The 71331-nt window shown below is 40.7% G+C and overlaps 5 protein-coding genes across 5 annotated transcripts in view; 3 read left to right on the top strand and 2 right to left on the bottom strand.

Moving 5' to 3' along the window:
• The window catches only part of LOC129090168 (uncharacterized), a 3548-nt gene extending 3408 nt beyond the window's left edge, over positions 1-140 (bottom strand). Inside the window, exon 1 of the mRNA XM_054597706.1 lies at positions 65-140. Coding sequence (XP_054453681.1) covers positions 65-107 — 43 coding nt within the window. The 5' untranslated portion in view covers positions 108-140. The remainder of the gene's footprint in view (positions 1-64) is intronic.
• Positions 141-14834: 14694 nt separating this feature from the next.
• On the bottom strand, positions 14835-30590 carry gpc2 (glypican 2). Its single transcript, XM_054597870.1, has 11 exons — positions 30316-30590; positions 28344-28502; positions 26966-27100; positions 24963-25138; positions 24767-24847; positions 23662-23827; positions 22775-22905; positions 21521-21667; positions 20664-20800; positions 15879-16051; positions 14835-15759 (listed from the first exon to the last, which is right to left on the bottom strand). The coding sequence occupies exons 1-11, from the start codon at positions 30491-30493 to the stop codon at positions 15482-15484; spliced, it is 1761 nt and encodes a 586-aa protein (XP_054453845.1). The 5' UTR covers positions 30494-30590; the 3' UTR covers positions 14835-15481.
• Positions 30591-32548: 1958 nt separating this feature from the next.
• On the top strand, positions 32549-53204 carry LOC129090121 (cohesin subunit SA-1). Its single transcript, XM_054597644.1, has 32 exons — positions 32549-32620; positions 32751-32831; positions 34790-34886; positions 35193-35414; positions 36269-36365; positions 36709-36785; positions 37159-37363; positions 38243-38394; positions 38612-38809; positions 39197-39295; positions 39836-39915; positions 40523-40630; positions 41706-41802; positions 42197-42299; positions 42487-42590; positions 43167-43259; positions 43529-43621; positions 43795-43995; positions 44811-44878; positions 44973-45060; positions 45435-45515; positions 46407-46499; positions 46893-47061; positions 47841-47974; positions 48394-48495; positions 49142-49275; positions 49580-49702; positions 50139-50317; positions 51059-51251; positions 51592-51693; positions 51835-51931; positions 52465-53204. The coding sequence occupies exons 2-32, from the start codon at positions 32803-32805 to the stop codon at positions 52513-52515; spliced, it is 3669 nt and encodes a 1222-aa protein (XP_054453619.1). The 5' UTR covers positions 32549-32620; positions 32751-32802; the 3' UTR covers positions 52516-53204.
• A 1035-nt stretch (positions 53205-54239) lies between these two features.
• mcm7 (minichromosome maintenance complex component 7) lies at positions 54240-63135 on the top strand. Its single transcript, XM_054597581.1, has 15 exons — positions 54240-54456; positions 56235-56314; positions 57059-57223; positions 57417-57541; positions 57644-57824; positions 57916-58053; positions 58170-58319; positions 58462-58576; positions 58712-58843; positions 59122-59205; positions 59507-59718; positions 59813-60078; positions 60218-60386; positions 61712-61821; positions 62511-63135. The coding sequence occupies exons 1-15, from the start codon at positions 54426-54428 to the stop codon at positions 62734-62736; spliced, it is 2184 nt and encodes a 727-aa protein (XP_054453556.1). The 5' UTR covers positions 54240-54425; the 3' UTR covers positions 62737-63135.
• A 1654-nt stretch (positions 63136-64789) lies between these two features.
• Positions 64790-66662, top strand: LOC129089769 (uncharacterized). Its single transcript, XM_054597132.1, is given in 5 exon segments — positions 64790-64844; positions 64938-64982; positions 65081-65241; positions 65878-66199; positions 66202-66662. Coding segments are annotated over 5 exon segments (1044 nt in total).
• Positions 66663-71331: the final 4669 nt, after the last annotated feature.

The raw sequence follows: 71331 nt of genomic DNA, 5'->3' as shown, positions 1-71331 counted from the left end.
TTCTAAATTAAATAAACTGTATTTTAGAACACATCTGAAAGTAGAGAAGTTAAGTTACACTCACACAATGAACTCAGAAGAATCAAAGCAGCCAGTCTACTGATCATCGTGCTACAGAGCCCTTCTCTTGCACAACTGATGCCGTCTCACAATGGAAGATTTAGTCACAAGATGATCAAGGTTTACGAAGTGGAAATCCTACTGATTGGCTGGAACATAGAAAATGCACTTCCTGTTCAATTTTGCAAGCCAATGACCCATTTTCAGTGAATGTAAGGCTCACAGTTTTTTTCCTTTTCATGACTAGATAATGATTCTAAAGCAACATGACAAAAAAGAATTGTATATAATACAATCATACATAAATACAGATAAAACTATAAGACTATGTTTTGTTTTTTCTATGATGTCCAATTTGTGATGCTTTAAGTACACAGGGATTACTCACAATTTAGTCCTTACTCAACTTAATCAAGAACAGATCTGAGATTTAAATTGGCCAACAGACAAATAACCTGGATTTGGACACCAGAGACAACTGCTTGTATTCAACTTGTATTATTAACAGTGGTGTATAGTAACGAAGTAGAAATACTTCGTTACTGTACTTAAGTCGTTTTTTTGGATATCTGTACTTTACTTTACTATTTATATTTCTGTTGACTTTCACTTTTACTTCACTACATTTTGCAAAGAAAACTGATACTTTGACTCCAATACATTTCCCCTGAAACCTTCGTTACTCGTTACAAAATCAAATCTATCTTTAGAAAAAAAATGAATCATGAGACCAACGTCGGGACTGTGGTGGAACACAGACTGCAAGCAAGCAGGTTAGTGAATCAGTGGTCCTAGCTAGCAAGTTAAATCACTGGTTAATCACGTTAATGCGCAATTACAAACAAGTGCTCTCAAAGCCGGTTTGTTGATGCCCAGTGATGCCCAGTGATGCCAGCTAGCGAGCGACTACATGAGTAGAACTCCACTCTACGATGACTGGTTTCATGATGGAAGCAGAAACGGAAGCACCTGTTACTCCCGCAACAAACCACGGTGGAGACGAAGACCAACACCCGGGGCCATATCTGCGAGAAATGTTTTCTTATGTTGGAGTGAAAGACTCTTCGTACCGGATGAAGAGCCTCTTATGCCCAAAGCTACTGAAACACTGGCATTCAAACACTCCCCATCCAACCTCAGGAAACACATTGAGGTCAATTAAGATTAATCCCATGAGCCGCAACGTTAATGTTTAGTTATCATAATTAGCATAAACCTGTTAAGATATCTAGCAGTGTTTCCCACAGGATTGGAGTATATCTGTGGCGGGGGAGGGGGGGGGACAGGTGTCTGATCTTCTAATTTAGCTACACATGGTGTATGTTAGGCTGCTGTCTCTGTTTGTACCTCCTTGTCCTTGGTCATGGTGGCCACAGCACTTAAAATAATAAACTTCATAATTCTCAAAATTCTGACCCTTTGCTTTTTTATTAACAGCATTTACTTGTACTTTTACTTTCAATACTTAAGTACCATTAATATCAGAAAATTACTTTTGATACTTAAGTACAGTAAATATTAGATACTTTAAGACTTTTACTCAAGTAGTATTCTAATAGGTGACTTTCACTTTTACTGGAGTCATTTTCCAGTAAGGTATCCTTACTCTTACTCAAGTATGGCTTTTGGGTACTTTATACACCACTGATTATTAATGCATAACAATCATTACTAATCCTACAAACTCAGAGAGTAGTATCAAAGCAAAGGGATAACTGTAAAATAAAAGACAGGATATTGATACTACTCATAAGAATTGTTGAGTATTATGTTAAAAAAACGATTGGTGTATGTCAACACATTCCTGAAGTGTTCAGGGTTTTTCTGGGTCAATCTGATTGGTTTGTAGAATTCAGGGGAAATAAGCAAACACTTAAAATTGCACAGCTAACTTTGCTAATAGTTGTTTTCTGCTTTATTAATGCTCTGAATATCGTAACCTTTAACATCTAGAGTAAATTGCTCGAGAAGGCTTTGCCTACAGTGTTTGAGTAGGATGGGCAGAGGCCCCTTGCAAGGTAGCCTCTGCCATCAGTGTATGAATGGGTGTCTATGGAATAATGACATGTAGTGTTAAAGCGCATTGAATGGTGCTATACATGCACAATTCCATTTACCATCCATTTACCAAGTATAATCTTGAGATACATAATGTCATGTTACTTTATAACTATTCTCAACTACATTTTTCTGATGGCTAGTGTTACTTTCTTTTCAGATTAAGATTTTACAAACATTTGATCAACTAATACATTTTAGTGCATTGATATAATTTAAGTATAAGTAAAGTAAGTATCAAAGTAAGTCAAAAAAAGTTAAATCCAGCTTGATTAGCCACAACCTACAAGTACTATTTACAAGTTAATGTAACCTGATGTTTGCAGTGACAAGAACATGATACCTCACTGACTTCCCAACCACAAACAATAATGCAATGCACAATTAGAAAACCTACGTAAAACAGAATATAAGACACTGTTTTGGTGGGCAAGTGCTTTTTACCCAGCATCATCAGAGTAACCTATAAGCCTATGTTCAACATAGCCGACATGTTATTTGTTTTTTGTTCATCTTGTAAGCAATTATCTTGATGTGAGTTTGGTTAAATTTGTTAATATTGGAGCGACCCTTGGTGAGGAAAGCTACGAGACTTTATCTGGCTTATTCCAGTTTATTAGCGGACAGTTCTTGCTTTCTTAATTTGCTCTTAACTGTACCAAGCCTTCTTAAAAGTGTTAGTGTTTGTTGCTGATTCTGTTGTCTGTGCTGTTGCTGTAATCAGGAACTGCTTTGAGAGGTGTGGTTTAGTTTCAATAGGTCAATTGTCCTCTTAACTGCTAGGGGGAGTGGCTTACACTCCTGGCAGACAATGAGCAATCAGTAGGTAGGTCCTTAACCACTGCTGGTGGCTGGAAGCGTCAGGCAAACGAAGGCTAGGGCGAACAAAGGCAACAGGGCGACTTTTTCAAGCCAGACTTCATCAAGCAATGACTTCTCGAGCGTGTACTTGCGGGTCAGTAATTTGTTTATACTGACTTCCATGTGTTTGCATCCTATTTCTGTCTGTTCCTCTGTCCGGTGGTCACGTAGACAGTGGGTCACTCCCAGGTGCCGTGATCCCACTAATCTCATCTATCCCACTCTCTCAGCCCATGGTGAGCAAGTGGTGTCAGGGGGGCTTTGGAACTGCCAGTCGGCAGTGCCGAAAGCTGAGTTCATCTCAGGCTACGCATCCTTGCTCTCCCTCAACTTTCTCGCTCTAACTGAGACCTGGATCACACCAGAAAACACTACCACACCCGCAGCACTGTCAGATGTGTACTCCTTCTCTCACACTCCCAGAGCTGCGAGGCGAGGTGGTGGCACTGGCCTGCTAATTTCCCCAAAATGGAAATACTCTCTTGTCTCTGTTCCACAGTTCTCCCCGTCCTCTTTTGAATTTCATGCTGTTACTGTCACTTATCCAGTCAAGCTCACCATTGCTGTTGTGTACCGCCCACCAGGCCCTCTTGGTGAGTTCCTGGAGGAGCTTGACACACTAGTCTCGCACTTCCATGACGATGGCTCCGCTCATCATGCTCGGCGACTTCAACATCCAGACTGATAAGTTAGAACCACTGCTTTCCTTCCTCTCCTCCTTTGACCTCTATCGCTCCTCTTCTCCTCCTACCCACAAGGCCGGCAACCAGCTGGATCTTATCTTCACTAGACACTGTTCTACTGCTAACCTCTCTGTCACTCCCCTCCAGCTCTCGGACCACTACTTCATGTCCTACTCCCTCTCCCTCTCCTCTACCCCCTTACTACCTCCACCTACCCACATGGTTTCTACCCGTAGTCACCTCCGCTCCCTCTCCCCCGCTGATCTTTCCTCTTCCGTTACCTCTGCCCTCCCTGACCCTGAATCCTTCTCTCTCCTATCCCCCGATACTGCTACTGATTTTCTCCTCTCCACCCTTTCCTCCTCTTTGGACAACCTCTGTCCCTTCACCTCCAGGCCTGCACACCCAACTCCTCCTGCCCCATGGCTGTCGGACTCAGTGCGTACTAATAGACGGAGCCTAAGAGCGGCTGAGCATAAATGGAGAACAGGCAAACTCCCGGAGGACCTTCTTAACTTCCAATCTCTCCTTTCCACTTTTTCCTCCTCTCTAGCTACTGCTAAAGCGGCTTTTTTCTGCTCTAAAATCCTAACCTCTGCTTCCAATCCTAAAAAACTCTTTGAAACTTTCTCTTCACTCCTCCAACCCCCACCCCCTCCTCCTACTTCCTCCCTTCTCCCTGATGATTTTGCCAACTTCTTTGACAAGAAGGTAAACGATATCAGACCCTCCTTCTCTCAGCCCCCCTCTCCCTGTCCACCCTCTCCCTCTCTACCCTCCCCAGCTCTTCCCCCTCAGCTCCCCCTTCCCTCTCCACACCCCATCTTACCCTATTTTGTTCCCCTCTCCCCTAACGAGGTCCTCGACCTTGTTATATCTAACCACCCCACCACGTGCTCCCTTGACCCGATCCCCTCCCCTCTTCTTCAGTCTATTGCCACTGAACTCCTTCCTTTCCTCACCCACCTCATCAACACATCTCTCGTTTCGGGATGCTTTCCCTCGGCTTTCAAGACTGCCAGAGTCACCCCCCTTCTGAAAAAACCATCACTTGACCCCTCTGATGTCAAGAACTTCAGACCGGTTTCTCTTCTACCCTTTCTATCCAAAACACTTGAACGCGCTGTCTCTAAACAACTGTCTTCCTACCTCCACCAGAACAACCTCTTGGACCCCCACCAGTCCGGGTTCAAGGTGGGTCATTCGTCAGAGACGGCCCTCCTTGCGGTGACAGAGTCGCTTCACGCCGCGAGAGCGAACTCTCTCTCCTCTGTCCTGATTCTCCTGGACCTGTCAGCGGCGTTTGACACGGTGAACCACCAGATCCTCCTCTCCACCCTCGAGGGGATGGGCGTCTCAGGCTCTGCACTCTCCCTGTTTGCATCCTACCTGACAGGCCGATCCTACCAGGTGACATGGAGGGGGGCCGTGTTGGAACCACGCATGCTGACTACGGGGGTTCCACAAGGTTCAGTTCTGGGCCCCCTTCTCTTCTCGCTCTACACAACATCTCTGGGTTCTGTTATTCGCTCGCATGACTTCTCTTACCATTGTTATGCCGATGACACCCAGCTGGTCTTGTCATTTCCTCCCGGTGACACCCAAGTGGATGCATTGCTGCGTGCTTGGCTGACATCTCGAAGTGGATGGCGACACACCACCTGAAGCTCAACCTGGACAAAACCGAGCTACTGTTCCTCCCGGGGAAGGGTTGCCCGCACCGAGACCTGTCCATCACCATCGATGATGCCATGGTGACGCCAACTCGGACTGTGAGGAATCTGGGTGTGACCCTGGACGACCAACTGTCGTTCTCAGCAAACATTGCATCGGTCACACGCTCCTGCAGATTCCTCCTCTACAACATCAGGAGGATTCGCCCCTTCCTCACTGAGGAGACGCCGCAGGTGCTCATCCAGGCTCTGGTCATCTCCCGCCTGGACTACTGCAACTCACTACTTGCCGGAGCCCCGGCGTCGGCCATCAGACACCTGGAGCTTGTCCAGAAAGCTGCAGCACGTCTGGTGTTCAATCGCCCCAAGTTCTCCCACACAACTTCCCTTCTCCGTTCTCTACACTGGTAAGAGCTCGCATCCAGTTTAAGACTCTGGTGCTAGCCTACAGGGCAGTGAAAGGAACAGCTCCTTCCTATCTCCAGGCCATGGTCAAGCCCTACACCCCCGCCCGACCACTTCGCTCTGCTGCCTCGGGGCGACTGGTTGCCCCATCACTCAGAGGTCCCTGCGGCCGATCCACCCGGTCACAGCTTTTTTCTGTCCTGGCCCCTCAGTGGTGGAATGAACTGTCATAACTCTTACTCTTAACTTGAACAACTTCTTCTTGTAACACAATAACCCTGATAACATAACAGTTGGACATTATATGTCACTCAGTCCGTTACAATATCCTTTTAAAATTGTTGTTAAAATGACAATTGCTCCTGTTTTAATATTTAAAATTTTAAGAGCAACTCAAACACTGAATCACATGTTGTTTAAATAAAATTGTGTAATCACATTGCCCTAAAGGACATTAAATATTGTTAATATCATGTTTCTTTTTTTCTTTCTGTTTTGTAATAGAGAGCAGGCAAGAGCTTCTCCCAACACCTAAATGCACATCAGGTAGCCAGTATTGTGCTTTGATGATAAAAGGTTGCTGTATATGTGTCCGTTGGTGGGCTTTACCACTTCCGAGCATGTCATCTTCTCATCTCAGGAACTAAGTGACACGCGAGACTACAAGTTACATAAATAGAGCTGAAGTAACCTACTTAAATCCATCTTTCCTCTGAAGATACAAAAAAAACACAGATTTTTAACGTTTGATCTGATATTTTCCCTACACATGATCGCCAATGATACTGTAATCATGAATTTAAAGTGAATGTTGTAAGAATAAATAATTAATTTTATGGTTTACAATAGCTGCAAAAAGTTTATATATCTCTTATATATTCTATATGGAAATAAAAAGAGCCTCAGAAATCATTTCTGAAATGTTAAATATGGATACATCATATGTAGCTACTCAAAAATAGTTTGTTTGAATCTACACTGGTCTTTTACCTTGTTTATTTCACAGCACTGGGGTGGGGCTATTTTCACATAAATGGCTTTGAAACAAGGAAAGCCACACGCAACGGCTGAGCTGTGAGATTTGGGCTGTGGCTGGCCATTTCTCTGCTTTGACAGACCGCCAAGCAGGTTTACTCAGAATGTACATGACTCTGGGCATCAACAGGATATGTAGCTAGGGTACAAGAAGCCGCGGCGGGCTAAATATAGAAAAAACAGTTAACACGATAGTTATAAAGAAAGAAAGACTCTGCTTTCCTGGATGTGTACTCGTTTAGTTAAATGTCTACCACTCAACCTCATGCAACCAGAATTGTTTTTAAATATTAGATTGTATATTGTTTAATAATGATGGTTGGTATTTAAAAAAACTAACCAAGTTCAGTATCAAAAAATGTTTCATGATACATTTTAGAATATTTCAGGTTTATGCAATCAAAGTCCTAAATTGAAGGTCAAATTAAAGGTCAGTGGGGATTTAAAGACATCACTGTTTTACCCACATTTACATGATAAAGTAGAAAAATTGAAGAACTTGATGTGACTGGGGGTTCAAAAGATGGTATTCACATTATTGGGTCTGCAGATCATGACAAATGTCACCAGTAGAAGTGTATAAGATTTGTAGACATATAGCATTTAAACCAGGTCATTGTAAAAGTAGAGAAATATACAACCCAAGTTCTGTGCCATAGTTCAGTACTTTAATGGGACATTAAAGTGGGTTCCAACATTAACATGGAAATGGATTCAAAAGCACAAGGTTGTAGTCTGAGCAGTTAAACCTTATATGATACATTTTGATCTTAAAAGAGCTAAATTAAAATTAAGGGAATATTTAGTGCCTCCAAATATATCGCGCCTGAGGCGGTTTCAAGCTAACAGTGCTAAAAACGGCAACAGTGCTGAGCAGTGGCCTTGAGCTGGCTAGTGCGGCACACTTAGATGCACTAACAAGCACTAAAAGGCCAGCCCATCTATGTAGACAAAGCTTAGAGAGTCATGGATTACAACAAACAAAGAGGGAAACTGACTTTATTCTCTGCTCACGTATCCTTACTTTCTCCACTATATCTTGACATTACAAAAAGTGGTTTGACGCTTTATTAATGCTCTTTTGTATAGAGAACCTTTGCAAATGAAGCTACAGCCAGTTAACTTAGCTACAGGGAAGCACAGCTTGCCTACTAGTCTACTAGTATCACTGTACTCAGAGATAGAGCAGGTCATCTTCCAATTGGAATGAATGTGAATTAGTTAAGTTCCTGTTTGTCAGGTGGCACCTTCCTTACATTGTAGCTTCTGCCATCAGTGTGTGATTGTGTGTGAATGGGTGAATACTGACATGTATACTGACATGAAGTGTACAGCGCTTTAAGTGGGCGGAAGACTAGAAGGACGCTATACAAATGAAAGTTAATTTACCATCTAGAAGTTGTTAATTAACACTTTTATGTTAAATATAATTTGTTTAATCTGGACAAAATATTAAGTATAGCTAGCCCCCCTGTTTCTAGTCATTGTGCTAAGCTAACCCGAATGCTAGCTGTAGCACAATATGTACATGAGACTGACATTAAGCGGTGGGTTGAGTAAAGGTCAACCAACAGGTCAAAGGAAAACGCGTCTGAGCAGCAGCTGCCACAAAGATGTAGGTGGGACCAGTGAGTGAGCAGCACTCTTCCTCTTCTCAACAACTAAAGAAGAAAACCACATCCCCCAACTACTGCAGTGGAAACACTCTGTGGTATCACTGCCTAGGTATGTGTCTGTGCCTGTGTGTGTCCATTCTTGCAAGCTGCTATTGTCAAAAGTAATTGGACTCTGCTCTGAAACTAGAACTAAAATCTTGTCAAGAAACAAAATGGCCCCTAAAGATTCACACATCATTCTGAACACTCAACCACACTGCTGCTGAATTGTCGATATATCATAGTTTGTCAATGTGTGTGTAAAAGCCTCAACCAAAGAATCTCGTAAAAATTACTACATTATTTTAACAGTAAACACCGGGTATAAGTTTCTGTTATATCGGTTCATTCTGTGCATTTCTTTCTTTTAAAAATTCATCACAGAGAGACAGGAAGTCAAACAGAGAGTTGACGCATCAGAAAGTATGAGCCACACTCAAACCAACAATTTCTTAATGTGTCATGCATCATAGCCCACCGCTTCCCCTGAACTTGTTTCTTTCCAAGCTAAACACACTTATCATTTAGTTTCATTTTAAATGCCTTGTGTTGTGTTGATCGCTGTGTAAGTGAATCTACAGTCATTCTTGTTGTTTGAAGTAACTTCTATTTAAATTACAAACAACAGCACAACCATAACACCAAAACTACTACAACAACTGCCACTTACATTATTACACGTATTAATAATGCTACTACTTCTTAGACAACAACATAATATATAAATAATATGAATGATGATTGCTGTAATTGGCAGGTCACCTGCAGATCTGAAGGCCTGACAATTTGGACCACCTTATCTTCTGTTAACAAATACTCTGGCGCCACCTGGTGAAACAATACTCCTATATATATATATATATATATATATATATATATATATATATAAAAAAGCAGATAAAGATTCTTAGGTTTTCTCCCTGTTTGTTATAATCATAATGTGATGGTTCTCAGTGTTGTGCATTGTGTAGTTTTGGTTTGTGCAGGTGGGGGGACCTCGCTGTCGGAGCGCCAGAGTTCTTTGTTAAAGATGGTTTGTTTGGAGGAGCAGTCTACATCTATATCAACAGACAAAACTGGGAGAAAACACACATATCAAATGTATCACACACTGACTACAGACTAAGAAAGTATACTTGTTTTAATCTTTAAATACTCACTTCAGATTAATTCTAGTCAACACTTCAAAGTGAGACACACTTTAGCTGAGCAGCTATCTGTGGACACACGGGGCAATTACAGGACATAGTACTCATTGAAACACAGGATACCCACCTTAAGCTACTGGTCACTCCAGAAAAATGTACCCGAAGGAGCACAAACCCCTGGGTTTAATGAGACGAGCAAGGGAGCTCAAGTTTTATTTATTACTTATTTTACAGGTTACTGTGTTACTTATGAAGTGGGCTTTTCATTTGTGAGGGAGGATGTCTTGTTTATTCTCTAAAAAGCTTTAAATTTCACTCAAAAGCTTGAAAAGATTTTGAATAACAGATGAGCAAACACTTAATGCTCAATCAACTACATGTAGTTATTGTGCAAGAATGTTTTTAGCATTTTTTGACTCCAGTTAGGATTTTTTTGTGGACAGACTGTGAGAAAATTTGGGATGCACTTACCATCCTTGTCTCCAACTCATGTTGTTGTCATCCCACTTTGTTTTAATGTAAATATTTGAGGGATGTTGCAGTGGGAGCACCTTATGAGGGTTCTGGTCGAGTATACCTTTACTACGGTTCATCAGACGGCATCAACAAAAAGCCAGCGCAGGTGAGGTTGTGAAAAGGTCACCAGTTCAAATATGTGGTTGAACATGATTGTATATCATCATATTTTGAACCTCTTCAGGTACTCTCATCAGGATCCAATAAAGTTCCTTTGTTTGGATTTTTCTCTGTCGGGCAACTTGGACGTGGATAGCAATCAGAACCCTGACCTGGCTATGGGATCTCTGTCGGATTTTGTCTTTGTGTTCAGGTAATTAACGGCACAAACAGTTTGACATAAAGAGAAAAATATAATTTAGTTGGGGTTTTTTCAGTAGAGCAGATGCCTATTTCAATCAAAATGTTTTTTATACAGCCTGTAGATACAATGGTGATGATTCAAACATAATGTAAAACATACTGCCCAATATAGATATACTATAAAATAGAGCTTCATGGTTTGACTAGACATTAAACTGTTCAGATAAAACATATACCAGAAGAGATTTACAGATTTAACTTAGTTTTCAACCTTTTCTCTTTATTTTTGTTTTATGTCAAATTGTTTTGACATCTTTTCCTTTATCTCTTTCCAGTTGTGTTTTTGCGATTATTCACGTTTCTATTTTTGTATTAGGCCATCTTGGATTGCACTATGTAGACATTGTTAGAAGGGCTATGTTCGTAAATATAATTGGCATCAGGGCCAAAACATAACAAAAAAAAGTTAACTGTGTGTCATGTTTCTTACAACTATAATGTCTCTTCGTAACATTTATCAAATGATTTTATATCAACCCCTCATTTTTGTTGTCTGTGTTCAGAAATAGACATCACAAAGGCACAATGTGATACATGCACATGGTAAGTTGAACAAACTTCTGTAAAGTTATTTTTCAGCTCAGGCATGCTTTACCTACAAGGCACATCCAGCATCGTTCAACCACTGAGTAAGTGTCTTTACTGTCAAAATTCTTCAAACTTAATATAAGGATATGAGGCATTTAATGTGTTTGTGATATGCTTTTGAAAATAGATTTATGGATAAACTATAGAGTTAAATAACTTATTATAGCCAGTGTATAAGTTAGATCATTGATTAAAAACAGATTCAATGTCAACCACAAGAGAATGTTTTTCCTAGACATTCTCAAGTTTAGAATTAAAAACAAATAACTTTTATATAGTTCTTTTTTGCATTAATATTAGTATTACTGGCAGTAGATGTTGAAGTATACAGTAATAGCAGCAGCTCTTGTAATAGAATAAGTTGTATGTTTGCTTCAGTAATAATGGTATTAATGGTTGATGTTGTAGTGGCAGTTTTTTTGTTTTATTATTCAAAATATAAACAAGGTCTGTAATAATAAACATTTAACCCAATGATGTTTGATATCAAGGGTTGGCATGACTCCTCAAGAAAGAGACGTGAAGCTGAACATGAAGCGCTCTCTACTGATGGATTCCCTTTTCTTCCAAAAAGAACGAAATATAAAGCTTTAGTATGAAATCATTATTATCACAAGTATTATTAGAGACAGAAAAAAGGTGTAGAAAAAATTAAGTTTGCTTCCATTGTCCCATGTGAGCCTCAGGTGTGTTTCCTCCCTTTCAGACCTGCTCAGATGGACTGAAGTTTGTGCACATATGCTGCCCTCTGCTGGGATTGGACAGTACTGCAGTGATTGTTGCATTCAGGCCTCTGGGACATCACTTTCACAGAGGTGTTTAATTTCTGTAAAAATTGCATGTTTGAAATGCATCAGCTCTGACGAATAACAGTGATGATAATGCCTCAGTTTTGTTGCTTTAAGATCTTGTTTCCAATAATTATTCAAACTGACTTTGTGGCTCTTCATTGCCAGCCTGTCCCACAACATTAATCATTCCTTCTGCCTCTCCCACTCAGAATTACAGCTCTTTGAATTACCCAGACATTGTTGTGGAAGCTACTCTTAGTTTAGCAAACTCTCCAGAGAATATTGGACTTAAACCAGAGAAGCCGGGGACAAAGGTAAAACCATAAGTGTTTAAAAATTATTTGGTTCTGTTGGAGGACAATTCTACCGTTTGGGCTTCGATAATTGTAGAAATTCCCAGCGTACTTATGCAGGAACTACCATCACACTGATGTTACTAACATGACAATGTTTATATCCTCAGATAACACTGACAGTGTTCCTTGAGAGAAAAGCTGAATATTTCACTAAAGTTGCCTGGTGGATAATCATCCTGACTGTGATTGCATTGCTCTTGCTGTTGGCAGTTCTTGGCTTCTTGTTGTGGAAGGTAACAAATATAAAATTAATCTTTAATATAGTTCTTTTTTTAGAACTGAAGTAAACTAGCTGTGGAAAATGAATTGCTCAAATAATACTGCATGTATCCAAGTACAAAAGATTGTTGTCTTTTCAAATTAACTGATTGTTCATTTACGATTTCTGCATCAGTGTTAAAGATTTACAGTCTGCAAGCAGGATATCACAAGGCATTGACTAAAAACATCCAACAAATGATGCATCAATCTTGAATTATGCAGTAAAAGTAAAAGTACTTAAATCTATCTGATTATTTACATTTGCAGGAGAACAGATTGGCATTTCACTCTAATGAAGTTGAGCTGGTATTCTAAATTGTGATTAGCAGTAATCTACATACAAAAAGTTGTGAAATACATTGATTGCCTCATAATTTGAAAGCAAGTGAATTACAGATAAGTTATTTTAGACATGTTGTATATTGACTGTGTAATGAGCCATATGTCATTTAGCATTTTGAATCAATACTGTCATATATTTCCTTTCCTCGTCAGCGTGGATGCATCAACTGTCTCGCTCAGAACAAGAAGTGCTCACACGATGGGGATTCAAACAAAGAGACTGCTCACCTCAAAGGCTAAAAGGAAAACACAGGAGACTCAACGGTATGAGACACATGACATGAATACAAGCTGTTAAGGGTTCGATTCTGGCTCAAACACTATTATGTGCAGAATTACATGATAAATGATTTGTTGGGACATGCAGAACCTTTTTTCTATTTCTGTTCAAATAAAATAACACAAAAAAAACACATTAATATACTTTTCTTGAGTTATTTTTTAATGAAGCAAAAAATATCACTCATTTGATACCAAAAAACTGTTACAACATGAAAAAAGTTGTGCTATACTTTCACCATAAAGGAATGTGCGAGTTGTGGGGATAGATGAGAGGTTGTGCTAAAGAACAATTTACCTGAAATTCAATGGAAGCGTCGGCAGTCACGCTGTGCCGTCCAAAGCACAAATGATTACAATACTGTTGCTTCTAAAATACTGTGTTTTCATTTGCAGTTGTGCCACATAATACTGTGTTTGTGGTGAAGTCTTGTACAAGGTCCCTACTGACATCGAAGAGTTTCATTCCAAAATGACATTTAACTTAAAAACTCAATTGGATTGCTAGTGATTAAAAGAATTAAGCAAATCATTTTCACAAAATTCTAGAATGAAACTCCTCTCTTGCTATTTTTGTACAGGTGCAATAGCCTGTTTGACTAGAAGTGTACTTCTGTTACAACCAAGTGAATTTCACAATTCCTCATTCAAAAGAAAAGTGCCCTTTCGTGGCATTTCTACATGCTTTTTATATAATCCGTCCACATCTCTGCTGTCTTTTTTTGAGATCCTATCATTTGACTTTCATCATCTTTTATTAAATAGCCCAACATTTTGAATAATACTCTTACTAACTTTCTTGCCAAGAGTTTGAGTTGGAGTTAGCAGCTGATTAGCTTTGCCTAGCATAAAAACTGTAAAAAGGGGGAGACAGCTTTAAAGATTATACAAATGTGACCCAAAGTGTAAATTAATTATCTTTGTGATCTTGGTGCTGGTAGGTGAACTTTGTTACCTTCAGAAAGAAACAGACTAGTTGTTTCCCCTGTTTCCTTTCTATATGCTAAGCTAAGCTAACAGTCTGCTGGCTGCAGATTCACATTTACTCTACACACACACGAGTGACAAAAAAAAGCTAATAAGCGTATTTCCCAGAATGTTAAAACTCATTCTTTAAGTTCGCTCTCCTCCTCTCTGTCTATGGATGACCACTCCTCACAAGTTTTGTTTTTCCTTCTTGATTATTCTTTGATTTCATCTAAACACATCCCGTATGAAAATTAAGAGCCATCGTCTCCCAGTTCTTGACAGCATGTCTTTCCATTAACATTCAATCCAATTTTGAGTCACATCTTTAGCTCTCTCACTGTTTTCATAATCTTTTGTTGCTTTTAGGAAAAATAAGTAGAAAAGCCCCATTTTAAAAAACATCCCAACATCTTCTTAACATGACATCAGAACCTTGAAACCAGAACATACAACAAAAACCATCATACCAACACACATTCACACACATTGCTCTTTAACAATCTCTGGTTAAGGCTAAAAACGCCAGTCTTGTGCCCCAATATTGTCTGATAATTACGAGTTTTGTTGTGATTGGTTCAATAACAATATTTTTACATGATTGGTTTACAAAAAGTATAAATAAATACAACTTGACTTTTCCTTTTTTTATACCCAGAGAAAGTGAAAGACAGATATTTAATTTAAAACATAAAATAACTGACCCTTGCCTTAAAAATCATAACAATAAGAACAATGAAGTATTATATTACAAATAAATTAAAAACATCAATATATTACATTAATTAACCCCTTTGTAACTGCAAATTAGGTACATTCAAAATAAGCCCCTTGTTTGGTTTCAAAAGTCGCACTATTTACTTTTTATCTCTTAATTAAGAAAGTTAATTAAATCTTACTACTTCCACAACATGAAAAATCAACCACATCTTGACTGAAATCAAGATCAGTTCAATTAATTGACTTCATTTCACGAGAAAGGCTGTAAAAAAAAAAAAAAAAAAAAACTCACTCGGATCAAATCAGCTGCTCACCTACAGACCACCAAATCACAAGACCATGAGATTCATAAGCCAAACATTTTGCTTATTAATTTGCTGTAGTACTTTTTCTTTCTCCTTCACCCCCAAAGACGATGCTCCAGCACAGCACACATTGCAGCATCAAGACTACAATAGGTTAAACAAACTGCAAAAAAAAATGGCGAAACTTATTAAGTAGTATTTGTAATTCTCAGTGCCTGGGAATACCTCTTATGTGACTTGGGCAGTAGGGAAAACTATTCACGTTAGCCTATTTATTTTGTGCTGTAGACCAATTTTGAATTATTGCTAATTTGGCCTGGTTTTGTCTTTTATCTGCTGGTGTAACCAAATGGAATGACTTTTTGAGACTCCAGCTTTATAGGAAACCTCATCCACCTCCACGCTGTAATAACCAGCTATCTCCACATGGGGGCAACAGTGACCATGAAAGGCAATGACAACAAAGGAAAAAGGGAGAAAGAGAGCTGGCCGGTTGCAGATCTGTCCCGTCCGTGACCGTTGTTTCTGTTCCACTTGGACCCATTTCTTTCTCGGACTCGAGGCGGCTTTGCAGGTTCGGAAGCAGGGTTGCGAGGGGGTTTGCTGTAGGGCGGGGAATGAGGCCCATAGCCGGGCCAATCATCATTGTACCTTTCGCCCTGATCTCCACCTCCTGAGCCACTGCCCTCCTCACCTGGAACAAGAAAAAAAGATTATTATGACTGATGCATGGAACGTAGAATATAGTGAATAAGTTCTATCAATGCATCACTTAATACTGCTTTTGGGATATACAAAAGTAAATATACTGACTGTCCATGAAGTCCATGTCCTGTCCGCTCTGAGCGTGTCTCAGTTTGTTTGTCACCACCCTCAGCTCCATGATCAGCTGTCTGGTCCTCACATCTGGCCTTGCAATGTCCACTTCCACCTCGGGGTTGTTGATCTGGCTGACCAGCCCGTCGCCTGTAACATCTGGGAGGTACCTGTTCACACACAAAGGCATTCATGTACAAAAACATAGACATCATGGACGCAAACAAGCATAGATCTTTTCAAAGCAGTAATAGGCAACTTTCAGACGATGTGGCTTCAAATATCAAAATTTTGCATCAGACCGCCACAAGTGTACATTGTGTATTTTTGGAATAATTTTCAATGATTAGCTATATTCCCAAGCAACTCCCTCTCTGTCTCTCTTTTACTAGTAAATAAACATCGTGCTGCATTGAATAAGACTTGAAACTAGCAACTGAGACCAAAATCAACTGAGAAGTAAGGTCATTTTCACATTGACTTCTATACAAACAGACTTCTTTTTGCAACCAGAGGAGTCGCCCCTTGCTGGCTATTAGAAAGAATGCAAGTTCACTTCTGCATAGGTTGTTATCGCCTGCTAGCAACCAGCAACGTTGGCCCCATGCTTTTTTGTAATATAACTTCTTTAACAAGAGTCGAAAGTGATAGTGCGTCACTTAAGCGTCCAGTATGTCCTCAGTCCAATCAACAAACAAGTAGAGTTGGAATGTATTGTTTTTAAAAGGGTGCATAAAACAAGAGCCCCCTCCTCTCTAGCTACTGCTAAAGCGGCTTTTTTCCGCTCAAAAATCCTAACCTCTGCTTCCAATCCTAAAAAACTCTTTGAAACTTTCTCTTCACTCCTCCAACCCCCACCCCCTCCTCCTACTTCCTCCCTTCTCCCGGATGATTTCGCCAACTTCTTTGACAAGAAGGTAAACGATATCAGATCCTCCTTCTCTCAGCCCCCCTCTCCCTCTCTACCCTCTACAGCTCTTCCCCCTCAGCTCCCCCTTCCCTCTCCACACCCCATCTTACCCTATTTTGCTCCCCTCTCCCCTAACGAGGTCCTTGACCTTGTTACATCTAACCGCCCCACCACGTGCTCCCTTGACCCGATCCCCTCCCCTCTTCTTCAGTCTATTGCCACTGAACTCCTTCCTTTCCTCACCCACCTCATCAACACATCTCTCGTCTCGGGATGCTTTCCCTCGGCTTTCAAGACTGCCAGAGTCACCCCCTTCTGAAAAAACCATCACTTGACCCCTCTGATGTCAAGAACTTCAGACCGGTTTCTCTTCTACCCTTTCTATCCAAAACACTTGAACGCGCTGTCTCTAAACAACTGTCTTCCTACCTCCACCAGAACAACCTCTTGGACCCCCACCAGTCCGGGTTCAAGGTGGGTCACTCGTCAGAGACGGCCCTCCTTGCGGTGACAGAGTCGCTTCACGCTGCGAGAGCGAACTCTCTCTCCTCTGTCCTGATTCTCCTGGACCTGTCAGCGGCGTTTGACACAGTGAACCACCAGATCCTCCTCTCCACCCTCGAGGGGATGGGCGTCTCAGGCTCTGCACTCTCCCTGCTTGCATCCTACCTGACAGGCCGATCCTACCAGGTGACATGGAGGGGGCCGTGTCAGAACCACGCACGCTGACTACGGGGGTTCCACAAGGTTCAGTTCTGGGCCCCCTTCTCTTCTCGCTCTACACAACATCTCTGGGTTCTGTTATTCGCTCCCATGACTTCTCCTACCATTGTTATGCCGATGACACCCAGCTGGTCTTGTCATTTCCTCCCGGTGACACCCAAGTGGAGGCACGCATTGCTGCGTGCTTGGCTGACATCTCGAAGTGGATGGCGACACACCACCTGAAGCTGAACCTGGACAAAACCGAGCTACTCTTCCTCCCGGGGAAGGGTTGCCCGCACCGAGACCTGTCCATCACCATTGATGATGCCGTGGTGACGCCAACTCGGACTGTGAGGAATCTGGGTGTGACCCTCGACGACCAACTGTCGTTCTCAGCAAACATTGCATCGGTCACACGCTCCTGCAGATTCCTCCTCTACAACATCAGGAGGATTCGCCCCTTCCTCACTGAGGAGACGGCGCAGGTGCTCATCCAGGCTCTGGTCATCTCCCGCCTGGACTACTGCAACTCATTACTTGCTGGAGCCCCGGCGTCGGCCATCAGACCTCTGGAGCTTGTCCAGAAAGCTGCAGCACGTCTGGTGTTCAATCGCCCCAAGTTCTCTCACACAACTTCCCTTCTCCGTTCCCTACACTGGCTCCCTGTAAGAGCTCGCATCCAGTTTAAGACTCTGGTGCTAGCCTACAGGGCAGTGAAAGGAACAGCTCCTTCCTATCTCCAGGCCTTGGTCAAGCCCTACACCCCTGCCCGACCACTTCGCTCTGCTGCCTCGGGCGACTGGTTGCCCCGTCGCTCAGAGGTCCCTGCGGCCGATCCACCCGGTCACAGCTTTTTTCTGTCCTGGCCCCTCAGTGGTGGAATGAACTCCCCACTGACGTCAGGACAGCAGAGTCGCTGCCCATCTTTAGGCGCAGGCTGAAAACTCACCTCTTCAGGAAGTACTACCCGGAGCCTTCCTCGTAGCACTTATGGCACTCGTATTAGTTGCTGCACTTACTGTATTCGTATCAGTTCGCTGCACTTATTGAATTTGTATTTGTTTACTGCACTTATCCTATTCGTAGTAGTTTGTAGCACTTACTATATTCGGATTAGTCTGTTGCAATTATTGTTTTCGTAGTAATCTGCCTCTGCACTATACTTTTGCTCTGGCTTATACTTTGAGATGCTTGTTTAAGAAAGGAGATGCACTTATGACTTCTGGTGACTAGTAGTTCTCTTGAATACCTATGTTGAATACACTTCCTGTAAGTCGCTTTGGATAAAAGCGTCTGCTAAATGACTGTAATGTAATGTAATGTAATGTTGATTGCCCCTCAACAGTCCTCCACCTGGCGACGCCTGATCCGACAGCTTGTAGCTAATGGTGCTATCAGTGCATACAAAGCTTTGTTTACCTGGTTCTCCAGCTTGTCAGAAAGAACAACCAAGCCAGCCTGGACCCTCACCGGTTTGCATACTGAGCCAAGAGATCCACAGAGGATGCCAATCTCTACTGCCGTCCACTCAGCCCTCACACATCTTGAAAATAACAACACCTACATCAGAATGTTTGTTGATTTCAGCTCAGCCTTCAACAAAATCTTCCTGATTCTGAGAAACTAAGCACTCTGGGCTTGAGTATCTCACTCTGTCTAATGGTTATTAGACTTTCTCACCAACAGACCCCAAGCAGTTCAGATTGGCAGCCACACCTCTACCACTCTAGTGTTGAACACCGGAGCCCCTCAGGGCTGTGTTCACAGCCCCCTTCTATTCACGCCGTACAACCATGACTGCTACCCTAAACATGGAGAACTGTGTTGTGAAGTTTGCAGATGACACGCCCTTCATCGGCCAGATAACAAACAACGATGAGACTTCATATAGAGAGGAAATCGGCAACCTTGCAGAGTGGTGATAGAGAAAAACCTACTGCTCAAAATTAGTAAAACCAAGGAGCTGATCTTTGATTTGAGGAAAAAAAGGAGGCAAAGACAAACAACCCTGTCTACATCAGTGGAGCTGAGGGACCACAAGTGAACCGTTTTAAATTCCTGGGAATCAGCAACACAAACAACCTGACATGGTCTCCACACATCTCCATCCTGGCGAAGAAAGCTCATAAACGGCAGTATTTCTTAAAAAAAAATCTAAGAAGGCAAAATTACAGTGCCAAGTTCATGATAACTCTTACAGAACAGTAATAGAAAGCATCCTGACTGGAAACATTACTAACTGGCATGGGATGTGCACAGCCCAGGAAGGAAGGCTACAGCGGGTGATTAAAACCAGCCAGAGCATGATTGGTACCCATCTACTGAGCATCAGTGACATTGGTGGCAAGAGGTGCCTGCAAAGAGCTTAAAGTAAATTAAAAAACAGTACCCATCCCAGCCACAACCTGTTCACGCTGCGGCCATCTGGCAAGAGATACAGAAGTATCAGCTGCTTTACACCCAGACATTAGAGCAGCTTCTTTCGCAGGGTCTGAGACTCTGGAACTCATCCTTCATATAAAATAATATTTTACATTTTTTTAATGTGTTTTCTAATGTAGCGAAATGGGACAATTTACTGCATTTTGTCTCACAACCCTATTGTACTATGACAATAAATCAAGCTTGTAATCTTGTAACCTGAGGTGGAACCGGAGGTTGGGTGCCACGCAATTTCTACATTTTCGCCAATGGGATAGATACATTAATTAATACAATTATCCCACTTTAGCAATGAATAATTGTAATGTGCATGATATGATATCATTCTAGCCATGGTAATTATGGTTATATAACATTTTAAACCAGCACATGTTTGGCTGCAGTCCCATTTTGTTGTTAAAGCTGCTAAGGTGGGTTTACTTGTGAATAAAACTGTTGCCTTATGCAGCTGGAACATCATAGACACACAATCATGCATTATGCAGACTTGTTTTTCCTCTCACAACACGCACACATGCACGCACAGTATCTCTACACCAGTCCAGATACATGGTGTCTCTTATGGGCATAAAAGCAAGCAGACCCACTTAGAGAGCATATGGGTGACTGGAAGTGGCAAAATTAAATAAACTCAGTACCATCTGTTACATCCTTTCACCTCTTCACCGTCACTCAGTGGCCCTCCACCTCTACCCAACACCACCATCCACTCTGATCTCTCTCACCTCCCCCGGGTCTGCCCGTTCCAGCAGCGGTCCTCATTAGTGACGTCGGAGGCCATCTTCTCATCATTGCAGATGGTGTGTGGGAGGGACACCCAGAAGCCACGCATGGGCCGCAGTCGCTCCTTCAGCTCGGTAACCTGCGCGGAGGCGGAAAGATATTGGTTATGACTCAGACCTGTTTTTTTGTAAGTATCCTTGTTTGGTGTGGCTGGCTGGAGGAAGCATATTGAAGCTCCATAGCTGACGTTGGCCAAGGTCAAAAGCTGACATAACCCTTCTTCTGGGTCAGTTCTTAAACCACACGTCTCTTATGGAAAATGAAAAACAAGATATGAATGCCTTTATTTTCCTGTTCTATCTTTCAAACCCCTCTGTGGTCACCGGAGTCCTGTCTGGGCTCTGACGTCTGCCCTCTGTATTATTAGTTTCCTGTACCAAGCTTAGATTTATTACTGTTGCTATTCCTCTCTTTGCTTTTTGCTCAGTTGCTATGTCTTCATGAGTCCTGGCTCATGAAGAGTGCAAACATTTGCTGTCTTTATTGGTTTCAAAATCATATATCGAAATCACACTCAACCCAAGAATATGACCTGCACAAAACAACATTTTTGACTACTTAAAGCTTAACTAATCAGTTGTTTTATATAATCAATGGTGCAAATTGCCATGTGTAATGTTTTTTTAGTATGCAACTTACATTTTTTGGTTTACTCTTAAGGCTCTTATTAGCGTTTCTCAATGAAAAAGCTCTTAAAATCCCACTGTACCCTACCTGACCAGCAAAACTATATTCAAAAACATTTTTATGGATGTGTAGCTACGTCACTCAATTTACACATGCTATGTTTCTTCCTCACCAGTCGGTCCAGGTTGGTGCCTGCAGCAGTGGTAGGTTTCTCCTCGGGGCTGTAGGTGCGGAAAGGCCTCCTGCTGCCCCCTGACTCTTTGGGTGAACGTTTAGACCGTCCTGGTGCTGGCCTGGGGCTTCCACAACCCTGGAACACCTGAGGTAAACAACAAAGCCAAACTAGCGTAAACAGCTGTGCAATGAGCATTTCTATCATTTCAATATAACATAATTTTCATAACAGGTTTTTCCACTACTATGTGATACTTGCAAGATGTGTCCACCCTTAAATATTCTTGCACAGATATTCTCTAGTCTCCAGAACACAGTTTGTGAGAAAATGTTGTAACTTAACTTTTTATTACACATTTATTCCATTAATTCCCCTTTGGGCAGCTCCTATGATTTTGGGGTCACACGGCCTTCCATCCACCGCAATGTCCCACAATTTCTTAGATTTAACCTTTGTTGCATGCCATTCCCCAACCCCCTTTTTCCTAATTTCCTGTTCTCTCTTTACCATCAAAATCTCTAAGAAAGTATAAAAAAAATACATATAACAATTTCACTCAATGGCCTTTGACAACACCCTAAGAACAGGTCTACAAAGAAATCACTCTTTTATGAGAGTCAAGTGTGTTCTCTATGCTATCATCAAACAGCTAAAACAGCCCAAAAATGCAATGCTCTGGGATGTTTTTAAGCTACCCTAATGTTAGTATGGCAAATCATAACCTGGCAAAGAAAAGCAGCGTCTAATTATGCATGAGTGTTGGAACTGAACTGGAAATAGAACATTGTTGAAACGGTGCTCCATAACCTTCTCAATCATACTGTGTGAGTGAAAGGCAGCAAACACACAAAGCAGAGCTGAAAAGGAAAGAGCTGCCTGTTCCTTAAAGCTCTGCTTCCACAGACCAGGAGCTTTCCTCTTTCTAACACGATGTGGGTGTCTCTCTGGTGGATTAGCTGTGGGACGTCTGCCATGTTTTAATCATACTGTGAGGCTGTCATGCTCTCTGTGTAAAATTCTTGTCATTTTCTTGCTTTGCATGCTGTCTCAAGATTAGAATGAAACAACAATCAGCATTATAGCTTTGACTTGTAAGAGTGATTTTTTTAAAGACGGTAGATGATCTTTGTACACTCACAAAAGGTACAATAAATACAAGAACAGCTAGTCTGCAAAATCCTGGAAAAGTAAGAAAAAAAGGAACCAAGGCCATCTTATATTCCTAGCATCTGCTTGTGCCATCTTCCTTGCCTTAGTGGAGATGCTGACACTGTTTTCCTGCATGTGCATGATGGCCTCCGACACTTTCACAGAGATGGAGTCGGCTGCAAGCTCCATGTTGAATGGCCCCTCCAACTTCTCTGAAACCTGGTACAGAGCATCTAATGGAGGACAGAGGGAGATACATAAATAGAGATGACAGGGTGATAAAGTTTGCTATGACTACATTCAACCAAGTTCTCATTGTTTGGTGTTACAGGCAAAGAAATAACTGTTGGTGGTCTATTCTAGACCCTGATAAACATCAAGACAATGGCTTCCTGTTCCTGGAATCTCTCTCTGGCTAATCCGCTAAAAAGATTTGATTTACATCTGTTTATGAGGCTACAGGACCGGAAGATTAGAAGTCAAGCCAACATCACATGAGGATAAGTGTAAAGAATAATGGTGGGATAAAAAGTGTATATGAGGATAAAATGGGTCTGGATGTAGTACACATGGATTGTGCGATGAAAGGTAAGAGGATGCACTGCACATGAAAAGGGAAAATGGAAGGAGCATATGGGTTTGATGAAAGGGGAAAGGGAACATAGGAAGACAGATCAATTGTGAAGGAGAAGAGAAGCATGAATGATTAATGAAGGAGGAATTCATTAGGGGGAAAAGGAAGTCAAAGTAAAATGAGGCCAATAAAATGACTACTTTTAGGTATGCTCCATTTTAATAATGATAATAATCAAAAAGGCTATTAAATGTAATTTGGGTCGTGACATTTTTTTGCTTAGGATCTATAGAACAAAGGCTTCTTTGGCTCTTTGTAATACAAGTGTCTCACTGTGTCATGCACCTGACCCTAAACCCACTTAAACATCAACAACAGCATATTAGGATGTATTGTTCACCCTACCCTCACCCACCAATGAAATTGTTCCATTCTGTGTCCAGGTCGCCCTGATTGGCTAAACAGCCCTTCATCACGTTGAGGCACAGGGAGTGGCAGGGCCTCAGGGTGGGCATGCCTCGACACAGTGGGCAGTACCACTGACGCATCAGGCCACGCACACACTCTGAATCTGCAGTCAACTGAAACACAAAGCCGTGGGTCGAAGCGGTAGGAGAAGAAGAATAAATGAACGTTATTGAATGTTCTTTATATTTAGAGCATTAAAATAGCAGCAAACAACTAGTTGCAATGTAAAGATATAGACCATTTTACCGTTGAAAACATAAACATACCAAATGTGTATGTGAATGACATAAACTTGCAGGAAGTAAATATCGACCCAATCTGTTGCCTAGCAATGCAATTCCGTTGAAACGGTCTATAGTGGAGTGAGTGCGTCTGGCGTAGAGAATTAAGTCGCTCTCCCTCGGTGTGTGTTGTTAGCTTCTACGTGCTCTGTTTAAGTAGCCGGGGCAGATGATTTATCAACAACCATTTTGATAATCAAATAATACATAAATTTCCAGCAAAAATGTCAAATATTTCCTGGTTCCAACTTCTCAAATGTAAGGATTTGATGCTTTTCTTTGTCATATATGATAGTTGGACAGATACAACAAGCAGTTTGAATATATCACCTTGGCATCTGGAGAATTATAATGGGCGTTTGTCACTACTTTCTGACATTTTAAAGACAAAACAGTTAAAAAAGACAGATAAATCAGTTGCAGCCCTCCGAAAATCATATCTAAGTGAGTCCAGGTTTTACTGAATAAAGCGTCCTCTCGCTGCGGGTTATAGACTTCTGTTTTTGGCTTTGGAGTTTTGATTTGTCATTTGAAATGTACAGTCTTTTAGTCTATTACCTCCCTTAACTTTGACCAGGAAAATAATTTTAAGTTACATGATTTTGATGCTTACTCCTACTTTGTTTTGAGTTGGTTTATAGAAATAATGTTACATATCATTATGAAGGCCTAACATTTAGATTTAGCCTAGAAAGCGTACAATTCGTTACATACAAATCTTGCCAATGCAGTTCTAACAGCAGAATAAACAACAGTTAAGGGACAACTCACCTTTGTTGCTTTGTTAACAATATCCCGACCAGTAGCCAAGCCTTGAGATAGAGCTCTGGCTGCGATGAAAGCTCTCGACACCTGAATTTAAACAGAAAGAGAGCACAATATTTTTTGTCAGGTCCTAAATAATCTGAACTTTAATTTTATGCGGTATAAAAGGCATTTTAAGATTATTTTATCACAAGACACATACTTGTACGCGCAGTCTGCGGGGCACATCCCCAAAGGGCTGCAGCTGTTCGGCGTGTTTGCTGACACACTCCAGGTAGTCCTCCCCAAACTGATACTGAGGGTTAACCAGAGAGAAGACTCGCTCCACCAGTCTGGACCAGAAGTCTGAGAGGACCTCTGACAGACTGACACTGCCCCCTGTGGACACAAGAGCAACTGTCAGTATAGAGGATCTGTAATCTGTCAAAAATGGTGTTCCTGCTGGGATTTCTGAAAGAAAGAGCATGGTACTAGCACCATATCTTTATACAGCGTGCTCCTATGACGCTCACTGGGCCATGATACGAATATTATATGTTAAAGGAAACAGTTCACCCCAAGTGCCATATCAACTGATGCTCGTAAACCCGCTAAACTAACTGAGAACAAACACCTTCTGTTTTAGCATGCAGCGCCTCCTGTCTGACCGCTGTAGGGTGCGCATTCAATTCCTTTTTTGACAAGAAATAAAATACAGATTACACCAAACAAATCTACCTGGCTTTTGTTATATGGCATAACTGTTGATTACAAACAGTGTGCAAACTGTTTGGTAAACTCTGATGGACATAGTTTTGGATATTTATTTAATACTGGGTAAAGATTGCCAAGATTGAAGCCTTGACCTCATCATTGCTGTCATTCTACCACCTTTATATATGATTGCTCACCTGTTAACATCTTCATCTCACACTATAAAATATGTATTTTTATTTTTTATTCTTGTTTTATACATATTTAAGTGAATATTGTGTGAGGGAGCCTGAGAGCTAAGATTTTTATTGCTAACAACTGCTTCTCTTTAAAATAAATAACTTGATCGAAGTTAACTTTGACAGTTTGGGAAAAGGCTGAGATGTAGTTACTTTTGGGGACTAGCCACATTTAGTAGTCCTGCAATTTATGACTGACATAAGGGGGACCCAACTTTGGGTATATATCAGTATACATGTGCAAGCAAGGAATACATAGTATATTGTAATCAGATAAAGTAAAAATATATTGTCACATTCTTTTTTACTGACTACATTAATTGGAAGAATTGCACATAATGTCTTTTGCATCTTTAATATCTATATGGTCTATTAAACAAAACCCATAATTGTTCCCAATTGTTTTACTTCTTCCTTTAAATCCTTGTCAGTCTCTTTGTGCATTAATCAACTGGCAGACAGATTCGGAGAATGCAACTCTCCAATCTGTAGTCTACAATACAGCCTCAAATTAGCCATACATGTTGTTTGGCAGACAAAGACAGGTTGACTAAGCAGCAACAGCCTGCAGACAGACTCTGCCGTGCCAAAATGGAGCGATCCGGAACAGAAATAGAAACAGTCATCCGGGGGATTCCAATGCTCTCTCTATTTTTTCTCCAATTCTTCTTGGCATTTTAATTCTGCTCAAAAGACAATAATGCCTCCTTTCTGCAGCCCAGAGCGGCTGTGGATTTACCACAACAGGGATGTGGACTGATAAAACGACACTAAACGGCTACTGCAACAAGAATCATCACAGCTCTGTACCAGACTACTTTACAATACTTTCCAACTTTAACTAGACCAACTAAACATAGTGTTTTCAAACACTTATGTGCAATGATTAATTCCTCTTGGTTGTGATGGAGGCCCATATTGTCTCATGAAATATGGTTGTTGTGAAATCAGATGGTGTTTGATGACCATCTTTTGGCTTTTTTTTAACTAAATCATCCAGTAATTTAGTTTTTTAGATGACTTTTTTGGCATTTTGCATTGTTTGATAGTTGAGAGTAAAGATGGAAAGAAAATGGGATGAGAGAAGAAAGGGGGCATGCAAAAAAGGTAACCAGGTGTCTGGTAAGGTGTCTTAGACCAATAAACCACAGGGACCCCCTTATTTTACTGTTTTATATTGCTAATTCATCCGACTGGTAGCGCTTTGCAAAAAACATCAGACCATCTGAATACATAAGTGAAAAAGTGAGATGGATAAAATGATTAAACGAACCAGAATAATATCTGCGCAGCTCCACAAACAGCTCCTGGAAGACGTGTGCATTCTGGGTGAAGAGCCGGCCGTAGGTCTTGGTAAACATCTGGTTCATAGACTTCTCTGACAAGTCTATAAGCTCTCTGAAGAACTCTGCAGACACACAGACAGGAAAAGCAGAGATTAGAGATGAATTTGCCACCCATTATATTGTCTTGTCATATCTTAGCTAGGTTGCTACGTACTGTACGTAGGTGCTCAGACACCCCCTCCGCTCCAAGATTAACAGCTCATAGGGACAGTTATATCAGAACCTGCATGCTGGTAAATGAGTGTAACAACGTGTACTCTATTTAGGACTTCAGGACTCATATCCAGTCTCCCACTCCTTCAGCATCTTTAAATGATTCATCACGTACATTATGTAAAAGGATGAGGAAGGGGGGGGAAGGTGATAGCAGTACACAGCAGGTAGGAGGGGAAAGTGTTAATTCAGCTCTCTGCTGTGGCTGCTGCAAACCTGCAGCCATACATACAGAATTTGAGACAACGTGGGCTGAATTCTATGAAATGCAGTCACTTGAGCTGTCTGGGTAGATTTTCCCACAGAGAATATTTGTTTAAAGGGACATTCAAGCGATTTTATACATGAAGTTCAGTTTACCGGCCATGGTTAGTCCATGACTTTATAATGTGGTCTGTGACTCTGGAGGATGCCCTCAAAAGGTCTGAGAAAATAACTCTGATGATGTCATAGTGATGTCATCAGGTGATCTCAGCTATGCTTGGTGACTACAGAGTTATAACAGAAAGTATGAGTAACAAACTGGAGGTGTGCAGTTTAAAAAAAGCAGAAAGGGTCCAGTTAGAGACTCTATCAAGTTGCTTTATGGGAAATGGAACTCCAGGGTTTCAACCAAAACAGGGACTAAATGTCAGGATATCTCGTGCTCTGCTGCCACAATTATGACCATTTTTTCAATTATCTGTCTCTTGCGAGTCCCCCAACTTTATGAAAGTACAATACAAAGCTTGTTGGAGTACCTCTTGAAATTCAGCAGTTTTTGTGTCTCGATTAAAAATAAATAAGAAGCATGTTAGGATCCCTGCCATATGCATGCATTGCAGTGCTTTTAGCTTCGAAAGTCCATTTAGTGGCTCAGATATCCGACCATCTGAGAGGTGCAGTCGGATATCATAAATACATTTTTAATCTGCTGTCACTCATCACCACTAATTTGATAGATAGGAAGGCTGAGAAAGGGATAAGCCATGTCCCTTTTTTCCTTCAAATGTACCCACTTTGGCATCAAGAAGAAGGATTTTTTTTTCAACCAATTTCAAACCAGATAACACTCCAATTAAACATAATCATAATAATGCATCAGTCTCTCACCATCAAACCTGCGGTGTCTCTGCGTGAAGGTAGTCAAAAGGAACTGGCTGTTCTCCTCGACGGCTTTGAGGAAGTCCCTCTCACTCTGGAGGGCCAGCGTCTCCTCCATCTGACTGGAGCAGCAGGTGTAGTCCTGAGGACAGAGTCGCAGGTGCTCACCTGGAGGACAAAGTTAAACCGGGCCAGAAGAGGACGTAAAGTTAGGATCGATGATTTATGTTTTAGAAATTTTCTGTGGAGAAATTAGGTGATTTTGGTACGATAATAACAAAATGTCTTGTTTGTTAATAAGGTTATTAATAGTACCTCAACATAAACCAAGGCCTGTTCTCAATAACGTCAGTAGGTCTTTTATCAGGTCAAAGCAGATGTTTTTAGGGAGAAAGTCAATTACTCCACTCATCAGTCTGTTCAGTTGCTGTGGGGAAATCTTATCAAAGATAAGGGTGTGATAGAAAATTGTAATTTCCCTGCATGAATTATTCAGCTTCAATCTGTCTGTCTTTGTCAGCTCAGGTTGGGTCTTTGATATGTCAGAGGTAATGATATGCAAACGACAACCAGGGGAGGAAGAAGGAAAAAAAACACAGGACTGTGAATGGGGAAAAAGGTTTGAATTCTTTGTTTCTATGATTTTACATCTAGCATGAATATTGCTGCCGTTAATACAGTCTAAACTCTCCCAACTCCACCCTCCACTGATGTTCCCCCTGCCTCTTTTGTTCTCTCTGTGTGTCTCACTATTAGCCCTCTCTTACATCCCTCTATTTCCATTTCTAAACTGCCTCTCTTCATCCTTCGCTCTCCCGGCCATCTGCTCCCCTGGCCCACGGGACGGTGAGCCAAGACTCAGGCAGTGATAGCCCAACACACACACACAAAATCAATCAATAATGCGGATGTCTCAGTGACTAACACACAGAGCTAAATTGCCACAAAATAAATCCTCACACAATTTCACAAACATAAATTTCAGTAATAAATTGTACTTTTTTTTTTTTTCTGTCAGTGAAAGCTCCATGTCTGTCTGGGACACACACACACACACACACACACACACACACACACACACACACACACACACACACACACACACACACACACACACACACACACACACAGTCATTCTCTCGCTGATTTAAATGCAAAGCTGAACCTCCCAGAAGTAGACTACATCTTCAGACACTCAAGTGCTCCAACATTTTGCTCCCTCACTTGGTCAGACATCCACATTTAGACAAATGTCCCACCTCCTGCCCCCTCTCCCTTCTCTCTCTTCTCTCACCAAAACTTCAAATTATCCAAAATCCTACAGTTTGTAATCCATGTGATGTTTTTCATTTAGCAGATAAGATTATCACCAGTGAACAGAGCCTATGGGTATATGCAGGGATTTAACAGTGGGCCAGTAGGCAAAAGACTAATTAGGGGCGAGGTTCTTTGTTGCACCGGTGTTGGCAATTTGCTCATCCCCTTAATCATCCTATTTAAACTGCACAGAGGGGAGGAGGGGGCGGGTGTAATTTGTTTTAAACCACCCTGTATTATTCCTCTTGAGGAAAAACTCACCATGATATTCCTGCATTGTTGTTCTGTTGGTTTTTAGGGAGTTTTGAGCCACCTTGTACTTTTAGATATGACTTTTCTATCGTAACTTGTATTATGTTTGTTATTTAAAGGAGTTTTCTTCCATAATAATAATAATTACTAATGAACCAAAAATATGTGGTGGTGAGCAGCGAGTTTATAGTGACCTAAATGTGCATAATGGTTATGTTCTTTATCCCTGTTGGGGCAAACTAGAGCATGCGGACGCACCTACATTTCTGCTGCTTACATTTTATTATCAACTTGAATTACGCACATGTTTTCTTTACAGATAAAGATGTGACTCTTCTGCGTGAGTCCCTGAAAACTGTCTATAACTGTGTCATTTATTTATCTCCACCGCAGGCTGGATGCAGAGTCTTACCGGAGATTTGAGTCAGCGGAGCGGTGCCAGTGCTGTACCCCTTCTCTGCGTACACCTGCCGGGTGTCGGCGCAGCTCCTCCCCGCAGCAGCTCCGGGGCTCCGGATCCCCAACAGTGCACAGACCGCACAGAGCAGCACCAGCAGCGGGCACCTGGGGAAAGATAGCCGGGTATCCATCTTCACCTCGGGACTCAACAAAAAAAAGGAAAGAAAAAAAGACAGCCGGGGAGAGAGAGAGAGAGGGGGGTTTATATAAAACCAGACGGGGTGTGTGCAGCTCCTTTATAAATGAATGAATGGCCGATTTAGATTCACGCAAAAGTAAAAATATATATATCCCAAATCGTCACTCGTTTTTAAAGAGTCATAGTTTGCAATGAACAGATGCATCCGGGCTGTTTTCTTTCTATAACATATGTCTCCATCGACCGTGTCCAGTTAATGTGTCCTTCCTGGGAGACCCGCTGCTGTGAGGCGGTGTGGATGGGGCGCTCCTGTCCCTCAGCCTCCAACACACTCAGTCAAGCGCACAGAAGTAGGCAGCTTAACACCGGCAACATGACTGTTTTCAGAATAAAAGTGGAGTGGAGTTCTTTTTTACCTCAACAAGGCACTTCAACTGGTTTTAAAATGGCCATAAAAGGCATAATGGCAAGGTGTAAAAGAGACATAAACCAATGTAAAAAGAAATGACACGTATAAATAGACTGAAATGGAACCTTTTTTTAAAAAAATCTGGTCAAATTTATTGAATACTTGATATACAAGATAATAAATATTTAAATGATCTAATTAGCAGCCCAAAAAACAACCATAAAGGCAGTGGGAAACTGCAGATGTATTATGCATTGCTCATTAACAAAATATTAACAAGTGTATGCAACATAAATCATTCTGTTTCTGTAGTATACAAGAGATTATATATTGTATAGTTATTTATTTTTTTGATTTTATGTTATTTTTTTAAATCACTGAATGGATTCTGGAAAAAAAATATCTTAAACTCAAAAAAATATTTTAAACTCAAGAAACATAAAGCCTCTTATAATGTTTTATTTTTAATTTCATTATTTTTTATATTTGAGGATAAACCATAAAAAGATAATGCAACACATTAGAGCAGGTGGGATAGAAGGAGATGGACATGAGCCTAAAGGGCCCACAAGTCGCAGCACCGGTTGTGTTGATAACCTCTGTTGATCTTTTGACACCAGTTGCAAGCATGTGTTTTGCTTTGCTTATTGCCTCAGTGGGACATCTTGGAGCATATTTTAAGTGCCCTTAGACGTGTTTAAAAAAAAACATTCATGTAAGTTTTAGAGGATTTTGTCAGTCTTTAAATATGCCTCAGAAAAAACAGGAATTTAATCAAGCAATAGCTGACAGACTGATTAGAGCCATAAAATGAGAATGCATTTAAACATGTTGTGCTAGACCAACTTGACACTGATGCTGCTTGCTGTAAATGTTTATCACAATATATAACTAAAGCATTTTTTTTTTCAGCCCAAATATGGTCTTCATTTGCACTGTTATCATACAGGGGGAATTGAAGTGTAAAAGTGTAAAGTTAAATTCAGGACTAATATCCCAGTTCTGAATGTGGTATGCTTCCAAGTCATTTTGACACAAAACTACTGTGAAGAAAAGCGCAATGGATATTTTATTTTTAAGGTTTGGACCAGAAGTTGTGTGTTTCACCTCAGCTGGTTTGACCATAGCCCATCAAACCCAGAACAATGGACCGTGCAGAGGAGCACCAACAGGGGGGAGATTGGGTGAGGAGCCTGCGGTTGAGGGGCGGCGTGCAGCTGAGCCAACCACCTCAGGGTCCTAAATAACTGGATGGACAGACAGACAGACAGACAGACAGATTGCACACAGATACAATACAATGTGACTGTAAAAATTGAAACTTATACAAAACATACAAATAAAGAAGGTAAAGCAAGTTAACTGCACGTATTTAACAGGTGTATTATTGCACTCTTATATTCAACAATATGTAAATTCATAATTAAAATCTTATTGTTTAAAATCCACTGGTTTTCAAGTGTTTCATTCACTACATTTCGTTGTCTGTAAAGCAGAACTTGTTGTTGTGTGAATGGCCAGTTATCGTCAGCTGACCGTCTCGGAGGACCAATCATCGTCTGAGCTCAGGAGGCGCTGGCCAATCAGCGTCCAGTATCATTTTGCGTACTTTTGCGCGCTTTTGAATCTCATCAGGTCGTGAAGACGGGAGTAAGAAATGACGATAAGTCTCTCAAGAAAGGAGTAACTGGTCGTTTATAATAATACCAGGTGGTAAAATAATGTTACTGCATGTATTCTTTGACACACTGTAAAGGTAGCTAGCTAGATGCTAGGGTTTATCATAGGGGCTAATGCTAGCTGTTGTGGCTAATTGTTTGTCCCTTCTCCCACACCGTAGCATCGTGCCACTGAGAACCTGCAGACCAGAACTACTTTATAATCCTGAGAAAATGGCAAGTGAAGACTCCCTTTTGGACAGGTAAAGTTAGCCAAGCATTTTTAGGTTAAACTTATAACATTAACCATATACTATTATGGAGCATTTAGCAGGCACACATATGTAACTTTATATACTGTACATTTGTATTCCTGTTCTATCTTTATTTTGTTGTATAGTATGTGTATTTATTGTCTGTGTAGTTGTATAGTATGTGTATTTATTGTCTGTGTCTGTGTAGTTGAGCTGCTGCAACACTTGAATTTCCCCCATGGGGATCAATAAAGGAATATAATAAACTATTTTAAGTTGTACACAAATCAACAGAACAGAAACAATGACTAGAGAGATGTCACAGACAACACAATGTTCTAGTTCTCAAACTCAAAGTATACTTCCACAGATCTTCGTCTAAATATAAAAAAATAACTATTTAATCCAAATGTCTTATTGAGATTGAGATGGTCCATTCTAGTGACTTCACATTTCCTGCTGTTTTTAATTGCACAGCATTAGCAGCATGTGTGCATCTGTAGCAGCTACAAGTAGCTGATAAAGTGTGCAGAAGCATCTAATATACAGTTAGAAATGTATGAAAAGGATGGTTGAAGTGACAAGGACGAAGGAAATTAATACAATGTGGATAATCATTTGAGGGACATTGGGAGCTCCTCTCTAACTGACCTGACTGTTGGCTGCAACAACATAATGTTACAATAACTTGAGGAGTACAAATATCTAACTTTTTTACTCAAATCATACTTGCAAGGCTCTGTAGTCTTCTTAGGCCATGTCCACATTAACCCGTTTTCACTCGTTTTCAAATGAAAACGGGGTTTTCAGATCTCCGTCCACACATGCGTTTCAGCATCGTTTTCGAAATTATGTGCGTCCAGACTTGCTCCCCTGAAAACGAATATCACGTGACTATTCACGTACACTGGGCATGCGCATGCCGGTGTAAACGGGAAGTACATTGGTTGCTTGGGTGCAGATAATACGATTACACTACTCTTGATACTTAAGAACTTAAGTTCTGGGGCGGCTGTGGCGTAGTGGAGAGCAAGGTAGTTCTCCAATCAGAGGGTCGGTGGTTCGATGGCTTCGGCAGTCGATGTGTCCTTGGGCAAGACACTTAATCCCAAGTTGCTCCCGAAGGCTTGCCATCGGTGTGGACTGGATGTTGCATGAATGTTAGTTAGAGTCTGATGGTGGCACCTTGCATGGTAGCCCTGTCATCAGTGTGTGAATGGGTGAATGATATGTAATATACTACTGATTGTAAGTCGCTTTGGATAAAAGAGTCTGCTAAATGACTGTAATGTAATGTAACTTCCTCTAAAATCTTCCTCCATGAACTCAAACAGACACATTTCATGGAAGTTTTTAGAAGTTTTATTTTTCAAGCTCAGTTACAACACTGCAGGTCTAACTCTATCTCTCCCACACAGACAGCACATGTACTTTAAATGAACAGTTATTAAACGAAGTTTACTAGATTATGGGTCCATAACACATTTGGTCAACACATTTGGCTGATGACGTCACGCCCCTCTAATCGCTCCATATCAGCAGATTCCAGCTGAAGCCAAAGACCGCTAACCCCCTCCGGGTTGCCATGGGTCACCTGTGCTCCCCTGGGTCCTAAGTCCTAACATTTGTAACAAATACCACATTATCCATGTTGAATTAACCTGGTAGTCAATCGGTATCAAGGCTGTTGTTGTTGTTGTTCTCTTACACGTGGTAAGGGGGTGACGAATCAGGGAATGACACGTCATAACTGCTAAGAACCAATCAAATAGCGAACGCCGGTGCCTACGTCATCGTTTTCGGACTTGCCCTAAAACGCTGTAGTGTGGACGATCGGTGCAAACGGAGAAAAAGATATGCGGATTCATTTGAAAACGGGTTAGTGTGGACGTGGCCTTAGCCTTACTAATAGTTATTTGTTAATGTTGAGATTTCTCTTGATTTAATTGTATTTACTTGTCTGTTAGTGTTGAGGAGATGGATGACTTCTCAGATTCTGGCAGTGACTACGAGGCCACGTTGAAAGCCACAAAGCGGAGAAAACCGGCATTACCTGCATCTCGGGTAAATTATCTTATTCTCTCTCAAGATGGTTCACTCATTTAAAAAAAAATATTCACAATGGAGTAGATCAGGCTGATGATCTTGTTGAAGTTTAGTATTATTTTATGGTAAGGAATCCAGAAGCATCATTGTGGTTCATCTCTTAGTTCTTATAAAAGATCAAAAAGGCTTTATCAGAGTCATAATAACTGCAACACTGTGGTAAGCCTATACCTTATCTTGCCATGGCTACCACTAATTCAGTTGACAACATCAATTCACTCTCTCTCCGTTGCTGAGCTGCCCTCCCATCTCTTTCATCTCAAGCCACCCAAGAGACCTAGGCATAAAGCTGCATTGAGTGTGTCCAGCCCCAGGAGCAGCCCCATCCCCACTCCTCCTGGCCCCTCCTTGCAGCAGCAGCAGCCCTCCCGGAGGACATCTAGGCAGGCGTCTCCTACACCTGTGACAAGAGTGAACGAGGGTAACCGCGGCATCAGTGCAGAGAATATCTATGATGCTGTCCGCTCTGGAAAGAGTGCCATGGTGGTGAGCAAACCGTCAGCTGAAGAGCAAAGGGGGAAGGGGATGGAGAGATAAACACATGAAGGGAGGGAGGTGCTGAAGGAGGCATGTGTAATGAGAAGAGAAACAAGGCTCTAAGAGCAACAATGAGAGAGATTATCATCTGCTGTCAGTGGTTGACTGATTTGACTCGACAGAATTGGCTTTGATACGCAAAGAGGAAGAAGTGTGTTTTCACTGGGTTGTGTAGTCAATGATTGACAGCATGTGACCATACCAACCTTTGTTGTGCTGTGCCCAGTCTCTTCTGGTTAAAGGCTACAAAAAAAGCCTCGCATAACAATGGAAAGACAAAAAAGTCTGGAAAGCAGTAATAAAAAAGCCTGCCACTACAGTGAAGAGCAGCAGCACAATGCAGAGGGTGATTCTGGGTGAAGGCTCACTTTCGTAGAGCACATTCAGCAAATCTGGCAAACTGCAGATAACTAAATTATAGTCTTTAGCAAAGATTTCTCAGTTCTAGTTCTCTGTATTTTTATATTCTTAATGTACACTACACTATGGTTATCAATACAACAGATGTTCTAAAGTAGTTTCCATTATACTCAATAGTGCCATGGTTGCCAAAAATGATTATGCAAAGCAGATGGTGAATAATACTGGAATTTAAAATGAGCAGAAAATATAAGCGCGGGAGAACGTTGGGGCATTCAGACCCACATATGTTACTGAGAGAAACCTAAAAGGCCAGTGGTAGGAAGAAAGGTGAAGGCTGAAATCCATAATGTTATTTAAATGATATATAGTTATTCTATCCATTCACCCTTTGATCTGAGCCCAGCGTTCTCATTGGCTGTTATCTCCCTGTCAATCTTAAGACGGTGGTCGACGAGTGGCTGGACAGCTACAAGCAAAGCCGAGAGGCGGGGCTGCTGGTGCTCATCAACTTCATTGTTCAGTCCTGTGGATGCAAAGGTCAGAGGTCAAGAGGGAGCCCAAGAGATGGGGGGTGGGAGTCAAAGTTCAAAGGATTATCTTTCCAATTTCAGCTCAGGCAATGATCAGCAGTCAACTATTGATCTCCCAGCATGGTAACGATGCAACGTGTAGGAGCTGTGTTAATCCTCAGTCTATTGGCAACCAAATTTTTTAAATATTTTGTTAGCTGGTAAGGAAAAAAAGAAAAAAATCATGATCATTTAAAAAATAAATAAATAAATGTAACAAGAATGAATGTGTAACCACACTTACTGTGTTCAGGTGTTTATTTCACTTTGATTTCTGATGAAGGACATTGCCTTTTTATTATTTTGTCAAGGTGTGGTTAGCAGAGAGATGTTAGACAGCATGCAGAATGCTGAAATCATCGGCACACTAACCAAAGAGTTCAATGAGGTGAGACATAGTTCAATTTTTTTTTTTAAATAAATCCTAACAATAAAGATGGTTCTTAAAGATGATTCTGTTTAAATCTTGTTAATAGTCTTTGTTTTCCCTTCTTGCTTATAATAATCCTTCTGGAATTTGATGAGAAAGTCAAACAACCTCCATATCCTAGGAGATTTTAATCTGAAGGATGGAGTGCAGCATGATGGAACAGACTAATTAGAATCTATGCTGATAAATGGACACATTAATGAGTTAATCACTTTGGTTCGCCACTGATATAATTGTCATTAGAACAGCAACCATTCTGCCTCAAAGAACTATACAAAGCGCAGTGTCTGATGTCTTTCCTCCATTTCTTTTGTTTCTTGCCATCTTTCAGGATTCAGTGAACTACCCTCTGTGCACTCCGGGCCCCCAGCTGAGGCGTTTCAAAGCCGGCCTGTGCGAGTTTGTTCGGGTTCTCGTGAGATCGTGTCGGAATAGCCTCATTTATGACGAGTACCTCTTCCCCTCCCTGCTGGCTCTGCTCACCGGCCTCTCTGACTCCCAGGTCAGAGCCTTCCGACACACCAGTACCCTGATGGGTAAGCACATCGGCACAATACCGGTGCATTGAATACTAGCAAAATATGCTCACACACTGACAAGTGACTTCACAAGGGAGCTTTGATTATAGATTAGAGGCTAAAGTTTGGATCGGTGGAAATCACTTCTGTATGCCAGTTGTTTAAGTCATTTGCTTTAGTTTTTTTGACAGGTGTAGAAACCTGCCCTCCTTGCTGTGATACAGATGTTTTGCTCCTGCTTATCTGGGTGCCACAACAAACCGCTCCATTCAGTTGACATATGTTTAAGTTGCTGGAGAAGTTATTTTGTTTATCAGAATGTATTTATCCTGTATGGCTGGCTTTAATTGTTTCTCATTGTTTACTTTTGAACTAAAAATATAATTTTCAAGTCTTTACTCAAGAAGATGTTATGAAGAGTAACCATGACACTGAAATGTCTATACCGGTTCTGACTCAAAGAGCTGTGAAACACAGCTGAGATGCAAGCCGGTGCAGTCAGCTCCAAAGATGGAGTTCATCTGTTGCAGCAGACGTGCAAGTGAAAAACGCGCGTTTTACGCTTGCGGTCTAGACAAGGGGTAAAAAGTGTCTTTATCCAAATAGAGAGAGATGATGGTTTTTCCTTGTTTTTGTTTTTGTTTTTAAGGATTCATTTATTAAATTAAATTATAATAAACTTAATTTTTTTAGCACCTTTTAATACAATAAATGCATGAACACATAAAAACAGGGATAATAAGACGGAAAGTAAAAAACACTGAATAATAGCAATATTAAAATCAGTACAACATTTTGTATTTCTTTTCCAACAAAGTGGGAGACACCAGCTGTTTATCCCTCCCAAGTCAGTCAGTACTGTCTAGCTGGGCTAACCTGCATGTTTTTCTCTATTAGCCATGAAGTTGATGACTGGGTTGGTGGAAGTAGCTGTGCTAGTGTCAGTTCAGCTGCAGACCACCCAGCGGCAATACGACATGGAGAACAGCAAGGGGGCGCATGACAGAGCCCCTGGCAGACTGGAGGAGCTGCAGGCCACCATCAGTGAGGTAACACATACACAAACACTGGCATGAGTGCAGACACCCGGCCTCTTTCACATACTAAACCGGCAGGTCGGGACAATAAAGCATTCAATCCATCCATGAGTAATTTTACTTCTTTATGTTATCAGAATAGTGTAATCTGTATCTGCTTTTACCGCAGTCTCAGCCAAGTGTATCGATATTTTCCTTCACTCATTGTTTTATATGTTATGTGTTATAGCTGCAGGAGAACAGAGAGGAGATATCCTCCATGATGAACGGCACGTTCCGCGGTGTGTTTGTGCATCGTTATCGTGACCGGCTGCCTGACATTCGGGCCACATGCATAGAGGAGTTGGGCATGTGGCTGAAAACGGACCCTGAAGACTTCCTGAATGATGGATGTCTTAAATACCTGGGGTGGACCCTGCATGACAAGGTTAACACACATACACAGGACTAGACAATAGACAATACATGACAGAGTAACGTGTTATTATAATTATAATCTGCCGTTCCACAACATCATCTCTGTAACAGTGGTAGCAGCTGTCTGACTGCAGCCCTCCGCAGGCCAGCAGTGGATATAGAAATGACTGCAGTGTGTAGGGAATTGGGCAGCTTTTTATTTGATATTTATGCTTCATAGTCTTTGACAGCCTCTTGCACCAGAAGATCTTGTAGAATATCTGCACACAGAAACAAGAAATACCACATAGATACACTTATACGAAGAGGAATGTCCACTAGGAACAGGCCTTGGTGTATCAGTCTGTGTGTAGGTTATAGAGTGTGTGTTACTGTACTCTCTTCTTCTTTCCTTTAGCAAAGTCCAGTGCGTCTGCAGTGTGTGCGTGCCCTGCAGGGTCTGTACCAGGAGAAGGAATTCATTGGCCGCCTGGAGCTTTTCAGCAGTAGATTTAAAGTGAGGCATCCCTCTGGATTGGCAACCTCATTTAATGCCTCTTTTCTCCTTTCTTTTTTCCTCTTGTCTGTCTTTTTGTCCGTCTGCCCAGCATCTCTGTTTAATCTATTGTTTCGGCTTATTGTGTTGTTTCTATGTTGTTGCCTGCCCATGTCTCACTTCACAGTATTTTGAGCCCCCTCCCCTTATTTCTTTGCCTTTCAATTTTTTTTTTTTTTTTTCACCATTCCTGTTTGTTGTGATGTTCTCATCCTTTGTCTGGGCGTGTGTCTGGATGCGTTAATTGCTGCCAATTACTGATGGTTAATAAGCTTTTCTCAAACATAAAAACCCTCTTAAGCCACATGTGCTGAGGCAGATAAATGGTTTTCATGGCATGGCTTAGCAGCTAATCAGTGTGTTTATGTGCGTGCATGCATATCTCTGGGCGTGGGTACATTTATTTGTGTCATTTTTATGCATTGTAGTGTGCTGGCATTATTTGTCATGATTTGTCTGCATGTTTGCTACTGCATATCTGAATGTGTGCGTGTGTTGTAGGAGAGGATGCTCAGCATGGTACAGGACAAGGACCCAGAGGTGGCAGTGGAAATGGTCAATCTGTTGCTGCTGATCCAACAGTGAGGGGTTCTCTGTCTCTGATGGTTTCTCTGTGCCGCTATCTGCAACATACAGCACAGGAATTTCATTGTAGTCGATCAAAACATACAGATTGTAGCACATTTTATACAGTCTTAACTGCATTTTCTCTGTTCTGCATTGATAGTTTTGAGCTTTATTTACAGAAAAGTTCTATTGAAATGCAGATTAGCGCATTGGTAATAATCAAAAAATTGAAATATGAGGTGAAAATAACTGCAAATATATCCTGGTTGTTCTCAAATCCAGTTTCTCCACAATAGAAGTGTAATTGTTACTCATAACTGTTGTAAGACTCTTCCTGATGAATCACTGTGTGCTTGGCCAACATCTCGCACCACTGACTCAAGTTACTTGTAAATTAGATGCTTTTAGGAAAAGTTAACAAAAAAGAGGAAATGTGGTAAGGAAATTCAGAAAATCCAACTGATGTCAAATCTCTGTTTGACTATATGAAAAAAATTATACTATTTAAAAAAAAAATCATACACAAAAAGTTGCAAAGAAGTTCAGTCACAAGTTTTTTTTATCAAGTGTTGTTAATGTAACTATTGGTCAGTATGTGTTTTTGTGTGTGCTCATATGCAGGAGGACAGAGGAAGGTCTGAGTGAGGAGGAGTGCGCTCACATCTATCCCCTGGTTTACGCTTCAAACAGAGCCCTGGCTTCTGTAGCCGGCGTCTTCCTCTTTAACAAGTACATTTCCATCCTTCCTTTCTGCACGTTGTCAGACTAAAGCCTTTTTCAGACTGCCAGACCAAATCCATTTTTGGAATATCCAGCAAAAATGTTATGGATTTAATTAAATCCAAACCACATTTGGGGATGGAACTCCATTTTCCATGCTTCCGCAGTGGAAAGCAGCTTCCTAGCTATGTAGTTTTTGACGCCTACGTCGTTACCACAGCAACCCGTGCAGATAGCTTAGTGATGTCCGGACACAAAAATCCACAATCTAATTTGAGAAATAAATCAGATTTACCTGCAGTCTGAATTTAGCCTAAATGTTGGAGAGTCGTGTCGTTAAGGTTTGCCCCCGTACGTGTGGCTTATTCCATTATCGACAAATATTTTTAAATTTCTGTTTGATTGATTCCCTTATCAAAAACATTCCACCAAAAAGAAATCAAAACCTTTTATAATGAACTTAATTCACATTAAAGCTTGGATGAATACATATTTTCATTTAAACATGCAGTGTAAGTCACACAAATATTTTCCTATACAATGGAGCATTTTATTGCTACACTAATGTGACATCAAACTTAAATCAGTCAATTTTCCATGACATTTCTTAATTTGGTTAAAGGCAGAATTATTGGGATTTGTTTGTTGCGGTTTGTAAACATAACCCTGGCATCCTAGCTAAACGACACTAGCCAGCAAGTTTAGCGACCATCAGTCTAGCTAGCTAATGTGCATAGCATTTGTGTCGAGACAGGAGAATTTAGTGGAGCTTCCCAAGCTTCTGACTCAGATGACAGAGATTACAGTGTCACCCAGGGCAGATCAGAGCCCCAGGGGAGAAGAGGCAGAGAAGAGACAGCTGGAGGCAGAGCGAGGGACGGAGAAACCCCCAGAAAAGTCTTAGGACAGCAAAATGAACAGAAAATAGAAAATACAGGCAGAGGGCAGGGTCTCTAGTGGGTCATACGTGATTAATCAAAGGAATTATTTTTGTATCAGTACAAAAACATTTTTTTAGGAAAATCCTATTCATGGTGCCTTTTAATGTAATGTGAAATTTATTTTTTCTATGTGTGTATGTCAGGCTGAAAAGTGTGATTGCCAGTGACAACCAGGAGAATGATAAAAGTGAAACTGCAGCCTTCTTTCAAATCCTCATCTCCTTCTACATCCAGAGTGAGGTTAGTGTCTCTTTCAGTCCCAACTAATCCAATCATTGCCATTATGTTATCATGAATAAAGGTAGACTAACCACGACAAAGTGTATGTTGTTCAAATCAAGTTTGATTTTGAGTTCCCTGTAAAATACTATAATAGCCACAAGGCTTAGCAGGAAATGTTATTATTACAGCAGAAACAATAAAACTACATCCACCCAAAAGGACAAGTCTTTCAAATAGCAGAGATAAGACTTAAATTCTTTGAACTGGAACTCTCTAAATGACGGAGAACATGATTTGGATCATATTAAACTGGAAACCATCCCTTGTGTAATGGGTAACATAAATGATGGTCATTTTAGTTCAGATACACACTTAAGTAACACCCTTTGAAGCTAATTCTCTAACTTGACAGTTCCATGAGCACGGGGCCTATCTGGTGGACAGTCTGTGGGGTGTGGCAAGATCTGAGCTGGGACACTGGGAGACTATGACGGCAATGCTGCTACAGGAGGCTGGTGAGGAACAAGAAACAACTTACATCTTAGCTACATGTGCATTGAGCTCAGCATAACACCAATACACTATAATTATTCATGTAAGTCAGGTTTTATCACAGTTAGTAGTCCCTGCCTGTCCCTTCATCATGTCGTCTCAACCATCAACCACTCAGCTCTGCAGCTGTCTGTGCGTCTGTGTTGTCAGGTCTGATGTATGAGGAGGAGGGGGCTCTCATAGAGCTGATGATGTGTGCCATCCGACAGGCAGCACAGGCAACCCCACCTGTTGGGAGAACTCAGGGCAGGAAGGTGGTGACACACACACACACACACAAACCCATGATCTTTTTTTATTAAAGTTTTGTTCAGTGGAGCTTGTGGGTGAGAGAAATGTCATTCTTTGTTTTTACTTAAAATGTAGCAGTCATACAAAAATCCATAGTTTAAAAACTACAATATGCAACTTTGTGACACTAAACTGGAATACATTACATATTCCATATCAGTCAGAATCATGTGTACAGATGTCAGTTTGCTTCAGTTCTCACACATTTGTTTTTGTTTACCTCCCTTTCAGGTTTCATCCTAATTCAACATAGACAATATATCATGAACCTGACTTTTTTTTTTTTTAAGACAAAAAAGTGTCATATTTTATATTCACACACATTGTGAAATATTCAGAATGTTTTGAACTTAACTTTAATTCTATATTTTCTTGAGCAGTGTTAGTAATTTACTCATCAGTGGTCACATTGCTGTGAACACAAAGGAGACCCATGCATGTTCTAATGATATCTGAATTCTTTGTGTCATGGTTGAACTGCTCGTCATGGTTGAACTGCTCGCCTGTACTGTTCACTGAACATGAACATGTGGGATTAGATCCTGGGCATGAAGGATAAGAAAGTCCAGGAACAAGACAGGAGACGTATCACCACACACTTCATCCCATTACTGCCACAGCTGCTGGCCAAGGTACACAACCAAGGTTCACTAAACATACTTAATATAACATTTGTATTATATTATATTGTACATGGAGGATTTAATTATCTGAAGTGTTGGCGAAGCTTCAGAAGCATCGCCAAAGTACTTTCTTACTTTTATTATATGTATATACTGCTACCTCATATTGCATTTAGGGTGAAAGACAAATTACTATGCCAAGTAAACATATGCTGTAATTTTTATATTTTTGTTTCATGTTTTTTAATGCTGAAACTGTGTTGTTCCCCTCCCCTCAGTACTCAGCAGATGCAGGGAAGGTGAGCCTCCTTCTCAAAGCTCCCCTTTACTTTTCTCTGGAGATGTACAGCAGCATTCCTCGGCTAGAGAAGGTAGGAGTGGAGGAAATGTGGAGGAAAATCAATTACTCTGAATATATTGTTAAAATCTCTTTAAGAAAGGACATCATGTTCCTTCTGAATAATTACTACTCTTCCATATTTCCCTTCTACTTAACCTGTTCTCCCTCCGTCTCTCCCCCATCACCCTCCCCTCTCTTTCTCAGCATCTGGACCTGCTGCTGTCTCAGGTATGTGGTATTATGGAGAAGCACACAGAGGTCACCGTGCTGGAGGCTTGCGCCAACCTGGTCGGCACCCTTTGCGCCGACCGCTACACCTTCTCCTCCCGCGCACACATGGCGTTCAGCCAGCTGATGGACGGCCTGACTGAGTGCCTCAACGCCTACTTAAGTGACCTTGTGCAGGTGGGAGAGCGTGTCAGTGAAGCTTGCACACAGGCAAATGTTGTATGTTATAAAAAAGCAGGACCGTACTATTTTGTCCACCCCCCGTTTATATCAGTGAGGGTAGGCTAAAAAACTGAAACACCCAGTTTGCGATATACGGAGGGTCAGGGAGGTCAGGGACCCCTTGATTGACACTTCAGACCCCCTGAAAGCCTCAACCACCGCTTGTTTTTGCACACTGGAATCACCTCTCTGTATAATGTAACACAGGTCAACAGCCCCACAAACTGCAGCCTCCAAAATTATCATTAAGTTAATTCAACAACCCTGAAATAGTTTAAATAAAAACTGAATATAATTATCTTCATGAAGTAATGATTTATTCGTGGACTGCTGTATTAGGCTGCATTGGTTTTAGCTTAATATACTGGCTCGTACAGTGTTGGCAGCTGTTGAAGTCCCAGTTCAAGTATCTGTGCTACATTGACAATATAAACTACACTTTTTTGGATGATGTTCAGTTAAAATAGCATTTTTTTGTGGTGTTTTAGTCCTTAAAAGTATAAACTAATCAGTTAAACTTTGTAGTATATAAATACATGCACACCAAGTTTAAATAATTTAACTGTGAAAACACAGAATTGTGTTCCATAACACCAAAATAAGGCAAAAACAAGCCAACTGACAGGGTGTTAAATATAAGCGCTTCCTTCTGATACATTTGTGTGTTTTAGTTTGAATGTCAATTTTGTTGTTAAACAATTAAAAAAAACAGATCGGTAAGCATCTGTTCTCTCAAGAGTGGGTGTCTCTTTTTTTGTGTGTGTACTTAGTGTACTGCAGACGACGATGATGTCTACAGTGCAGCCACTGCTTTGAAAAGGATTGCAGCCCTGAGCAGGTGAGTGTGTTCAGAAGATACATATGGCAGAAGTAGTGCAGTCCATTTGTTACACATAAGTGTGTCTGTGTTGTTGCTCGTGTTTGCTGTCCAGTGCCAAGGACCCGACAGGCTGGAAGCTGTTCGACTCCTGTCTGGAGCTTCTGAAGAGCGGGATGGAGTCCAGAGAGCTCGATAAAGAGGTCTGTGATGAAGTCACACATTTTCATATTTGAGGGGGAGTGTTGTGTTGTGATAATAGAGGCCGTAACTTAAGATGGTTCAAAGCCCTGGAAAATCTAAGTAGATTTTTCTTTGCATTTCAGCCAAGTCTGAATTTGCTCCACATTGTACAACTGAAGTACAGAACATTTTAGTTTGGCTTAAATTAAGTGTGAAATTGTATGCAACCAGGATCAATATTCAAACACATTTTCACTTTGACTTTCTTAACTATTTTATTTAGTTTCATGTAGACATAGATGTGCTTCTAAAAGTTAAATGGAAAATATGTTTTGCCTTTTGCACCTTAATCTAAACAGGTGCTGGTTTTAATTTTCCTCTCCTGTAATTTCAGCTCATGGTGTCGGCTCTGAAATCGGCTGCCTTTTACCTGATGTGGGCTAAAGTGAATGCAGTTAACTCCACACCAGCTGAGGTGCTCATCTGACTGATTATACAACAGCCACAACACTGCATTCATCCTTCTTTGGATGTTTGGAAATAGTTTGACCTTCTCTCAGTCTTTCACACACTAACTTGGCTCCTGGAAGTGCCAGCCTACCTGCTCACAATAACACGATCACAGCCAACCCACGTAGGCCATGTTGGTGGCCCTTCCTGTGTATTTGTGGAGCTCTTCTCGTCTGTGTTGTTCAACAGTTCACCAGCTGCACAGACAGCAGGCAATTAACACAACAATCTGTTAGTGCGCATCCAAGCCCGGAGTGACACTCTGACTTTTATTTGCCACTGGTTCACACTTTTTCTAATGGTTTCTTTTTACGTAATAGTTTGTCCTAGTTGATCTTCACTCTCTTGAGCTCATTTTCACTTTTTCTGCAGTTTTTTTCACTCTTTGACTCACACGGCGCACATCATTATTTGGCATTCATCCATTTGTTTATTTGTTTTAACCAAAGTTCCAGAGAAATCCCATGCAAATTCCATTCTTGCATATCCCCCTAAATCCTGCCCTGTGATCCTTTTAACAGGAAGAGGGCACTTTAATAGCAAACACGGTTTTCATCCCTTGAAAAGTGTCCATCAATAAGTCCTACTGGGAACCGAGGTGGCATTGCCGTTCTTAACGTATTACTTGGTTACATAGATAGCGGTAGTAATCATATTTGTTCCTTTCGAGACTGAAATCCCAAATGGATGATAAACAACTTAAACATAGATGCTGGATTTCTGTTATAATGTCCAGATAATTCAAATGTTCTGCCTTGCTTTTCATTCCTGCCCTACACATAGAAATGTAAAACATTAATGATTATGTCTGAGATCTGTCTACCTCTGCCGTTTGTCCCTTCACCATCTGTTTCAGGGGGAATTGAAGCGTTTGAAGAAGGAGATGCGTTCGTTCTGCAAAGTTTGTGAAATGTGTCTGTCTCTGAACCAGACTGAGATCAGAGATCAGGTAAGTCATGTCGTCCCATATGTGAAGTTACAGTGCTGTCATGTTATTTTGAACATTAAGACTGTATGTGAGTGGCTTATTACAAGTTGAAACTTCATTTTTATGTCTCTTCCTCTGTGTTTTTGAGTGGTCCGTCTGTCCGTCCAATTCTCAGTCCGACCTCACAAAACACGTTTTTGGCCGTAATTCAAGAATTCATATGCTAATTATGACAATTTTACACAAATATTCAATAGGATAAAATGAACGTCTTAAAGGGTTAGCATGTAGAAGGTATTGACTTTGTTGTTTTCTCCTCTTTTACCCATTGACACAGATTCTCAGGCATACCAAGCCACATAATTATTGGCAAGCTGAGCTGACCTAATAAAGTTTGTTTCCTTCCATCCACAGGCATTTGAGCTGTTGTGTGACTTGCTGCTCTTGTACAGTACGAGTTCAGCCCGCTTTGAACCCGCCCTCCAAACGCTGGTCCACCTGCCGTCCGACTCCCTGCGCTCTGAGATGGCTGCTTTCCTCCTGGACTACGTCTTCTCAGACACTGAAGATGATGAGCTCGATGGTACAAAGAAAAACATTTTAGTACTACATTTACACAGAGAAATGTTAGTGGTTACCTTGGAGATTCATTGACACTCAAAATATATTTAAAATACGAGTCATTATTATGCATTAAACTAAGCAGCATCATAATAGAATTGAAAGGTCCACCTTGAACAGACATTAAGTTAATTTAAGTACATTGTGCTGACAATGCCCATCTTTGATTCTACGCTTGCCTTTGAATGCAGGACTTTTAGTGTGCTGTTTTAATAGTTTTACTTTTAATAGTTAATAGTCTTACTTAAGAAAAAGAGTAGCCTTTGTCTTTTCCACTGCCAGTGTTGTCAGTTTGTATCAAGTCTTACGCTGAGGAAATACAGTCTTACTCACAGGGGATCCACACACTCGTGTCGGGGCTGCTTATGGTCACACCTGGGAAATACACTGGTTTGATTCAGCTTCCAGTTGACTATACCCTGGTGTTGACACCAGGGAAGTGAAGAAGAGTCTGGATGTAACATTAGCATATCCAGCATCCATGTAACGTTAGTATATCCTTCAGCAAAAGTGAACATCCCTCTGCAGGCAACATGCTTGGGTATGCAGAGCCCTGAAATTGTCTTTATTTCACAATGAACTACAAGCCAAATACCAGTTTTTCATCACACGTTCTGTTTTGCTTGTGTCTTATCAAGAACCCAAAGTTTTCTTCCTGCCTCTACCATCTACATATTTAAAGTTAAATATCTGTATGTGAATTATGCCCATGCTCTCCTTTCCCTTCCCTTTTTTCTCTAGCTGAGTGTGAGGAGGCGTTGAAGATAACTCTTCTCCAGAGGAAACGCAACCAGCTAGCTGGCTACTGTAAGCTGGTCATCTACGGGGTGCTGGACCTCACCGCTGCCACCAACGTCTTCAAGCACTACAGCAAGGTGCAGATGGAGATTTAATGGATAGTTAGGTTTTAATAGCCGTGCATATTTTATTTACATACATTATAAGCACTCAGATTCATTTTCCTTGACTGGTTGTGTCACTATTGGTTGAACATGTAAGCAAAACGTGTTAATAGTTAAGACATTGTTGAATTAAAAGTGAATCAATTGGATTAGGAATACAGGAAACGAGTTATTAAAATATTAATACTGGAGAGGATGTGTAGGAGAGTGGAGGGATGGTGAGAAAATCTTAGCGAGGTGCTGAGAATGAGTCAGAGGGAACAGTGGTTAAAAGAAGCACAGATGACTAGAAGGCAGTGGATTATTCCTACATTTTTAGACATTTAGACAATGCTGTTAATTAAATAGACTAATGATGATCTTTTTTTTTTTTTTTCACCGGTTTTCTCCAGTACTTTAAAGACTTTGGCGACATCATTAAGGAGACTGTGAGCAAGAGCAAGCTCATCAATCCCGTACAGAGCGCCAAGGCTGTCTGTCTGAGTCTGCAGCAGGTGTGCATGTGAAATAACCAGCCTTTAAGTATTCATTGCTGAGAATGTACATTGCGTAGTGTGAACTTTTAATGAATGCATGTCAATATTTGATTAGTTAGTGGTGTTTTTAAGTTTTCCTAATTTTATCTGCTTCAATTATTGTGTGCTGTTGTTTTTTTACACATAAGGGGAAATCTTTGCACTGAACAACAAGAGCCTGCAACTGAGAAATCAACATGTAGCTGTATCTGCAAAAAAATGTTTTGGATATGTTACATACATGCGTACCTACATAATAAGGCATTTATTTATCATTTTATTGCTTTATTTCTACATGTTGAAAATGTTGCTTTTGCATCCTCAAATTGTGAATCTATGTATTTTCTATATGACTAACATTTGGGTTATGCCTTACAGACGGCCAATCACAGAAAATTCTATAAAACATATAAATCTCAGAACCGTATTGTTATTTTCCATAATCCTTAAGTCAATTCAGTGTTTCATTTGGCGAATATCTTCACCAAGCAAATTAAAACCAGCGCTTGAGCGTATTTTTTAATGAGTGATAAAGTGGAACAGACCGTCCACATCCTCACAACTGTTTGTATAGTATGCCTTTTGCGTAACTTGTTTATTTAAGGACATGCCTGTGTATGTTCAGCTGTTCTCAGAGATGCTTACGGAGGACCACAGCAGGCAGGATCTCGGTGAGATCAGAGACTTGGCCAAGAGGCTTGCCATGAGCTTTGGCATCGATCTTAAACGTGCCCGCAAACCACTGGTGGCCCTGCACACGTAAGTAACTCACAAGTCCCTGCCACATACAGACTTGCCTGTCAGCCCTTTTTATTTTACTTTTTTAATTTCTTACAGCCGTTAAGGCGGTTTTGCGTCTCTCAGGGTCAGTCGCAGCTCAGTGAATGTAAAAGAAAGAAATGTTTTTTTTCTAACATGATAAATGAATTTGTGATGAATCGTCGCACTTGTAGGGGGAAAATTAAACAGCTAAGTGTTCTGTACACGATAGCTGTTCATTCTGAGTTATAAATTATTCTTTTTTATGTATGACCTCCTTTTTCTGTGTTGTGTTTGCTCTTAGGGAAGGTGTACGTTTTGCATTTCGGGACCCACCAGAGGGAGAAGAGCAGCAATCAAATGTGGCCTTCCTGGAGATCCTCAGCGAGTTCAGTTTCAAGCTGCTGCGACAGGACCGCGCTGTGTTGTGAGAAACTATCTCAACTCATCCTTACAAACATGTCCTTTTAATATGAATACTAACTTATCAATATAAGCATTATATGCCATAATAAAATCAGAGTCGTATCAAACAGTGGTCCTTTTACTTCATCCCAGTGCTTGTGTTTTACATTTTATTACATTTACTGGCATCATTAATCCTAACCCTTCACCTCAAAGAGAGAAAGTTAGGTTCAATAATGGTACAAGCAGCCTTCTAAATTGAAGATTTTCTCATGTTAATAAGCTTTTTCTACACAGAAAATGTGCTCCTAATTGAGATATCACTTTGATTTATTGTGTTTGATTGAATTTGCCTCATAACTCACAGAAACCTTAAAAAGCTGAACACCTAAACATTAACAAAGGTTTTTTTTCTGTCTTTGTCCTCATCTCTCTGCCATACTGTCGTCCCCTCTCAGGGCCGTGCTTCTGAAATCAGAGTGTCCCACTGCTGCCCTCTCCTGGCCGTCAGTCAGAATGTATCAGCGATCCTTGGAGGGCCGCTCCACTGCTAAAGCCAGAGAACAGGAGGAGGGAGGAGATGCCGGCTCCTCTCACATTACCCCTGTAGCTAAACGCAAGAGGACAACTGCTCAGGGTGAGATGGACACACATGCTACACAGAGACACAAAATCTGTGTGTATGGATTCACAGCTCGTTATGTTAACTGTAAAAGCTGCTATCTTTAACAGTTGTTGTTGGAGTTCAAAGTACTTTGGTGAAAGGAAGATTTCCCTGACCCTAAAATGCAACTCAACTAGAGCTGCCACCAATGATTAGTTTCATTCAGGCCTGCAACTAATGACTATTTTGATAATAAGCTAATTATATACTTTGATACATCGCCGCCACTCAGCCATGGCTCTGCAGCCAGGGAGTTATTTTGTCTCTTTTTATTGAGCATCAACCTCACGTTTACACGCGGTTCGTCAAAACAAAACGAATTTTAAGCTTAAATAAACGCTCCAGAACACGGTTACACCAATGGGCCGCACACCAGCACCGGTCTAGACATCTGAATAAAATGAGACTTTATCTGTTGTGTAAGACGTGCGAGGGAAAAACATGTCTGATGCACCTGTGGTCTAGACGTGGGGGTTTGACAATTGTAGGTTGTATTCATTTATTCAAACATTACAGCAGTGGTTGTTGCAGACACACCTAGCAGAGATCTGCACTCTACTGAGTGAACCTGATTATCTAAATTGCTCTTTTGGAAATGAACCCTCCCCTTGTCAGAGTTAATGTCTTTGTGAATCCATTTATACCTTCTCTGTAGTAAAACATTTAAGTTTAACAAGGTAATAACCTTCTCTTTTTGACTTCCGACTCCTGTAGGTTCAGCAGCCAGCACAGTCCGAGGATCCTGGTTGGACAGCATAAGCATCCACAGCAGCATTCCAACTCCAGCCCTTACCTCCACTGTTCAGAGACAGACAGCCAAGCAGCTGGCCTCCAGAGCCACAGAGTCTGACATCGGCAGCGGCTTAACTGAGCCGGAGCCGGAGTCTGAGGATGAGTTCTCCTTAGGGTTGGTGTTTTACATGATTTAGCATTCCTAAATTAATAATCTGCCAAACCTACAATATTTAGAGAAAGCTCTAGTTGCCAGATCTAATTCATAAGAGCTTTTAACCAAATCAAACATCCTAATACAAATTGCCTGCAAGTATCACTGTGCAGAGGCAGCAATAGCAGCTACCTTATTTACTCTACACCTGACTGGATTGAACTCTCTCCAGAGGTCTGTCTGACAAGATAGGATAAACAGATTTTAAAAAGAGAGAAAATCCTCCTTCCCACAACAGATAACGGTGTTCTACACATATAGTATGACTACTCTCTATAATATACCTGCTGCTGTTCACCAGGTCCAGTATGCGAAAGGTGAAGCCAATCAAACAACGCCGGCTCTCCTCCAGCCAGACCGGTCCCAGTTCTACTCAGCAGGACCTGAACTCCCACCTCACCTTGTAAGGCTGATTTTAGAGGAGAACATGAACTGTTTCACAACAGAATTGTTTTAATATTTGGAAAAATGTGAATATTTGTCTCATTTTGTGAAGCATCAGGTTAGAATAATTACATTAAAATAAACTGTGTTTTCTCTCCAGACTATCTCTGATTGAGGACGACAATGAAGAAGGAGGAGAGGAGCCGGAGATTGAGGATTACGAAAGTGACTCTGACCATGAATCTGAATATACACTGGTAAAAAACTAATCTTAGAACATGCCTGACATATTATTTTACTACGAATAAAACACCTAATTATATCAAGTGTAATGTTCTTATGATGAGTCAGCTATCAATCATATATTTGTCTATGTGACTTTCAAAGTTTGGCTATAATATACTGAGTTGATTTAAGGCCATGTCATCAGTTTAAGTAGTTACTTCTAATACACTGCTGGGCAACCATGGTGGACTAAACCAACTGAGCTACAATATAATTTATGCCTGTAAGAGTGCATTGTACTTGTGATTTATGGAGCTGACCAACAGAATCATTACTGATACATTATGGTGGCAGGTCTAGTATCACAAGAGTGTAAAAGAGTATAAATACATTTGTTTTTACTGATGGGACGGAGACTTGAAGTTGGGACAGTGCCTCTAGTAGTACATGAATTCAGTTTGCATGGGTTTTCTTTGCTTGACAGTTCTTCTTTAACAAAAAAATAAAAATATGAAGGGATTCCTGGCAAGCTCAAACTTTTTCCTCCCTTGTTTTTGCTCTGCAGCCTTCGACACGACACACGTCCGCCAGTGTCCTTGATGAGCTCTTTGACTGAGGGTACAGAGACCTGGACCTCCTGGGGAACAACAGTTCTTTTTCATTAATACATGTTTTTTTACACTAGTGTTTTCAGTGGTTTAAGTACATTTCAGTGTACTAAGTATTAGGGCCATCTGTTCTTCTTTATGACCCCTTACGGAGTTCCCCTATCAGATCTAATTCAGTCCTAATTTTTGTTGGAGGAAAAGAGAAAGGCAAATTGATTATGAAGTTTGGGGACAAAAGTTGTTGCCTTTCACCATTAAGAATGTTCATGTTTTGAACACAGAATTTTCAAAATAAATGTTGTACGGAAGTTCAGTTAGATCCCTGTAGGCTGGTAGCAAGCTGAAAGTCTCCCCTCCTGTTTTCCATGTTTTGAATTTAGTGTCATAATATCTTCCACTGTTGTTGACGGAGTCTTTTTTTGTGTGACACTTGTTAATTTAATGTTAATTAAAACATGGTTGATTAAGCAAAATAAAGCCTTTTGTTCAGTTTACATAAATTAAACTAACCCAAAATCATTTTAAGATTGATAATATATACTTGTTTTTCTTTTTTCTGTTAAAATTCATTAACCCAAATAGGTTGAGGATTTCATTTATTGTCATTGTACAACACAAGGATGTGAAATAAAATACAGTATGTGGTCCCATTTTGCTAGATAAGAAAACACAAAAAGCAAAGCTATATTATAAGTAATGAGGCACGAGAGCATACCAATATTTCTTGATTTATTTTTTTTACATTATAAAATTTGCTCACACTTTTAAAGGAAAACTCTGTCATCTTATTTGTAAAGAGGTATTCATGACCGTTATGTCTACTGGTATGAAAAAATATGTTTATTTGCATGAAGTGTCACAATAAGTGACATAATGTATGCTTTAAAATAGTGTGTGGGTGGGGGGGCTCATAACTTAGAGTATGAATGGATTTATTTGGGCCATGCCTCAGTGTTTATATCATATGTGCAGCATACTATCTTTGAGTATAGATTTATTTGGGCCATGCATTACATTACAGTCATTTAGCAGACGCTTTTATCCAAAGCGACTTACAGGAAGTGTATTCAACATAGGTATTCAAGAGAACTACTAGTCACCAGAAGTCATAAGTGCATCTCCTTTCTTAAACAAGCATCTAAGAGCATAAACCAGAGCAAAAGTATAGTGCAGAGGCAAATTACTACGAAAACAATAATTGCAACAAACTAATACGAATACAATAAGTGCTACAAACTAATACGAATAGGATAAGTGCAACGAACTGATACGAATGGAGTGTTTATATCATATGTGCAGCATACTATCTTTGAGTATAGATGTATTTGGGCCGTGCCTCAGTGTTTATATCATATGTGCAGCATACTATCTTTGAGTATAGATGTATTTGGGCCGTGCCTCAGTGTTTATATCATATGTGCAGCATACTATCTTTGAGTATATATTTATTTGGGCCATGCCTCAATCATATGTGCAGCATGCTATCTTTGAGTCTAGATGTATTTGGGCCATGCCTCAGTGTTTATATCATATGTGCAGCATACTATCTTTGAGGATCTTCAGTGTTTGAGTTCACTTTGGGGTCACTATGTTTTATGAAATCCAATCATCGCTTTTCGCGCCAATCCTGACTAACGGCGGAAGTTTATCGAGTCACATGACACAAACTCGCCCGCAACTTTCGCGCCACCCCGAGGCCCCGCCCCTTCATGCGGAAAGAAGCGATATGATTGGACGCCGCAGACGTCAGACTCGCGCCACTTCTTGCTTCGCGAACCGGGGAGAACCGCAAGCTGCTGGTGAATGAACGCTGGTCTCCGGTCACACTGAAGCGCTTAAACCGTGAATTTAAACCGTATTTGTGGTTTAAGGATTCAGGAATCAAGTTAAGTCACCCGAGGGGTCAACGCGTGCAGCCATGGCTCGTAAGGATTATGCGGCAGAGAAAGGTGAGGCGATAAAGCAACTTTCACACAGCAGCATGGCAGCAACAGGTTGGCCTAAATCACAAAATGTTCAAATAAGTGCGTTTTCTAAAATCTCATTGGAAGCTCGTGTTACTGGTTTATATCATATGGTGAACTGGAGGTAAAGTGTGCGAATATAAACTAGTTTAATCCGATGTGTTTGTGCAGTAACAGTCACAAAGTATTGAGTTAATTAGACTTAAGTTATGCATGTAAGTGCGTCTCTTACAGGCCGGTGTGGACGTGTTTAAGTTGCAGTAACTTTTCTGAATGTCTGCCAGGTTGTTGCCGTAGTCGGTCTTCGCGTTCTGTGACCCGGATGGAGACGTTTAAACAAAGGAGCAGGCGCGCACATGTCCAACAATACACGTCTCCTTAGTAACGTAAAGGAGCGAAAACAGGTGTAATTTATACGTAAACAATCTTTTACGACATTTGACGTTACTTTACGGTTTCAGACCACGAAACGCAAGAAACGCTACACTTTAATCAAACTAAATTAATATTTTAACTTTTTCAAGACCCACAATACCCTTGTTTCAGGCTTTATTAAGTGTAACCCCCCCAACAAACGTTCCATTAGCATGCTAGCCAGTTAGCTACACAAGTGAACGTTCCATTAGCGTGCTAGCCAGTTGGTTCGCGCTCTCTGGTGTTCTGTCACTTAGCAACACAAGTGAACGTTCCATTTTTTGACCGTTATTATCTAAATGCAAGCGCACTTCAGTCGGGGCTGGTTGATTTTTGGAGACACACTTAAAGTCAAGTTATACACAAATATGTTGTTTTAACTCTTACATTATAACGTTATAAGCAAACCCCAACGGCTAGTATTTATTTATTTAAAAAAAAAAAATCCAGATACTTAACCGTCAAAAACCGTCACGCTTAAACGTTATGTTATAATATTATGTTATAAGAACAAAGTGATGCAGAGTGGAGTCAAAACACACACACACACACACACACACACACACACACACACACACACACACACACACACGTTAGAAGATGGCTGTGATGGTTTGAAAACAACAGCCGGGACTATTTTTAAGAGCGGAGGGAGAGGGGGGCCGCGGTGTGTGAGGAGGAGGAGGGAGGGGGTGAGGGGGCCGCGGAGGGATACCGGAGTGACGAGGCACAAAAGCCATGTGCTGCTTTGTTTACAATAACATCCTCGGACAGAGAAATATAAAACCGGAGCTGCAGATTCTCTGCCACAGGGTCGAAGTAAGAGGAGCTTTAATCACCGCGCTGGGGGCTGGTTTCGCTTCTTGTGACGGAGTTAAATGTACTAACTAGTTGTGGCTCTTTAGAGAAGTGAGGAGCAGATATTTTTTTTCTCAAAGAAAAAAAAAATGGACACTGAGCTGAACTGTTGTATTTACATTCTCATCCACCAGCCATCTGCTGCGTAACGTCGTGATTTAGCTCTGGGACTATTGTTGTTTGGTCCTGTAGTAGTTGCATCAGAGGGTCTGTGTTTGCAGCAGTGACTCATCGGGATTACAGGATGTTACTCAACAAAGGGGGTCGTCGCAGGACAACACATCAGTGTCCAGGCCCATTGGTGGTGGGGGTGGTGGTGTTTATTCAGCTTTTTAAACCCAGATACCTAAACAAACAAGAAGATAACATCATGATGCAATTGTTTTTGTGACTGCATAGTAAACAATCTCCACCTAGTGTCTGCTGTATGTGGTCCTGCCTGTTTCTGCTGTGAAATAATGCTGTTTGTTGTTTTTGTTGTTGTTTTGCAGACAAATGCAAAAGGTTCCTGCAAGAGTTTTACTCAGAGGACGACAATGGGAAGAAGAAGTTCAAATATGGAGCGCAACTTGTAAGTATGGTAAACAGTGGATGGGTAGCATATGAAGGGGGTTTTGGCCTTACTAGCAAATGTTTTGACTGAAGGATGATTCTGGCTTTATCACACTAAGTAAGTGATGAATGATACAGTATTTATGTAAGACCGGACAATTAAAAAATGTATCAACCCGTTTCCTTTTTGTAATAATTTCAGCAGCTCTTTCTTATTAAACAGTCATCTCTGTTTTTGCTAAACTAAGTGTCTTTCGAACTACAGTTTGAAACACCAAGTGGTTCTTTACATGATTTTAAAATAATTGTTTTTTGCGTAATGTGACATAACAGTGGGCACCCAGTTAGCTTAAGGGTTAAGCAGCTACATCTAGGCTAGCATTCCAGGGTTACCATTTTTTGTTGCACTTCACTCATTTGTGTTGTGTCATCTTTACAATATAGCTACTTAATAAAGGCACAATGTGCAATACTTTTTTTTTTAAGTAACAACTTAAATATTGCTGATTCACACAGCTGGTATGTGCTTTTCAGATTTGTTAAATCTAGCATCTGCTAAGCTATATAGTCTATATTGCCTCAATGTTATTAAAATAATGTAAATGTGGAGGCCAGTGCACCATTTCACCACATTATATCCGTCACAGCTGCCCATGTTTGTTGAAGTATAGCGTTGTGTCATTGTTGTTATTGAGCAGGATATTTGCGAGCTGGTTGTGTAATTAAGTGGCTTGTCTAATCGCTAATTATTCTGTGTGTTCAGGTGGCGTTGGCACACAGAGAGCAGGTGTCCATCTTTGTGGAGCTGGATGATGTGGCCGAGGAAGACCCGGAGCTGGTTGAGAGCATCTGTGAGAATGCAAAGCGTTACACGGGCCTGTTCGCCGACGCCATCCACGAGCTGCTGCCAGAGTACAAAGAAAGAGATGTACGTGTACATGCACATTGATCCTGAATGTGTTTTTAAATAAAGTCAAAGCGTTTTGATTCAACCAGCGGTCTTAAATGGACAGTACGACAATCACAGCATCTGACAATCTGTTTCACAGTTTTTGAATGGTTCATAGCACCAACTTATTAGTGAAATACCTACTTATTAAAATGCTTTTTGTTATATCCAGATTGTGGCCAAGGATTCTTTGGACGTGTACATTGAGCACAGGCTGATGATGGAACAAAGGGGTCGTGACCCAGCAGACACCCGAGACACTCGTAACCAATACCCACCTGAACTCATGAGGAGATTGTAAGTAGAACCAGGAGTTGGATTTTTATCAACATATTTTAATTATTAAAGCAGTATGGGTGCTTTTTTTCTTTTGTCATGAACTCTATCTTTCTTTCACAGTGAGCTGTACTTTAAGTCTCCCACCACCACTAAACCCAAAGTGGTGCGAGATGTACGAGCGGACAGCATCGGGAATCTGGTGACCGTTCGAGGAATAGTGACCCGCGCCACCGAGGTCAAACCCATGATGGCCGTCGCTACGTACACGTGTGACCAGTGTGGTGCTGAGACCTATCAACCAGTAAGATCCGTTTTTACTTCTGTGATCATTATATTTTAAGAGGAAACATGCATTTATCTGGTGGCCCTCACACAGTATTTTTGTCCTTCAGATCCAGTCTCCCACCTTCATGCCCCTCAACATGTGTCCCAGCCAAGAGTGTGTCACCAACAAATCTGGAGGTCGACTCTACCTACAGACCAGAGGCTCCAAATTTGTCAAGTTCCAGGATCTGCGTATCCAGGAGCATGTAAGTGGCTACATACAATAAAATGCTTAATCACTGTTCAAGAAACTGTATTTTTGATTAGGGATTTTAGGTTAGTGTCTATTTTTTTCTCATGCGTTTCTTCTGTTGTCCAACAGAGTGACCAGGTGCCCGTTGGAAACATTCCAAGGAGCATGTCGATTTATGCCCGTGGAGAGAACACGCGTCTAGCCCAGCCAGGAGACCATGTGGCCATCACCGGGGTCTTCCTCCCTCTTCTGCGTTCAGGCTTTAATCAGGCCACTCAGGTATGTATGTGGCTTAAAATGTTTTTAACCCATTTCACGCTCAAACCACTGTTGAAAATTTAAATCTATGGAGCTTTTTCCAAGTGTTGGTATGCAACTATCTAAAATTAATCCAATCCTGATTTGGTTTTGTTAATTTCAGGGTCTTCTGTCAGAAACTTACCTGGAGGCCCATGCCATCACGCTCATGAACAAGTCAGAGGATGATGAGCTTGGCAATGACGATCTGAATGATGAGGAGCTGCGCAGCATTACAGGTTGGCGCTTGTGTTTGTGAGATAGCTGTACTTCAATAAAATCACTGTAATAACCGGTAGGAATGCCAAAACCTGATGACGCTGATGATTTTCTCGCTCTTTTAGCAACTGAAGTGATTGTACTTTCTGTTACAGAGGAAGGGTTTTATGAGAAGCTAGCCGGCTCCATAGCACCAGAGATCTATGGACATGAAGATGTAAAGAAGGCTCTGCTCCTGCTGCTGGTTGGAGGAGTGCAACAAGCACCCAAAGGCATGAAAATCAGAGGTAAGCACGTTTTTTAATCTATTACTAAACAATAGGCCAATTGGGGCTTTTTTCCACAAAGGTAAATAAAAGTTGTCCAAGTAGCAGATCATAACCCAACAATACAAAACAAGGTCTTTCTGTTTTTTGCATTCCCTGAAGTAAACCATTCTGTTAAGGTTAGGGTAATCACGTTACTAATTTTGTTCATATCTCAGTCTACTATCAATATGAATGGAATATTTCTCAAAAACAAAGCGTGTGCCTCTTATGTAACTGCAACACTCCTCTCCCTTAAGGCAACATAAACATCTGCCTGATGGGAGACCCAGGAGTCGCCAAGTCCCAGCTGCTGTCCTACATTGACCGCCTGGCTCCTCGAAGTGAGTACAGTCCTGTTTGCTGTATCTGGTTTAATATTTTATCCAGTCAGGCATTTTCTTTCCATTAAGGCTTACATGGTAAAACATTAACTTTTGATGTGATTTTTCTGACTTGAGAAGAGTAAAGCTGACACTTTAGTTGTGCCTACTTTGTGGGCTTTTAATCTTTCTACTCTCCGTTTGACAGTCTGATACAAGTATCTGACTGTCTTGGTTTGCAATTAAAAAAAATAAAATGCATGCCACTGCCATTTCATCCAGGTTTGCTCAACTTCTCTTGTCCCCTCTCTGTTCTTTTCAGGCCAGTACACAACAGGCCGCGGCTCCTCTGGTGTCGGTCTGACTGCAGCGGTCATGCGTGACCCCGTGACCGGAGAAATGACTCTGGAAGGTGGAGCCTTGGTGCTAGCCGACCAGGGCGTCTGTTGCATTGATGAGTTTGACAAGATGGCTGACGCTGACCGTACAGCCATCCACGAGGTGATGGAACAGCAGACCATCTCCATCGCTAAGGTAAAGAGAACGGCCCTGGTGGATTAATTGTGTGAAATAATCAAATCGACCGCCATCGTTGCATCTCGACTAATATTTTTCGCTCTTTTTCCAGGCTGGCATCATGACCTCCCTCAATGCCCGTTGCTCTATTCTAGCAGCAGCCAACCCCGCCTATGGCCGCTACAATCCCCGGAAGAGCATTGAGCAGAACATTCAGCTGCCCGCTGCTTTGCTCTCCCGTTTCGACCTGCTCTGGCTGATCCAGGACAAGCCGGATGCCGAAGCTGACCTGCGTCTGGCGCAGCACATCACCTACGTCCACCAGCACTGCCGCCAGCCCCCCACTCACTTCACCCCAATCGACATGAAGCTGATGAGGTGATGATGATCTGCATTACATGTTAGAATGTTTAAGCCTCACCACTCTGCCTCTTTTTCTTTTGACAGTATTTTAAAACTATCAACAATGTGCAAAAAAAAAAGAATTAACAAAAATGTGAACTGTAAATCCCTTCAGGCGTTACATCGCTGTGTGTAAGAAGCGGCAGCCTGTGGTACCCGAGTCACTGGCTGATTACATCACCGCTGCTTACGTAGAGATGAGGAAAGAGGCCCGAGGCAGCAAAGACACCACCTTCACCTCTGCACGTACCCTCCTGTCCATCCTCCGTCTGTCCACTGCCCTGGTGAGAAATGCACCTTAGTGAACTGTCGGGGGCAGGAAACTTTCACAGACCGCTTGCAACAATTTAAACTGCAGGAGATGTATTATTTGTCATACAAATGGAAAATAGTTTTTGAATCTCGATAAATATTAAACGCCTTACTGGTGCCATTTTATTTTAACAGTTGCCAAATTAAAATAATGGGGTTCAGATTTTGTTGACGTTGTTAATGGAGTGATATAAAGTGTGATCATCATACTCCTGAGTCTTGATTAATAGTCCATTGTGCGATAAAGTGCTTACAGTGCAGGTAGTGATGATAACCTGGCCTACTGCAATGTGAGCACTTCTTTCCCACGCTGGACAAAAGATCTCCAGTCTGCCACACACGGTGGATATAGACATCATGACTCGGCAATAGGAAATTGGATAAATGTGCACGTTTTATTATTTATTGTTGTTACATTCTTTATGATGCAAATTAAAGAAATGCACGACAGGAATATACTGCTGTTTTTGTTTTGTTACAAATGGGCTACAACTGAATTTCGTTGTGCATCCCTGGGTTGCATAATGGCAATAAATGATCCTTGAACAATGTATTCTGTTCTTGGCTTTTTAAAATGGCATCTAAAGAAAGTTTTTGTTTCCTGAATTGAGTGTTTAATGATCTGGTGTTGGCCTCTGGCTGTCAAAAGTGCTGTTTGTGCAGGTAGCAGTCATCCACCTACTGCAAAACCAGCACTTCAGGCAGACAGGTAGGCAATGTGCTGCACACAGACGTCCACAAGAGGGCAAACTGCAACCGCCCCTGTGTGAATGAAACCGAGTGGAAGTACTGAAGAGACTCAAGAATGTATTTATTTGCACGTCGACTGAACTCTGCGTTTGTTCAGATGTTGTATCTGGATAACCATATGAGTGAGCTGAGGTTTGTCTGATTATGACCAGCTTTGCAGGGTGGGCAGTCAGCCTGTGTGCGTTTAAGTGCAGCTGTGCAAACCCATGCAAAACTGACCATGGCCAGAACTGTCATCACTATGAAGATCAAGTTTTTAATGTAGAAACCAGTTTTCCAGTTCTTTTTAGGCATTTTGTTTGCTTTTTTTTTTTAAATTTCAACCTGTAGAGAGACTAGCTGGTGTTGAGAGGCGGAGACTTGGGCAATTGCCGGCAATCCCAGAGGGCATTGCACTTGTCTCGGTCTGACAGTGCCGGCACAGCGCAGCCTTCGTAATCAGACAGATCTGCTGTCGGAACAAAATTGACACTATGATACATATATTCTTGATCTTATTCTTATCTCAATCACAATCCCACTCCTTCCTTTTGTTGCCCTTCTGCAGGCTCGCCTGCGCATGATGGAGACTGTGGAGAAGGAAGACGTCAACGAGGCAATGAGGATGATGGAGATGTCAAAGGATTCGCTACAAACCGACAAGTCCAGCGCCACAAGGTGAGCGTTCACACTGTGTGAAGGATCTAATTCGTTTAGCTCCAACTCCATGAAACACGAGCTGCCGGATGCCGTCCAGCCCAGAATTCCCTTTATGAGTTTCTCGTATGCCCGTAACAGTAGCTGCATATCCTGGAGGAAGCTGTAAAACGTCTCTGGATTTTTATGGAGCGCTCTTTATACAAAATTCTGTTTTCAGTGGCAGACGTCAAGACTAGTGACGTTGTTACACAATTTACCATTTACTGTTCTTTTTGTGTTCTAAAACTTAAAGGAGGTTTTTTGTTTTTTTTAAGGGTGAGAGGCAGAAAAGTTTATTTTTAAAATGGCACCAGTTTGACAAATGCATACTTTTAACATCTGAAAAAGATCAAATCTTGTTGTTATACAAATAATGCTTATTTGCTTTTACGCTTAGATAAGATTTATATTGCATTCATGTCTTGTTGAAAATTAAGCTGGAGGCAAGAGATATGCGAACCTGTTCCCGATTTCAGTAAGCAAAGAGTTTAAAGATGACAAAATAGCGTTTAAAATGAGAATTGGTTGTCTTAAGGTGGTGTGATAGCTACAATGGCACATTGTATTTCACAAAGTGTAAAACTATTCGTTAAACTCCATACTCATACTTTCTACAGGACAACAAACGAGTGTCTAAAATCACAACTCATCTCAATTTATTCCCACAGAGCTCAGCGTCCGGCCGACGTCATCTTCTCCCTGGTGCGCGAGCTCTCCACGGAGGGCGTGGCAGGCCGCGGTGGAGCCGGCGGAGTCGTTCGCATGGCTGAAGCAGAGCAGCGTTGTGTCACTCGTGGCTTCACCCCCGCCCAGTTCCAGGAAGCGCTGGAGGAGTACGAGGAGCTGAACGTTTGGCAGGTCAACCAGGCCCGCAGCCGCATCACCTTCGTCTGAAGAAACCTGCAACACGCCTTCATGCACGCTGCGTTTCAGTCACTTGAGGGGAAAACTCTTCATTGTGGGCTTTCTACAGACTTAACTTTGGGCGCTGCATTTTCCCTCCTCCAGCGTTTAGCAACACAAGTCAAGCAGAACCTGGACATTTTTTAAGCTTGACTGTTTTGCTAGAATCCCAGATGTTGGAGACCCATAGCTTGTTATATTCTTGTTCACCAGTAAATCTCTTGTAAATATGTATGTCAGAATTTGGAATTGTGTAGCATCTGCAGTTTAAAGCTCCTGGTTTCTTTGACACAGAGCATTTCTGTACATTTTACACTCTAATTCAAATAACAAAATATAGATTTAAGGTTGAGCCTTGTATGTCATGGATTATTATAATAAATTGATGGTTCAATACTATGCTTTTATGTGGTTCATGTGTGCACATTAAATGAAGAAAGTAGGAGCCAGCCCCAATCAACTACCGGTGCTGCCATCTTGACATAATCTCTGCTTTTAGTACATCCTTTAACATGCCTTGCTTGTAAAACATGCCTAAATACAGCGCTGAAACTAACCATTAGTTTCATAGTTGTTTGGTCCATGTCTAAGTTCCTAAAAGCCCAAGGCTATGTCTTCAAATATTAATAGTTGTAGTTTGTGCACTGACTATGCAAACTCATTATCTTTTAGTTTTGAGATTACATTCCCCAATTAATCATTTAGGCTCAAAACTGTTACAAATGTGTTTCTAAAAATACTTGTGAAAGTTCCTTAAGTTCACAAGATTTTGGCTTCAAATAGCTATTTTTCCGTCAGTCAGTCTAAAACCGAAAGACGTTCAGTTTACTGTCACATAAGGCAAAGTAAAGCTTAATCTTCGCTATTAAGAGGCTGGAAACTGGTACTATGTGGTGTTTGTACCTAAATATTACTAATCGATTAAGTATCTTATTCATTTTCTACCATAAACGGATAAGTGTAAAGTTTATATGTATGTGACCTGCATTTAGGGACGTATTTAAGCATGACAGGATCCTATAAGAATTTAGCTCAGTCCAATTTTTGAGCTTTACAACGACAATAGTGAGCATGCAGAAACAAAAAGCAAGCCTCTGTATTGTTTAGTGAGTTGATAACCAGCAGTCACAGAACTGTTCTCTGGGTAAAAATAACAGCCTCTTGGTGCCTACAGCGATTTCCAAATCTCTAACAACTCATAAAAGTACATATAAGGCAGCGCGGATCGTCATCTATGATTTTTTTTTTACTGTCTTTTTGGCTGAGATATTGTGTTAGTAGGCAGCATTTTCCCTCACAGTTGCAGTTGTCCCAGCAGGTGATGCTTTCCTTCCAGACTTAATGGGGAGTTTCCATTTGAAGTCTGTTCTTTTTATGGCTTTGCTGCTGAAAGTGCAGGGGCTTTTTATTCTTAATTGGCGCCAAAGGCCCCATATTAAACAAAGAAAGAGAGGTGGGGACAAGATTCTGGTGTAAAAGTTGGTGGAGAATGATTGGACGGGAGATAATGTTTCAGGGGGCCGGACACAGAGATCTGTATTTAACCAACTCGGCCCCTGTTAGAGCAGCGAAGACCGCTTCCTGAGACAGGTGAGTAAAACCTTGTGGGATGATCATTTTCAGCCACTGAAAGTGCTGATAAATTTAACCAAAAACTGCATGTAGTCCAGTTTAACCCTATAACGTTATCTACTGTAGCTGCTTTGTTTTAAATTTCATACTGTATGTGTATTTAGAATCAAAGAAGAACAATAAGTTTACCTTGAGACGTCTAGTTTTACTTTTAATACTCTTACTCATGTAATACGTTTTTTTTTCCTCATCTATTATCCATGACAAATCTAAGGAAAAGGCATGCACTTTTAAGTAAGAAACTGATATAGACCAATAAGTTACCTACATACCTTTTAAAATGTGTCGTCTCTGTGAGTAGTGGTGTATAAATATATTCTTTTAAGATTACATTTTATATTTCTCCTGTAAAGTTATACTTTTTCCCTAAATGATGCAAATCTGTTAATTTCATGAATCCCAGGAGTTCGCGATGGTTTCTTCATTATGGCTGTTGGGGGCACTCTGTTGTCTGACGTTGCTCACAGGTAAATTTTGATTCTATCTTACAACTACTTCAACAAAAATCTATCAAAAGCAAGATAATCAACATCCATCACATGCTTTGTCTCCTCCTCCAGGCCTTCTGGAGGCCAAGTCTCTTTTAAACACCATCAAGCAGGATGGTAGGTGCACATCTTAAATAAATTCAGACTAAATTAAAATTACTGATGAGAAGCACTCTATCTTTTAAGCAACTGAACTTCATCTCCTGTGTTAACAGAGATGGTACCCGTCAGTTCTGTTGGTATTAACTCAGAAACAGCGAATGGCTTTCTGAGTCACTCCAGACCGAAGCGTAACGTGGACCCCAGGTGGTACAGAGGAAACCCAGACTTCCAGTCTTACTACCGCTACTACAGCAGCATCGGACACACTGAGGGGGTAAGTATACATAGATAGTAGCTAAAGACATGGTACTTTGTGTAGACATTTTTATCCTAGGGGACTCCAATAAGAATCAATTGTCTCTGATAATTAAGTTGTGTTAATTAAGTGATTCAGGACAGTCAATATCTACATAGAGAAAGGTTTTTGAAATGTTACATCTTAAAGAAATATATTTTACTTATGGGCTTCCCGCTGTGAAGCAAAAAACATTCCCATATTGCAGTCAATACATTTTTTCGTGTTATTCGCTATTCTTGATGCCCTTTAGAATTTATTTTTCTGCTGTTTAAAGCTACAAACACCCTAAAAGACATAAAGAATACAGTAAAAAGACAAATTTATCATATCTTACAACGAGTTTTGTCCAGATACCGATTGTAAAGCAAAAAACATAAGTAATATAATCATACAGTATATATAATATATGCCATAAATAGTTTTTTCCCTTTGTGCCTTTTTATGGGGTGTCTGAGGGGGGGCATTTTCCCCTTGATTAGATAGTGGACAGCAGAGAGTTTACAGGAAGTGAGGGGAGAGAGTGGGGGCATTCAATTTTACTGGATTCAAACTAGGGACGTTCTGTTTACATCATCAGCATCATCAAACTTTTCTTTTTCCCCGTCTTCTCAGCTCTACGAGATTGACAAGCTGCGGATGCTCTACCAGCAGATGAGGTCCCTGGAGCACACCTATGGCCCCGACGCTTCCCATTACCAGAGCAAGCTGGGAGTGCCGATGGTCGCGTGTGACCCAGCCACAGACAAGAAGTGCAAAATCGCTCCTCCTCCTCCTCCAATGAAAGGGGGACCAAAGCCCACAGAGCCCCCAGCAATCCCTCCTGCTCCAGCCATTTCCCAGGCTGATGTTCTCTTCTTGTGCAACAGGAAAGACCCCCTCTGTAAGCCCCACATCGTCTACCTGCCTAGCGGCTCCGTGCCCGTGCTCTGCGACCCCGCTACCACCCCCACTGCACCCCCCAGCAAGCCCCAGCTCCAGTCGCAGTGCCCCAACCACTTCCCCCTGCACCAAAGAAGTCAGCCCCACCTCCACCTCCACCGGTCCTTGTCAAGAAGTCTCTCCCGGTCCCCATCCGCACCTTCAAGGGCATGGAGTACGACTGTGACCCTTACTGGGACCCTGATTGCCTGATTGAACATCCACCCAGGCCCATGAAGGGGACAATCGTGGTCCCCCCGCCGCCACCACCCCCAGCTGTGAAGGGGGAAAAGAAAGTGGAACCAGTGGAGGAGCCAGCTCCCATTACTCCCATGAAGAAGAAAGTAAGCCTCTACCCTTACTACTACCACCCTATGCCCTACAACCCCAGGGATGATCTGTACGACCCAGCCCGCTTCCAGTACCCACAGCCCTCTGTTGCTGTCGATGAGCCTGCAGAGTCGGGCCACAGTCAGTAAAACATCCAGGAAGTAATGGAGGAAATGGGTTTTTGTTTTAAATTAAACATACTTTGATTAAAAAACATCAAAGTTGAACATTTTCATAGTTTTAGGGATTTTAACATTTTGCAAATGTACTGTCATGGACTACAACTTGTACTAAAGCGTTGAAAAGATGTGTATTTGTTGAAACCTTATTAAATTGACAAAAAAAAACAGTTCTCAGTCAACACAAACATGTAATGCAAATGATTTTTGATTAATGAAATAATAAAGTGTAACAAAACAGTTTTTCATCAGTGAATGACTAGTATTTTGCTCTGTATATACTTTTTTTTTAAAGGTGCAGCAAGACAGAAAGGAAAGAAAATGTAAGCTCCTCCTAGAGCCACATGGCAGGTAGAAGCAGACTAGTAAAGTAAAAGTGCCAACTTGCAGGCTGGGGGTCTTTATGTGTGGTTCCGCTGTACATTTAATACCCATAAAAATGCTGACTCCTGTTAGACCCCCGACCCTGCCCCCCCTCTTCCTGTTGTGTATGCCTGTCTGTTTAAACCTCCAAAGGCAATCGACCAGCAGGAACATAACTTCAAAAGAGGAGCTAACCGGCAACACTCCTGACAATAAACCTGCAGCTGCACATAGCTGACTTACATAGACTCATTTCAGAGTGCAGCTCTGATATTTTTATTAGCTGCCTGTTGTGTACAGTAACTATAATGTTTACCCTATGACAATCATTTTAGCTTAAAAAGAAGAGCAGTTCAAGTCCCACTAAAACAATCGGCAAATCACTTATTACATACAGACACAGGAACAATAAAAATAAATAGTATAATATTCACATACAGTGGAATACTTTCTGTGCATAACCAAGAAAGAGTTTAGCAATTTTTTTGGTTCTGATTTTTGTGATCAATTGCTTATTGATTGACTTGTGGTTGAAAATGGTGAACTGTTATTGTAGAATTAGTTTTAGCTATCCAAAAATACAAACAAATCTAAAAGAACAAAACAGAGAAGAAGAAACTGCTGTGCTTGTTTGTCTCTCTGCTTTGGCTTACTGCCAGCTCAAAAGAAGAGTCTTGTCACCCTCAAGCTGATTCCCTGTCTATCAAACATAACATTGAACTTATTGATGAACTGGTTCTTACTGTTTAAAGTCTCAGTAGGCCATGGGGCCCACATCATTACATAGCTGCAGGGGGGAAAGAAATGCAGCGTTATAAAAAAAAAAATCACTTGTTAGGCAATGAAACACAAGGTGAGACTGTGCTAAAAATTGTGTCATTTTTAGAAGTTTCTGTTTACTATGCAGATTCAAATCTTTCAATGTGAGTGATTGAATAAAGTTCCAAGCAGAAGTGTTTATCTCTGGTATTACAGTGAAAAATATCTGCATTGTCTAGAGCTAGAGCAGACATTCTGAGTGAGGAGAAAAGTGCTTTACAGTAGTCAATGCAATAAAGAACAGCAAAAAGCATGTATAAGCATCTCTAGTTCAGCAGTTGAAACTATTGATCTCAGTAATATTTAATAAACTAATATTTCTTGGGAGGAAAAAACAAGATCTGGTCAACTGCCTAAGACAGTCTAGAAGCCAGAACCTAAAAGACTTTGTTAAAATGAAAAGTGGAGTTGGATATCATCAGCATATAGATGAAATGCAACATTTAAGAGAATAACAGAGGCCCCAGTACTGAGCCCTGCGGGACACCACAAGGCTGTGGAGAGGAATCAGACACAAAGTCTACAAAAGAGATGGTAAAACTGTTGTAAAGTGAAAATATGTGAATAGAGTCTCGGTTATGTGTTTCTACTCATATAACTAGGCACCATATTCTAAAATATACATGGACCATCTATTTTACTCACTGTAAACCTATCACTCTACTGTCATCCCTGTCGTCTCCCATCTGTGTATTGATCTGATTTTGTTTAATATTATTATATTAAAAAAATAATAATCGGGCTCTTGAGAGAAAAAAATATATAGATTTATGATCAGAAGGAATGAATGTGCTAAGTATTGAGAAATGGACTCACAATGTGTTAGATTTAGTCTCTTCAGGGGATTTTTTGATAAGAAAACAGGGCATTCACTTCTTGAAGGATGTTGTGGTTAAATGGCACCTCTCATGCGGCACATGAAGAACAAACTCAGTATATTATAACTAAGATAAGTCAATGCTGTCAAGTCAGTTTCAAACACTGGCTTGTAATTATGGAGCTAAGTTCGAGGGGCCTCTCTAAATGGTACACTCGTGAGGAAACAGCTGTTTGCCAGATTTATTTCCAATTTTCTTTGCTCCTTCATTAATAATACCTTGCCTTCTTCTCACATGAAATTCTCTCAGCTATGATATTTTTCATTACATTTTATGGAATGCTATGCTATCTAATTGGTATGACATTTTTATGACATACTATTCTATGATACGTCAATGGAGTACGGTGATATGACATTTTTTATGACACTTTTTTCGACATGCTATACTATGACTTTCTTTGACATGCTATACTATGACATTTTTGTGACTTTTTTCGACAGGCTGTACTATGAATTTCTTATGACTTTTTTCGACAGGAAATACTATGACTTTTTTGTGACTTTTTTTAATATACTAAGACTTTTTTTGACAGGCTATACTATGACTTATTTATGACTTTTTTTTACATGCTATACTATGACATTTTTGTGACTTTTTTCGACAGGCTATACTATGAATTTCTTATGACTTTTTTCGACATGCTATGCAATGACTTTTTTCGACAGGAAAATACTATGACTTTTTTGTGACTTTTTTTAATATACTAAGACTTTTTTCGACATGCTATACTATGACTTATTTTTGAGTTTTTTCGACATGCTATACTATGACTTTTTTCGACATGCTATACTATGACTTTTTTCGACAAGCTATATACTATGACATTTTTGTGACTTTTTTCGACATGCTATACTATGACTTATTTTGACTTGCTATACTATGACTTTATTATGACTTTTTTCAACATGCTATACCATGACTTATTTCGACATGCTATACAATGACTTTTTTCGACAGGCTATACTATGACTTATTTCGACATGCTATACTATGACTTTTTTAATACTTTTTTTGACATGTCATACTATGACTTTTTTTCATGACTTTTTTCGACAGGCTATACTATGACTTTATTATGACTTTTTTCAACATGCTATACCATGACTTATTTTGACAAGCTATACTATGACTTTCTTATGACTTTTTTCGACATTCTATATACTATGACATTTTTGTGACTTTTTTCGACACGCTATACTATGACTTTTTTCGGCATACTATACTATGACTTTTTTCGGCAGGCTATACTATGACTTTTTTTGACATGCTATACCATGACTTATTTTGACATGCTATACTATGACTTTTTAAATACCTTTTTCGAAATGCTATACAATGACTTATTTTGACATGCTATACTATGACTTTTTTAATACTTTTTTTGACATGTCAAACTATGACTTTTTTTCATGACTTTTTTCGACAGGCTATACTATGACTTTTTTGTGACTTTTTTCGACATGCTATATACTATGACATTTTTGTGACTTTTCGACATGCTATACTATGACTTTTTAAATACTTTTTTTGACATGCTATACTATGACTATTTATGACTTTTTTTGACATGCTATACAATGACTTTTTTCGACAGGCTATACTATGACTTTATTATGACTTTTTTCGACATACGATACCATGACTTATTTCGACATGCTATACAATGACTTTTTTCGACAGGCTATACTATGACTTTATTATGACTTTTTTCGACATACTATACTATGACTTTTTTCGACAGGCTATCCTATGACTTTTTTCGACATGCTATATACTATTACAGTTTTGTGACTTTTTTGGGCATGCTATACTATGACTTATTTTGACATGCTATACTATGACTTTTTAAATACTTTTTTCGACAGGCTATACTATGACTTTTTTCGACATGCTATACTATGACTTTATTATGACTTTTTTCGACATGCTATATACTATGACTTTTTTGTGACTTTTTTCGACATGCTATACTATGACTTATTTCGACATGCTATACTATGACTTATTTTGACATGCTATACTATGACTTTTTTAATACTTTTTTCGACAGGCTATACTATGACTTTTTTCGACATGCTATACTATGACTTTATTATGACTTTTTTCGACATGCTATATACTATGACTTTTTTGTGACTTTTTTCGACATGCTATACTATGACTTATTTCGACATGCTATACTATGACTTATTTTGACATGCTATACTATGACTTTTTAAATACTTTTTTTGACATGCTATACTATGACTTTTTTCGACAGGCTATACTATGACTTTATTATGACTTTTTTCGACATGCTATACTATGACTTTTTTATGACTTTTTTCGACAGGCTATACTATGACTTTTTTTATGACTTTTTTCAACATGCTATGCAATGACTTTTTTCGACAGGCTATACTATGATTTATTTCGGCATACTGTACTATGACTTTATTATGACTTTTTTCGACATACGATACTATGACTTTATTATGACTTTTTTCGGCAGGCTATACAATGACTTTTTTCGACAGGCTATACTATGACTTTTTTTGACATGCTATACAATGACTGTTTTCGACAGGCTATACTAT

This window comes from Anoplopoma fimbria, chromosome 4 (assembly GCF_027596085.1).
Source record: "Anoplopoma fimbria isolate UVic2021 breed Golden Eagle Sablefish chromosome 4, Afim_UVic_2022, whole genome shotgun sequence".
NCBI classification, from domain to species: Eukaryota; Metazoa; Chordata; class Actinopteri; order Perciformes; family Anoplopomatidae; genus Anoplopoma; species Anoplopoma fimbria.
The sequence above is the reverse complement of the archived record's forward strand: the minus strand, read 5'-3'. Positions and strand labels throughout refer to the sequence as shown.

Coding starts and splice junctions, on each gene's coding strand:
- gpc2 (XM_054597870.1), bottom strand. CDS start 30,493: ATGGATACCCGGCTATCTTTCCCCAGGTGCCCGCTGCTGGTGCTGCTC. Junction 23,828..24,766: donor TTGTTAACAAAGCAACAAAG/GTGAGTTGTCCC, acceptor TTTGTGTTTCAG/TTGACTGCAGATTCAGAGTG. Junction 20,801..21,520: donor GCACCAACCTGGACCGACTG/GTGAGGAAGAAA, acceptor GCCTCCGCGCAG/GTTACCGAGCTGAAGGAGCG.
- LOC129090121 (XM_054597644.1), top strand. CDS start 32,803: ATGGCAAGTGAAGACTCCCTTTTGGACAG. Junction 50,318..51,058: donor CAAGAGGACAACTGCTCAGG/GTGAGATGGACA, acceptor CGACTCCTGTAG/GTTCAGCAGCCAGCACAGTC. Junction 51,694..51,834: donor CTGAACTCCCACCTCACCTT/GTAAGGCTGATT, acceptor TTTTCTCTCCAG/ACTATCTCTGATTGAGGACG.
- mcm7 (XM_054597581.1), top strand. CDS start 54,426: ATGGCTCGTAAGGATTATGCGGCAGAGAAAG. Junction 58,054..58,169: donor ATCTGCGTATCCAGGAGCAT/GTAAGTGGCTAC, acceptor GTTGTCCAACAG/AGTGACCAGGTGCCCGTTGG. Junction 59,719..59,812: donor AGACCATCTCCATCGCTAAG/GTAAAGAGAACG, acceptor CTCTTTTTCCAG/GCTGGCATCATGACCTCCCT.